General features: G+C 55.4%; 3 protein-coding genes across 3 annotated transcripts; 1 reads left to right on the plus strand and 2 right to left on the minus strand.

Moving 5' to 3' along the window:
- Window positions 1–402: 402 nt before the first annotated feature.
- L3MBTL2 (L3MBTL histone methyl-lysine binding protein 2) lies at window positions 403–18,261 on the plus strand. The gene is made up of 17 exons (XM_079714706.1): window positions 403–441; window positions 2,898–3,132; window positions 4,422–4,555; window positions 6,274–6,397; window positions 7,183–7,262; window positions 8,843–8,960; window positions 9,361–9,495; window positions 9,780–9,868; window positions 13,005–13,236; window positions 13,603–13,679; window positions 13,867–13,971; window positions 14,606–14,753; window positions 15,158–15,240; window positions 15,547–15,781; window positions 16,276–16,341; window positions 17,202–17,321; window positions 17,774–18,261. The coding sequence occupies exons 1-17, from the start codon at window positions 418–420 to the stop codon at window positions 17,884–17,886; spliced, it is 2,118 nt and encodes a 705-aa protein (XP_079570832.1). The 5' UTR covers window positions 403–417; the 3' UTR covers window positions 17,887–18,261.
- A 3,955-nt stretch (window positions 18,262–22,216) lies between these two features.
- Window positions 22,217–26,222, minus strand: CHADL (chondroadherin like; the record flags this gene model as incomplete). Its single annotated transcript, XM_079714615.1, has 4 exons — window positions 26,061–26,222; window positions 23,809–25,503; window positions 23,122–23,288; window positions 22,217–22,466 (listed from the first exon to the last, which is right to left on the minus strand). The coding sequence occupies exons 2-4, from the start codon at window positions 25,471–25,473 to the stop codon at window positions 22,217–22,219; spliced, it is 2,082 nt and encodes a 693-aa protein (XP_079570741.1). The 5' UTR covers window positions 25,474–25,503; window positions 26,061–26,222.
- Window positions 26,223–33,564: 7,342 nt separating this feature from the next.
- RANGAP1 (Ran GTPase activating protein 1) lies at window positions 33,565–57,485 on the minus strand. Its single transcript, XM_079715159.1, has 15 exons — window positions 57,359–57,485; window positions 53,071–53,198; window positions 49,292–49,351; window positions 47,704–47,883; window positions 45,346–45,480; window positions 43,210–43,368; window positions 42,094–42,207; window positions 41,633–41,732; window positions 41,463–41,547; window positions 40,243–40,399; window positions 39,117–39,236; window positions 37,400–37,502; window positions 36,363–36,451; window positions 35,968–36,089; window positions 33,565–33,913 (listed from the first exon to the last, which is right to left on the minus strand). Exons 1-15 carry the CDS (start codon window positions 57,468–57,470, stop codon window positions 33,844–33,846), a joined length of 1,734 nt encoding a protein of 577 aa, XP_079571285.1. The 5' UTR covers window positions 57,471–57,485; the 3' UTR covers window positions 33,565–33,843.
- Between the last annotated feature and the right edge of the window lie 941 nt (window positions 57,486–58,426).

Raw genomic sequence — 58,426 nt, forward strand, 5'->3', positions numbered from 1 at the left:
GCCTGCGCGTCCGGAGCCTGTGCTCCGCAACGGGAGAGGCCACAGCAGTGAGAAGCCCGCGTACCGCAAAAAAAAAAAAGAATGGAGTTGGAGTGATAGCAAGAGGTTGGCGTGGAGAAACAAGAACAGTCCGCGCGAGCCGCCGCAGCTCTAGGGCCGGGGGAATTTTCACGTCGCTATAGCAACACCCCCCTTCAAGCGCACCCAAGGGGGAACTACAAGTCCCATAAGGTCCGCGGCTTCCCCCTCTCCCGGGGAGGAGGGGCACAGGGGAGCGCCGAACCGGCTTTACCTCTTTCCTGCAGCTTGATTGGCCCGCGGCTCTGGGAGGCGGCCAATGAGTGCGCTCGGGGAGAGCAGCGAGGCCAATATGGCTTCCCGCACCTGGTGACGGTTGAAGAAACTGTGTTAGGTCTCATGGAGAAGCCCCGGGGCGTCGAGGTGAGAGGTAGAGGACTACTCGTGACTGGGAAAGGGAACCCCGAGAGCCCCCGCTCGGTGGGCCCTTCTTTAGGCCTTTGAGCGACGCCTGGAGGGTGGAGGGTGGAAGGATGGATAAAAAGGTAGTTAGGCTGAGCAGGGCCCGAGGCGATTGGCGTTGCTTTTTGCTCCGGTTCTGCGGGGGCCGAGTAGTTGAGGGAGGAGCAGCCTCCCGGGCCTGGGGAAGGGGAATTGGGTTCAGAATCTGAGAGCTCCTGAATCTTCCTCCTCCTCCTTGTCTCACGGTGGTGTTCTTTAGGGACTATGAGGCCTGTCATATCTTGGTGGGAAGTAAGGGATGATTAAAGTTTACTAAACCCTCCGTGTCCGGAGCGTTCACGTGCACTATCTCCCAATATACTCAACAGCCCAGTGTCCCGTTTTTGTGGTTCAGGTAGCTGAGGCCTGGAGGGGTGGTGCGACCCCCCAGGAGGGTCACAGGACTGTAAAGTGAAGGAGATGGGCACTAAGTCCGTCAAGTTCCAAAACTCTACCAGGTTTGCTTTTTCCACTCTACCACCACCTGTAACCCACGCATCCTTTAATCATTTGGCTTCTGGTCACCTTATATTTGAATTTCCTTTCTAGCACGTTTGCATGTGTAGTTGTAAATATAAAGTGGAATCGCTCAAAAACTCTCTAAGGGTAAAGGAAAATAATCATACAGTGGAGAGTAAGAATGACAGCTCACAGTTTTAGAGCTGTCACTAACTGCTGGAAATGGAACTAGGCTTTGCATGTCATATTAGCATTCACAGCAGTCCTCTAAAGAGGGCTTGTTATTATCTCCATTGTACTGATGGAGAAACTAGGAGCAGTAAGGTTAAATATCTTGCACAAAATCACACAGGTAATAAGTGGAAGATCCTGGATTGAAACTCAGGCGTACCTGGTTTGAGAGCCCATGCTTTTAACCAGTAATAATCGCCAACATTTATTGAGCACATGCTGTGTGCAAGTCACTGTTCTGAGTGCCTTGCCCGTATTAACCCTTACTTCTCCCCCAAAGCCTATGAAATAGGTGGAATTGTCCTCATTTACAGGTGCGGAAATTGAGGCATTGAGATTGACCTGCTGCAGGTCATACGGTAGGGATGGTAGTAACTAGTAAGCAGTGGGGATGGTATTGGAGCCCTGGCCTAGAGCCCAAATTCTTCACACCTTTTCTACAACATGCCAGGTAGATTTATATACAGTATCTCATTTACATTCCGCAGCCTGGAGCCAAATATTTTTCTTGTTTTATAGATGAGAAAATTGAGACCCAGAGAGGTTAAATGACCTGCCTAAGGACCCACAGCTACTTAGGATCAGAGCTGAGTCCAAAGCTATTGTATATACCACAGTGCTATAGCTAGCGTGTCATTAGCCTCCGAAATCCTCTTTAGGGCAGTCTGGGCCCCAAATTAACTTTTTTTTTTTTTTTTTTTTTTGCGGTACGCGGGCCTCTCACTGCTGTGGCCACTCCCGTTGCAGAGCACAGGCTCCGGACGCGCAGGCTCAGCGGCCACGGCCCACGGGCCCAGCCGCTCCGCGGCATGCGGGATCCTCCCAGACCGGGGCACGAACCCGTATCCCCTGCATCGGCAGGCGGACTCCCAACCACTGCGCCACCAGGGAAGCCCCCCCAAATTAACTTTTGTCTGACTTAAGTTGTTTTTGAGTTGAATTACTTTGGTGTACATATGCTGAAGGGGGAAGAATGAGTTTCTAAAATACACCTTCCCCAGAAAGTCTTCATGAGGCACTTTGCTTAGGATATTTTCACATCCGTGTATTCTGTTTCAATTATGGTAAAATGTCATCACTTATAAATCCACAGAGAGACCTTGGTGAATTCCTAATACATGTTTTCTGTCTTGCTAAGGTATTCTTTTTTTTTTTGGCTTCACTGGGTCTTCACTGCTGAGCGCGGGCTTTCTCTAGTTGCGGCGAGTGGGGGCTACTCTTCGTTGTGGTGCCCAGGCTTCTCATTGTGGCGGCTCCTCTTGTTGCGGAGCACGGGCTCTAGGCGCACGGGCTTCAGTAGTTGTGGCACACGGGCTCAGTAGTTGTGGCTCACGGGCTCTAGGGCGCAGGCTCAGTAGTTGTGGTGCACGGGCTTAGTTGCTCTGCGGCATGTGGGATCTTCCTGGACTAGAGCTCGAACCCATATCCCCTTCATTGGCAGGCGGATTCTTAACCACTGTGCCGCCAGGGAAGCCCCTAAGATATTCTTTTGATTTGCAGTTGAGAAATGTATAAACAAGAGTAATGATCCTGGTGTTTGCAAAAGGGGTATTTGATTCTGCCTGCCACTTGGCCCAAAAGTGTTGACTTGACGAAGACCTGGAAAGGGAGTTGATAGCAGATCTGCAGCTTCCCTTCCCATACACTAAGCCAACCATAATTCCTTCTGCCTGCTTTTGTGTCACTAGGAGACTTCAGAACCAATGGAGGAGGAAGAGGAAGATGATGACTTGGAGCTCTTTGGTGGCTACGACAGTTTCCGGAGTTATAACAGCAGTGCGGGCAGTGAGAGCAGCTCCTACCTCGAGGAGTCAAGCGAAGCAGAAAATGAGGATCGGGAAGCAGGGGAGCTGCCCACCTCCCCCTTGCATTTGCTTAGCCCTGGGACTCCCCGCTCCTTGGATGGCAGTGGTTCTGAGCCAGGTGCCTTCAAAGTGTCCCCTGAAGAGGGGGAGGTTTCAGAGGCTGTGGAGGAAGAGGGGGATATAGGCCAGGTGGGCAGAGCTGTCCAGGTGTGAAGGGCTCTTTGATCTGATGTCTAAGGGATCAGATGTCTAAGGCCCTGGGAGAGAGCAGAGGCACCCCAAGTATCCCCAAGGGTCATTTCCTCTGCTGCAGTCTGATTTCAAATTGTGATTTCATTCTTTCTTATAATTAATATTTGTTCAGCACATATTAGATGCCAGTCATTAACATGGTGCTGCTTTTGCGATTGTCCTGTTCTCTAGGTATTGAGAATATAGAACACCTAAAGTGATCTGGTTACTATCTGGGAAGGGACAAGAAATAGCCTGTGGGTTGGAAGTGAGAGGGGGGGAAATACAGAATAAAGTGACCTCCGGGTTAGAGGGTTAGGGTAGGGGTGGGCCGATGAGAATCCCTATGAATCATCTGGAAGCCAGTGGCTTCAGAGATGTGATGCTTACACAGCTCCTGGACCCCTGTGTCAGGGCCTCCAGTGTGGGGACTGCCTGAGAAAATGGGGAGGCTAGATGGTCTGTGATGACATTTCTGTCTCCTGGTCCCTTTACTCTTTAGAAGAGGAGAATCTAATACTCTTTGCCACTTGTTTCCTTTCCATTCATCCTGTCTTCTCTTCCTTTCTCCCCTTGCTTTTATCTTTCTCCCTTCTATCTTCTTCCAACCATTCTCTTACAATCTTAGAACTTTAGAACTGGAACGAACTATTAGAGACCATCCAGTCCAGGGGTGCCATCGCCTGGCTGCACATTAGAATCACCTGGGGAGCTTTTAATGAACCACAGATGCCTGTGTCCCACCACAGACCAGTTAATTAGAATCAGGCTTGGGCATTTTTAAATGCTCCTCAAGTGACTCTGATGTGATATCAGGGATGAAACATTGATCTAGTTCAGTCTCTTTGTAGATGAGAAAAAAATAGGCCCACAGAAGTTAAATGATACGGGTATGTTTTTTCTTCTCATTTTCCTCTTTGCAAACTTCCCAACACTCACCTGTTTCCCCAGTCATCCTCATGCATTTTCCTTAGCCCCACCATTGACACATATAGCCAAGGGGTGCTAAGAAGCTTCAGGTGTACACACCCAAACCTCCTTCTATTCCAGTTCTGTCAGCCTTAGGGGGCCTGGGACTCACCTGATGAATGCAGTGCCCCAGGTTTTGAAGGGCCCATCATTTTGTTTGATTTGGAGTGACGATCAAGGGAGTCATGTGCTAAGTTCTCTTCCCAGCTGTCTGTGAGATGTGTGGTATCGTGGGTACGAGGGAAGCCTTCTTCTCCAAGACCAAGAGATTCTGCAGCGTCTCCTGTTCCAGGAGCTACTCCTCCAACTCCAAGAAAGCCAGTATCTTGGCTAGATTACAGGTGAGAGGCTATCACTTGGAAGACCCTTCCTGGGGCTGTGGGCGCTGAGACAAGAACAATCAGCAGACTGGCCTTGTGTTTTCACAGCACCGGTTCTCAAACTTGACTGCACGTTGGGGTCATCTGCAAACCTTAAAAAATATTGATGCTTGGGTCTTACTCCCAAAGATTCTGATTTAATTGGGGCCGAGTGTAGCCTGGACTCAGGGCCTTTAACGAGCTCCCCAGGTGATTGTCCTGTGAAGCCTGATGTTTATTGCCGGTCGCAGTGCCAGTTCTGCTTAGTGCCTCATACGCTTCATCTCTCACTTTGTGAGATAGTTACTATTATTTCCCTCATTTTGCAGATTTTAGTCAAGGCATAGAAAAGTCCTCAGTGAGCTAATAATGGTATTGTTTATAACTATAGTTTGGGGATACTTGCTATGGGCTTGGCACTCTCAGTCCAACCAGTGATCCCTAAAAAATGAATTTTTAAAGATTCCGATTTTAAGGGCTCAAAGATTTTTACTAACTTACTTAGAGGTACACAAATAAAATTGAAGAGCCAGGGTTTGGCCCCAGGTCTGTGTGGAATTTAAACCCAAATTAAAAAAAAAAATTTTTGGCCACGCCTCACAGCTTGCAAGATCTCAGTTCCCCGACCAGAGATTGAACCTGTGAAAGCGCCAAATCCTAACCACTAGACTGCCAGGGAACTCCCTCAACCTACATTTCTATTTCACTGATCTCTTTTTTTTTTTTTTTTTTTTTGCGGTTCGCGGGCCTCTCACTGTTGTGGCGGAGCACAGGCTCTGGATGCGCAGGCTCAGCGGCCGTGGCTCACGGGCCCAGCCGCTCCATGGCATGTGGGATCTTCCCGGACCGGGGCATGAACCCGTGTCCCCTGCATCGGCAGGCAGACTCTCAACCACTGTGCCACCAGGGAAGTCCTCACTGATCTCTTTAATAAATTATCTGGGCCTTTCTGATCAGTACTTAGGTTACAAATTACAGACCAGATCAGTGGCCTTTCACTTTGGGGGAGGATGCCTTTGAGCACCCGATAAGCTATGGTCTCTCTCTAGAACATTCATGTATGTTCTAGAGAGAGTCCATGGTTCAGTTCAAGAGCCCTTTGAAGCCCATTCTCTGCCATAAATTTGTAGGAGCACCAAAGGAAGGAGATGGCTGAGAGTTGACGACCCCAAGAAGAGGTTCCTGGCAGAAGCGGGGCTTAAAAGATAGAAAATGTGGGCTTCCCTGGTGGCGCAGTGGTTGAGAGTCCGCCTGCCGATGCAGGGGACGTGGGTTCGTGCCCCGGTCCGGGAGGATCCCACATGCCGTGGAGTGGCTGGGCCCGTGAGCCATGGCCGCTGAGCCTGCGCATCCGGAGCCTGTGCTCCGCAACGGGAGAGGCCACAGCGGTGAGAGGCCCGCGTACCACAAAAAAAAAAAAAAAAAAAGATAGAAAATGTGCCCCTCCCTGCGTGTGGCTCTGCCAGTCCCCCGCCCCTCTCCAGTTGAACAATAGCTCGGTGCTTGCTGAGTGTGGGCACAATAGGCGACCCCCACCCTTGCAGCTCCCCTCTGAGCTAAGCTTTATCATTGTTATCATCTTGATTTACAAATGAAGAAACTGAAGTCCCAGAGAGGTTAACTGGATGCCTGATTTAAACCTGTCCAAATCCAGAGCCTTGTTCTCAGCCTTTAGGCTACACACTCTGTCCTCCCTCCAGGGAAAACCACCTACCAAGAAGGCCAAAGTCCTGCACAAAGCTGCCTGGTCTGCCAAAATTGGAGCCTTCCTCCATTCCCAAGGGACAGGACAACTCGCAGATGGGACACCAACAGGGCAGGACGGTAAGACTGCAGGGACCGGTGCTCAGGAAGCAGGTTGGGTGCAGTGCCAGGACTGGGGTGGCCTCCCAAGGAGCGAGGATTGGAAAAGGTGGCCAGCTAGAAAGTGCCGGCCCAGGCTTGCTTTGGATTGTATCTTCCTCACCTGGTAATTGTGAAATTACCCCAGAAGATCCCTCAATCACTCTTAAATTGCCAGGACCTCTACTCTTGATAATTTAAAAGCCGAGGATTAGCTTCTTTTGTTTTGCATTGCCTTTAGCTCTCTGGCTTCTGTTTCCCTGGGGCAGTGGAGACCCAGATCTTGTTTGAAGAAGGGTGATGGGATAAGGGAGGAACCTTTCTCTCTTTCTGAGCTCGTGTAGCTATTTCTGAGCAAATGTAGGCATGAAGCGACTGCGCTAGATGGTCTGAGTTTCTGACCGATATTGAGCTCCCAGCCTCAAGGGTTGGAGGGGCCTAGGTGTGTGCACCTCCCACCCATTTAGATTGGCTGTGGCCAATGAGAGGTTGGGGGCGGTCTGAGGAATTTAAGCCCAAGGGTCTTTGAATTTCTGTCTTTCTCTGGGGAAGAAAGACCAGACATTTCCCTCTGAGTGTTTCCTCTACTCCTGAGAGTCTGGCAGCCTTTGGATAAGGCCCTCCGCCGTCCTGATGGCCGCTGCTGGGGCAGGTATGGGGTGGGGAAGGGACCTGCTGCCCCCGCCCCTCAGGCCCGGGGTCCTGGAATGGCTGCTGCCGGAGCTCCCAGCTCCGACCCTTTAACCCTCTCCCTCTTTGCCCCGCAGCGCTGGTCTTGGGTTTTGACTGGGGGAAGTTCCTGAAGGATCACAGTTACAAGGCTGCTCCTGTCAGCTGCTTTAAACACGTGAGTGCCCTGGGGACGAGGCGGGGGAGGGCAGGGGTCCTGACTGCTGCCACCGTCTCACCCACCCGCCTCACAGCGTCGGCACCGGGAGAGAACGGGGTGAGGTCTGGGTGCTCGAAGCCCAGCTTTGCCGCTCCCTCCAGCTTACCTTTCTGTCCACTTTTTCAGCAAGTCCTCCCACAGACCCTCAGTGAGAGCTTCTAGCCCCTCTGAAGTTCCCCACTTCGCTTATTTACACAATGGCACTTTGTGCTTTGATATCCAAAAGCAAACTTTGAGAATCTCTTTCTCCTTTTCCCCCATTTTTAGTGCTTTCCCGTTGAAAGCTTGGTGCTGTGAACTGCCCTGGGCCCCTTGGTTCCCGGGAGGCCAATGTGGATGCCTCCTGGAGCCCCTTCTGCTAAAGGCTCCCTGACTCCCTGTCACTGAGAAACAGCAAAGGCTGAGACTTGGAGGGCTGGGCTTGGAGCAGAAGAACTTAGCAGGCAGGCCTGAGTGGTGTCTCCTGCAGGCACAAAGAGAAACCGAGGGAGCGCTTTTGTCTTTGAACCAATTTTCTAAACCCAGGAAATCCAGGAGGAGGCCTCTTTTTTTTCTTTTTTTTTTTTGAGGAGGCCTCTTTAAACCCACTTCCTAGCCTCTAATTTCTGAGCTGCTACTGAACTCTGGGGAGGGCGCTGATCAGGGAAGGGTTGGCACTCGATGCAGCTTAACTCCTCCTCTCCTGTCTGGTTGCTAGTGAAGGTGCATGTCTTTCCCAGTGGGGGGAGCTCTTCGTTTCCTGAATTCTCTAGCAGTTCAGGCATTTCATTGCAGGGAGTTGCATCATACTTGCACTAATATATCTGCCTCGATATGCTCTGTAAAAAGCCCACCTGAACGTGCCTGAGCAGTATAACTGTTTCTGGGTTCTGTGATGAACCCAGTCCCTCCGGCCAGGGAGATGGAATGGGATACACTGATTGGCTGAAACCAGGGCTGAGAAGGAAAAAAGGAGAATCTCCCCAAAGGAGAACCAAAGTGCCACTGGCAGCAAAGTAAGGATTAGATCCTGGGGAGGCAGCCCCAAGCAGTCCAGTGCTGTCGGGGGCATGTTAACAGGAGGAGGAGAGGCGGAGAAAGGACGTGCCAGAGCAGTGGGTGGGCAGCCGGCTCTGTGAGAGCCAGCCTGGCGACAGCTGCGAGACCAGGGGTCGTGGTCCTAACGGCCCAGGTGGAGTGACGACTGAAAGAGGTGCTATTTGTGCCAAGAATGGCGCCTGGCACGTGGTGAGGGTGAGAAACTGCTAGGCATCGTGACTGTCATGCAGGCTGGCACAGCCATGGTGTGCCCGAGAGGATAGCAGCCAGGGGCGGCCCTGGAGAGCTTAGCACCCAGGACGTCTGACTCTGGGTCTCTGCCCAGCCCCACCCCCATGTCTTGCCCGTCTCTTCATCCCTGGTCCCCGGCCTGGCCTTCCACACACAAGGAGTGAGGGGCAACGCTGAGGGGCGAAGGAGGAAGGACGCAGACTCTCGCGAGGCCCCTCAGCCAGCTGCTGTCCTCTGCCAGCGCAGGTGGCTCACTGTCCCCCTTATAGGTCCCACTCTATGACCAGTGGGAGGATGTGATGAAGGGGATGAAGGTGGAGGTGCTCAACAGCGATGCTGTGCTCCCCAGCCGCGTGTACTGGATCGCCTCGGTCATCCAGGCGGCAGGTGGGTGTTCCTCCGGCCGAGGCGGGGTCGGGCTGGGCAGTGGCATCTCCAGATGGACAGGCAGTGGTGGAGCAGAAATCAGCTTCATAAAACAAACACAAAAACCCACCTGCTGGAGTTTCTGCCTCCCTTCTTGCTGTTCTTTTATCTTGCCTACCTTAGAGGGGACCACAGAGCTTGGCGAGTTTGGAAACTCCCATTTTTTAAGTTCGTTCCAGGGTCGATCAGGCTATAGAAGATTATTCTCCCTACTGTGCTGTGCTGCTTTCCGAGTACATGGCACGGGTTGGTTTTTACTCTGGCTGTTGTGGAAGGAGTTCTTGAAATAGGCAGCAGAAGTCCTGTTTAGGCTGGAGAAGAGTGAAGGCCTAAGAGCACACCTCTCCCTCCTTCTTCTCAGGGTACCGGGTGCTGCTCCGGTATGAAGGCTTTGAAAATGACGCCAGCCATGACTTCTGGTGCAACCTGGGGACTGTGGATGTCCACCCCATCGGCTGGTGTGCCATCAACAGCAAGATCCTGGTGCCCCCGCGGAGTGAGTTGATGAGAACATTCCCTGTCCTGGTTCTTGCGGGGCCCTTGGGAGCAGTTAGACCAGAACAGGGCCCACCTGCCTCCTTGCTTCCTGTCCAGCCTTGTCCCAGAGGCCCCGTGGCAGGTCCAAGTTGGGGGAGTCCGGTTTTATAAGATGGTGATTGCTGGCCTGAAAAGGCAGAAATAAGTTATTTAGGCCCCTCTGCTGCTCTCTGAGGCAGCTTTGGTGCCCCGTCAGTGGGAGCGTTGTCAGTCTGTACTCAGGGTTCTGCTCTATCTCTGCAGCCATCCATGCCAAGTTCACCGATTGGAAGGGCTACCTCATGAAACGGTTGGTGGGCTCCAGGACGCTTCCCGTGGATTTCCATATCAAGGTCTGGCAGTGAGCCCTGTGGGTCTCCTAACTGATCTCCTTCCTGCCCCTCTCCTGTTTGATCTGTCCTTTGTGCTATTCACTGGAGTATTTTTTCCAAGACTCCCTTGCTTAGCAATCTTAGTGGCTCCAGATTTCCTAAGGATGGATGGTGGGTGTCGTCTGCCTTCCCAGCCTAATAGCCTCCTCCCTGCTCAGACTCTGATCCAACCGCATCGATCATGTTGCTTTGTCTGCCATTTCTTCTTCTAGATCCTTACCTTGCTCATAGCATTTTCAGGAGCGTTCATTCAATAGATTTTATTAAGTACTTATTGTATACAAGGCACTGGAAATACGGAGAATGTGGACCCTGCCATCTGGGACTGTCCAGTCTGGCAGAGGAAATGAAGTCACACCCATGAAAAATTATAAAATAGCCTTGATTTTGAACCAGAGATGTGCCTCAAAATCATCTGTGTGGCATTTCATTTTAATTTTTTTTGTGTGTGGTACGCGGACCTCTCACTGTTGTGCCCTCTCCCGTCGCGGAGCAAAGGCTCCGGACGCGCAGGTTCAGCGGCCATGGCTCACGGGCCCAGCCACTCCACGGCATGTGGGATCTTCCTGGACCGGGGCACGAACCCGCGTCCCCTGCATCGGCAGGTGGACTCTCAACCACTGCGCCACCAGGGAAGCCCTCATTTTAATTTTTAAAAATTATTTAGTTCTTTAACATAAAAAATCATACACATGGTAAAAATTCAAAGGGATCACAAGGATATGCAGTGAAGACTTGGTCTCTTCCCCCTTTGTATGCCAGGCCTGCTGTTGCGCGGCTTGCTCACATAGGTGCCTGGGCCACATCTGGGGTCTCTGGGGCCCCTGACTCGGATGCGCGCACGTGTTGTTCTCATGCTGCTTGGGTAAAGCGTCACAGCAGCGAGCCAAGGGGATGCAGGGCAGGTACCACCGTGACGTGTGGTTGAGCTGGTCTTGTGGCCTCAGGACGAGCAGGTATTGAGGGAGGCTTTGTGGAGAAGACGGCATTTGAATTCTACCTTGATGGGTAGGATGTGGGCGGGCATGGAAGCCAGCAGTGGAAAATCAGATGGGAGGGTGGTTGGGGCCATCTCACCCAAGGCCCCGGATGCCTGGTGAGAACATGGGTGCTGTGGGCCTTAGCTGGTCTTCAATGAGTAATGGTTCCAAGTACCTCAAAAACAGTTTTTCCCTTATTTGAACGTACCAGGTAGTGCACATTTGCTATTCATCTCTCTATATTTTGTTAATTGTCATAGTCTTTTCCACAAAACTGCAAGCTTCTTCTCCTATATTTCCCATAGTACCTTGCACAGTGGACAGGGTTGGCGACTGAAGATGAGCTGGGCTAGTGTTAGGATGAGGCAAATGGCTGTGTGCAGGCCACCAGGAGTGTCCAGGTGGCCTCATCTCTGCTTAAATTAAAACGAGCTTGATTCTGGGCGGCAGAGCAGGGCTCTGCGTGAACAGTCAGCAAGCACACACTAGCTGTCACGTGCGTACAAAAGCAGCTGCCTCTGAAGATTGAGGGGTGGAGAGGATAGAAGGGGTGGGTCTGTGGAGGGAGCTCAAATCCAAATCCAATCCCTATATGGTAATCCAGTCCCGCAATATGGTAAGTGCTTCGTAAATGTTTCGACTGAATGCCCATCAGCCAAGGTCGGGGGGTGGGGGTGGTGTGTGTGTGTGTGTGTGTGTGTGTGTGTACGTACGTTGTCGAGAAAAAACATCAAGTGAACACTACCTCTGTGCCTAGTTCTGTGCTTGGAGCTGAGAATGTATAATAGAAATGACTCAAACCTAGCTTCTGCCTTTACAGACCTTGAGTTCCAGCGTGTGACCTTAAACAAACGAGGGCAATAACGCGTTGACGGGTCGTGGGCTGCACCAGTGGGTACAGAGGAAAGGAGCTTGTCAGGAAAGGCCAGCGGCGGGGAGGCAGCCCAGAGGGACCCCAGCCCAGTTCTCACCCTGTGTCTCTCCCTCTGCTAAATGGGCCTGGTATATTCCAGCCCTTGAGCTGAGGGTGAAGGATCTGTGTCCTGGTGGCTGCTTTGTGATCCTTGAGCCGCTCCCCCTCCTGGTGGGATTTGGAATAGCACTGCTCAGCCCCCGTCACGTGGAGACTGGGCTGCTTCTCCCTGAGCCCGCAGTGCCCTGGTGCTGGAAAAGCCCTACAGAGCTTACGTAACCATTCTCTACCCCCGGCAGGACAGCACCAAAGTCACAGCAGACAAAGAATCCCCTGTCTCGGGCTTCCCTGGTGGAGCAGTGGTTGAGAGTCCACCTGCTGATGCAGGGGACACGGGTTCGTGCCCCGGTCCGGGAAGATCCCACATGCTGCGGAGCGGCTGGGCCCGTGAGCCCTGGCCGCTGAGCCTGCGCGTCCGGAGCCTGTGCTCCGCAACGGGAGAGGCTGCAGCAGTGAGAGGCCCGCATACCGCAAAAAAAAAAATCTGTCTCCTCACCCAGGCCCCGCCACCAGGGCTCTAGAGCAGCTTGTGGACATCTTGGTCACTGTCCTTTGCTGTGTCAGAGGGGCAGGCATCACTACTGAGGTGCTATGAGAGCCGTTCAGAGCTGCAGCCCAGAGGGGCTGGAGCTGAAATTAGATGTATCGAGGCAAGGGGCACTCAGTTCCCTAAACACAAGGCTTGTGTGTGCCATCAGTAGGGGCCAGAAGGTAGAGGGGAGTGGGGTACCCGTGTGATCAGAGTGCAGATCCCTGAAAGAGCACAAAGCTGGACACCAGAACCAGATTTGCGGCCCAGCTCTGGCACTAACGAGCCCGTGTGACTCTGGGTAAGTCACGTGACCTCTCTGGGGCACCCGTTTTCCTTAGTCTGAAAAGCGATCTGAATTCCCATCATAATGACTTTCTGGCATTTTGGTGCACATGTTGTAAAAATCATATCATCAGTATCATCCTAGGGACTTGGGAGCCAGGGTTGAACCTGGCGGGACAGGAGGGCTCATCTACCTGCTTCCTGACGCAGTGTTTGCGGTGCTTCCACTCCACCTTCCCCATCCTCTGGTTACTCTTAAGCGACAGAACAGGAAGGTGGGTGGGAGGGTCCACATGACCCCAGCAGGCCTGTGTTCTCATGTCACTGCAGATGGTGGAGAGCATGAAGTACCCCTTTCGGCAGGGCATGCGGCTGGAGGTGGTGGACAAGTCCCAGGTGTCGCGGACCCGCATGGCCGTGGTGGACACAGTCATTGGGGGTCGCCTACGGCTCCTCTACGAGGATGGCGACAGCGATGATGACTTCTGGTGCCACATGTGGAGCCCCCTGATCCACCCAGTGGGTTGGTCAAGGCGTGTCGGCCATGGCATCAAGCTGTCAGGTTAGCAGAAGTCCCTGGCCAGCATGGGCCTGGCGGGGGCACATCTCTACACCCCACAACCACGCTGCACGGTAGAATCGATCATCTCTACCCTGCGGATGGCAGGACTTGACCAAGTATCCCGAGAGGTTGAGTGCCTTGACCAAGGATACTCAGGTTGAAGTGTTAAAAACTGGTTTGAAACTAGAGGCTACAGGCCACATCCCTTCCATGTGATGTGGGAAGAGCCTGGGTCCTAAGGGCCGAATAGTTCCTACAGAGAGCTTCTGGTCTAGGGGGCATATTTCTGGGGGAGGCATGGAGATGGCCCTGTTAGCAGCTTCACCTTCCTTTTCTCCCTTCCTCCCTCTGCCATTTCCCTAAAAGAGAGGCGCAGTGACATGGCCCACCATCCCACTTTCCGGAAGATCTACTGCGATGCTGTTCCTTACCTGTTCAAGAAGGTGAGGCACAGCCCTTGGGCACTGTCCCCTTGGCCACTGGTCCACTCCAGGCCTGCGGACCCCAGCTCTTCCCTGGGATGTCCCTTTCCCTCCCCGCTTCCTTCCCAGGCCGATGGCAGATGAGGCCTGCTTTCCCACCTTCTCCTGGGCCAGCCCGGAGATTCCCCAAGTGCCCCATTCCTTTAAGGTTCGAGCTGTCTACACGGAAGGCGGTTGGTTTGAGGAGGGGATGAAACTGGAAGCCATTGACCCCCTGAATCTGGGCAACATCTGCGTGGCAACCATCTGCAAGGTGAGCCTGGGGGAGCCCTCCAGCCTCCAGTATGGCTTTCTGCGGGCATGGAGGTGGCAGAGCTTCCCAGTTCTGGCTGCTCCTGGGCTACCTGCTTTCGTGTCAGGGTCAGAATCTGCTTTCGTGTCAGGGTCAGAGGTGCGTTGGACAGGTGCTTACTGAACACCTGGCCTGAGCCTGTCCTGGGTCAGGTGTAGGCCTTCTTGCTGCTACATGCCATCTCCTTTGAGTGCTGACCTAGTCAAGCCATAGCTGGGCTGACTTCACTGCAAACCTCTGTTATTGCTGCAGCCTAAAGAGCAAACAGCCACCCTTTGGCCCTCCAGGGGGTTATGCTGATTTATCCATCCGGCAGATCTCCAGCCTGGGCCCATGTGTTCACTGAGAACACACTGACAAGAAGACAGATGCAGTTCCTGCTGGCACAGCATTTGCTATCTAGTGAGGAGGCTAAATGATCTCACGAGTGTGGGTTACACCAGTGCTGAGTGCTCTGAAGCAGCTCGGGGAAGGCTGAGAACCAGCTCTGGTTGGATCCATCCACCTTGCATCCCCATCGTATCACCTCACCCTGGGATGGGGGTGCAGTTCAGGATACCATGTTCTGTCTGCCCTCCTCCCCTCCACCTGCTAGGTCCTCCTGGATGGCTACCTGATGATCTGTGTGGACGGGGGGCCCTCCACAGATGGCTCAGACTGGTTCTGTTATCATGCCTCTTCCCACGCCATCTTCCCAGCCACCTTCTGCCAGAAGAATGACATTGAGCTCACACCCCCAAAAGGCAAGATGAGCCTTACAGTTGGGAGGAGCAGGGTGGGGCCACTGGCCCCAATTCCTGGCCAAGCCAGACCCTTGGAGTTTGAAGTCTGTGAGTGGACTGGAGAGGTGACAGAGCTACCCAGGGTCACGACCACTAGCCCTTACTCTGGGCTGGCTCGGCCCCGTGGCCGGTATGTGGCTCGGTGAGCAGAGCTCCCACTTGTCCCTTTGGTCAGTGAGCACCTTGTGCAACAGGACCATGGTCCTAGAGCAGGTACCAGCCTGGCGGGGAGGGAAGAAGGCTGCTGGGGAGACTCCGGGGGGGTCTTAACCGAGCTGCAGGTGCCCCTTTGGCGCTGGGAGACCTTCCGGGACTCCCTCCCGCTTCCCTTCCCTCCTCGTCATCTACACTTTCCACCCCTGCAGGGTATGAGGCTCACACTTTCAACTGGGAGACCTACTTGGAGAAGACCAAGGCGAAAGCAGCTCCATCAAGACTCTTCAACATGGTGAGGAGACCAGCCCTGCCCACTGCCAGCGGTGGCAATTCCAGCCCCTTCTCTTTTCTGGAGTCTTTGCTACTAAGGTCCGCCACTTCAGGGGAGAAGTCCCAAACTCTGACATGGGCGCTGTGCTGAACAGTTCAGCTGGTCCCTTTCCCAACAGGGCCAGTGCCTGGGAACAAAATGCAGTGGGATCACTGGTCAGAGGAACCTCCCCCCGCAGGCATGCTCAGCCCTGCTCCCTCCTCCAGGTCTGCCCCGCTGGGGCTGGGCCCTGGCTGGCTTGGTCACTGCCTTTGTTCCCCCTTCCAGGACTGCCCCAACCATGGTTTCAAGGTGGGCATGAAGCTGGAGGCCGTGGACCTCATGGAGCCCCGGCTGATCTGTGTGGCCACTGTGAAGCGGGTGGTGCATCGTCTCCTCAGCATCCACTTTGATGGCTGGGACAGCGAGTATGACCAGTGGGTGGACTGTGAGTCCCCGGACATCTACCCCGTCGGCTGGTGTGAGCTCACCGGCTACCAGCTCCAGCCACCCGTGGCCACAGGTCTGGGCTCTCGCAGCCCTAAGGGGCTCTTGACTTTCCTTTTCTTCTTCCTTTCTGCCAACCACGCCCCTGCCCCACTCCCACCTCGTTCTTTGGTATGAGATCGAGAATCTCCTGGACCACTTCTAAGAAAAGAGTGACCCTTGTCTCCCCTCTCTGTCCTGACTTCTCTGTCTCCCTCTCCCTCTGGCCTGCAGAGCTCCTTCCTTGACCTTGCCCACTCTGTCATATGCTCGTGCCCTTGTGCACCCAGGTAAATTCCCTAGGTGCCTCCGAGAGCCCTGGTGATGAGGGTGGGAAGAAGGGACAGCTGTTGTCCAGTCCCTCTCCACAGCCCCCTCCCTGTTCTCATTGCCCAGCTCTGGCTTTCCTTCTGGGGGCGTCCCCTGTGTCAGGGAGGCCGGTGAGGGGCGGACAGGTATCTTGGGGTGTGACTACAGCCTGTGTCCTCTCAGAACTCCCTCCTTACCTCTTCTCCATATTTTCAACAACAGAGCCCACCACTCCTCTGAAAGCCAAAGAGGCCACAAAGAAGAAAAAGAAACAGTTTGGGAAGAAAAGTAAGTGATGCTCTAAAGCTACTCGGGATCAGCTGAGCCTGTGTCCCTGGGAGCGGAGGTGGGGCGTCGCCACCTAAGTCGCGCTCTTCATGGTCCCGCCCTCTCCTTCACCCCTTGCCCCATGGGCCCAGCCATCACCCTGTGTCTTCAGGGACCCGGAGCATAACTCTTCCATCTCTGGCAACGGTCAGGATACCAAGGAAAAGAGACAAGAGACTGTATTTGGGGTGGAGGGAGGCCACGTGTAGAGGCCATGTTTGAAAGTAAAAGGTACGAAAGGAAATGGGTGGAAGCTGCTCCCTGAGGCTGTCGTTGTTCCCTCATGACCCCCAGGGAGTGGGAGGAAGGGCGGCCACTGATCTTGGGGACCTCTCCACAGACAGGCCCGTTCTCAGCAGGCCCCAAGCTGAGCCACAGGCCAGTGCGGTGAGGTGGGCTCCCTGACGTGGTATCATGCAGAGGAGAGGATGTCCTGAAGGGAACAAAGAGGAAACAGTGTGGTCCCCAGGCAGGATTAAGATGCTGTGAGGGCGTGGAGGTGACCAAGCGGCAGGACCCTGTGCCGCTCAAAGTGTAGGGCTGGGAATCACACTCCAGACGTGGAGAAAGCGAGGATCAGAAAAGGGAAGCTTAACAACCATGGCAGCCAGTGGGGGGACGTGGGTGTCAATCCCTTGCTGGAGGCAGCCTCTGAGCCTCAGGCACACAGCCCTGGGGGCTGAGGTCAGAGTTGGGGCCTCTGTCCTCCCAAACTGGCACTTTCCCCTCTGCCGTGCTACCTGACCACTGGGCAAGACCCAGCCTTCGTGCGTCACGTGGATGCATCCTTATCCCGGATTTAATTCTGTGTTTATTCAAAGGAAAAAGAATACCACCAACCAAGACCCGGCCCCTCAGACAGGGGTCCAAGAAGCCCCTGCTGGAGGACGACCTGCAAGCGGCAGAGAAGAAGATCTCGTCGGAGCCCGTTCCTGATGAGAGTAAGAGCCTCCCACGCGGGGTCAAGGTTGGGGGCGGCTCTGGTGCTCAGAGGCCAGCCCCCTCCTTCCCGACCTGGGCACAGAAGAGTAGAGTCAAGTTTGAAGGGAAGTTTCTGGGCACCAAGCAACCCTTCTCAGACCACTGGGCCTGGAGGGCTTCCCAGACACCCACCCCCAGCTCTGAATGGAGCCGAGTGTCTCGCATGGCCCTCTCCACCTCCGGCCCCAGCTCATGTGCTTGGCAGGGTGGGCAGCCTGCCCGGCTGGGCTGACGGGACCCTAGGCCTTCTGTGCTGCCTGCCCCCGCAGAGGGGGAAGGGGCTTCCCCTTGCCATGTCCTGAGGGCCCGTCCCTAGGAAGCCTGATTTCTTCCCCAGATCCTGAGGCCACGCCCTTCCCGGAGTTACATGCACAATCTCTTCTCCCTGCCCCCCACCTCTCTTCCTCCTCAGTCATTACCGTGCGTGTAAAGGAAGAGCATCTCGACGTGGCCATGCCTGACAAGGCCCCGAGTCCAGAGCTGCCCGTTCCCATCGAGAACATCAAACAGGAGACAGACAACTGAGACTTCCTTGCTGCCCACCCAGCCACCCAGCTGGCAGCCAGCCCAGGGCACCTCGACGGCCACCACCCCTCCACCCCACTTTCCTCTGGAGACTGAGCCTTTCCGTGTGAATGCCGCCTGGTGCGGTGGGCGCTGGGCAGCGAACGAACACCCAGGGTCTCCCGGACCCGCCCTGTCGCCTCTGCCCCCTCCCAGGCAAGGCCGGCGTGACTAGGGCTGCTGAGACCCGCAGACTCGCCTGTGAGCAGCTCCCTCTCCAGCTGGAGTTCCCGAAGCTCTTCCTTACCAGCCTCCGTCCACACCCACCGTGTCCCTCAATTGCCAGGGGTGAGGGGCCGCACACTGGAGGACAAGTTGGTTGGTGGGGGGGGTGAGCTCAGCATGCCTGTGTGTGTGTGTGTGTGTGTGTGTGTGTGTACGTGTACGAGCACACTCAGCGTGTGTTTGTGTACAAGCACACTCAGCATGTGTGTGTCTGTGTGTATGTGTGTACGAGCACACACATCCCCTGAGGGAGGCTGCCACCGGCATTGAACTTAACCCGCTCTGGAGCCCAGCGGGGCTAGGACCTGTCCTTTTCATTCCCCTGTTAACCAGGGACGGGTCTGGCCCTGTCAGAAAGTCACAGGGCTGCGACAGAGTAGGGTGGTCAGCCCTGCTGGCTGAGGTGGCCCTGGAGGAGCTCCTGGAGGAGGGGACACACTTCTGGCTCGTTTTCCTCACTGTTCGTGTCCTTAACTCCGTAACATGTTTTGAATCCCCTTCTCTCTGAAGTACCTTCTAGAAGTTCATCTAGCATCTGCCCAAATTTCAGCTGCTTTTTTTTTTTTTTCCAGTTAGTCTCCTTTGAAACTCTCTCCTCCCTCTGATCCATCCTCTCTTCAAGAGACCCTCTTCCTGGAACCTAAGGTGATGGCAGGTGCTGTCCTCAGCCCTTTTCTTTCCTTCTACATGTTTGGGGAGAGACGACACAGCAGGGTGGGTCCCTGTGTCACCCCTATAAGGGCTGCAGCTGTGCCTGGCAGGTATCTGGCTCCCTGGACTGTCAGGTGCTTGCCAGATGGGGTGCTGACCGTGGATGTGCTCAGGACCCAGCTGTTGGGTGTCATCCCAGAGATGGAGTGACCAGCCCAAGGGGAGCTGATTTCCTGTCAGTTCAAAGAGAATTTGATCCTTTTTCCTTTTCTAAAGACCCTCTGCAGGCCCACATGGTATAGAAACCGGGCCCAGAAAGCACCCTCTTGAAGCCTGAGTTCCCCAAAACATGACTAGGTGTGGAACACAGTGACGACCAAGGACGGGACAGGTCCCAGGACAGAGGGGACAGGTCCCAGGACAGAGGGGCCATGCCTGACCCCACCCCCATCTCACACACACCAGACTTGAGTGGTGACGGGTCAGTCGGTGGCATCAGCCCCCAGGGGAGGAAGGTGGCATGTGTGTGCACTTCATCTCTGCCTTTGTTGAGGGTAAACTGCCCAGCTGAGAATAATTCATCATCCCAGATGCCCTTGCTGCTAATGGGTCCAGTTCTGACTGAAGAGCTTCTAGGAAAACAGGACTTGTATGGCATTTTGGCCTTCGGTTACTTCTTCCTGAATGGAGAAGTGAAGCCTACAGGTGCCATGAGCACAACAGGCAGAGCTGGAGGGCAAGATTAGCTGCTGCTGCGGCCCTGGACTGTCCTCCCATACTTAACTTGCATGAGACAATTGAATCCCTTTCTTGCTGAAGTCCAATTTGTCAGCGTCCTGTTCCTTAGAGCGAGAGTGCATTCCGATATGCCAGCCAACGGTGTCAGTTATGAAAACTGGGTGAGTTCACACATGAAGAGTGCAGAACTCAAGTGTCATCTGTCATCTCCAGAGCTCCCCGTCTCCATAGCAACAACATGCTATATTCTCCTTATTTATGTTTCAGCCATTCCCCTCCCAAAACCACAGGTTGCAGAAAGCCCAAGGCCATGTCTTGTGTGCCCCTCGTGCCCGGCACAGAGGTGCCCTCAGTGAGTATGTGACAGTGTACATAACGTGTTGCTGGGACCTAGAGGTTAATTTGTCACAGATGGAAGTGTTGACCTCTGGGACATAATAGATCAAGGCACAGAATGAACCTTGTTCCTCAATTGCCCTTGGATGGAACTAAAGGTCTCGATGTCTCACAGCAGCGGGGCCACCTGATGGCTGGGAAATATCCTAATGAACAGAACCACTTCCACTCCCTGCTCCCACTGCTTGACAGCCTGCAGCAGCTCCCTGGTGCAGATTAGGCCACGTGCACACACCGGAGGAAGCCCCCTGCACCTTCCTTTACTATCGCCCCATCTGGACCCTCAGCTCTGCTTGAGGGACGGGAAGCAAGGGGACTACCATTTGTGATAGCCTCATATGCCAGGCACTAGTTTACAGGCGTTCACACAGCTTGCTTCATCTTCACAGTAATCCTGTGAGGACACGCTAACTTCATTTTACGCTAAGAGAGAGGACTTGTGGCTTGACAACTGTTAAATGACAGCAGTGGGAGTAAACCCAGGCTTGTCTGCCAGGTGCCTTCAGCCAGGCACATCCCCCAGCCCAGAACACCCTGCCAGGGCTCAGGGCCCTTATCCTTCTTCGATGACTTGGTATTCCCGGGAGGAAGCTGCCACTTTCAACAAAGCGAAAACAAAAAGCCCGTTTGGTGGAGTATCTCCATGTCAGAAAGGGTGGTTGGATGGGGTGGCCCGCGAGGCCCCATTCCTGTCGCAGCTACATTGGCGTGGGGGTCGTTTAATCAGAGTCCTGACCTGGAGGTGAACCCATCGAGGCTGCTGCTCCCGAGTCAAGCTCAGCATCCACGCTGGTGCTGTTCATCAGCACAACTCCCGGCAGAAAGTGCCGCCCAAGTGTTCACTGAGTATGGCCGCTGTCATTGACCCTGGTTCCAGGTCTCGCTTCTAAGGCCGAATGCTCACCTTCAGCCTGGGGTCTTTTTTTTTTTTTTTTTTTTTTTTTTTTGCGGTACGCGGGCCTCTCACTGCTGTGGCTTCTTCCGTTGCAGAGCACAGGCTCCGGACGTGCAGGCTCAGCGGCCATGGCTCACGGGTCCAGCCGCCCTGCGGCATGTGGTATCTTCCCGGACCGGGGCACGAACCCGTGTCCCCTGCATCGGCAGGCGGACTCTCAACCACTGCGCCACCAGGGAAGCCCCCAGCCTGGGGTCTTTTTAGGCGTTCTTCCTCACTCCCAGCCGACCTCCACAACGAACACTGCTTCGGGTTGAATTAAGTCCCCACGAAGAAGATACACCTCAGAAGGAGACCTTATTTTGAAATAGGGTCTTCACAGGGGTGATCCAGTTAAAATGAGGTCATTAGGGTGGGCCGTGATCTAATGACTCGTGTCCTCATAAAAGGGGAATTTGGACACATCCAGCAGGAAGACGATGTGGAGAGACACGGGAAGACATCATGACGGTGGAGGCAGGGATGGGGGTTGTGCTGCCACAGCCAAGGAACATCTGGGGCCCGCAGAGGCTGGACTGGGCACGGAAGGACCCTCCCCTCGAGGCCTCAGAGGAAGCACAGCCCCACCAGCACTTTGATTCCAGGTTTCTAACCTCCACATCAGTGAGACAATACATTTCTGTGGTTCTGAGCCACCCAGCTTGTGGTAGTTTGTGGTACTGCAGCCCTAGGGAACTAATACAAACACCATCTGATGGTCCCCAGGTGCCCCAACTCTTCAAGCTGCGGGTCCAGAGGCAGGCAGAGCCCTCTCCCCTCCTTCCCAGAGCCCCCCCTGTTCTGGTCACGGCTTTCCTCTAAGGTCTGCCTCCCCTACATACCCTCACCACCCAGCACAGGTCGCCACGTGGAGGGGTGCCCATGTCCTGCCCACTCTGATGAGCTGTGAGATTTTGCTACAACTGAGCGTTCCAGTGTGAATGGGTTTGTCTGGACAGCAAACATAACGTCAAGGGGGTGATGGAGTCCGACCCGTGGCACCAACCACACACCTGCACTCCTGCTCTTCCCGACCGAGGGATGAGCGAGGCCCCAAGATCAGGTGGGAACAGGCTGAATCAACAGCAATCCAGCAGTAACAGTCACTGTGGGGTTCTTATGGATACCTAGGGTCCTGGGATGCTGCAGCTTAATCGGAAAGGCCATTGTCCCGTGGGATGAAAGAGTCATTTCCTTACAAACCCACTCTGGGCTTAGCCCAGAGGTGGAGGAGGTAAGGAGAGGGGGATAGACATTTTTGAATGGAAGCAACAGGGTCATTGCCCAGATCTAGAACCTCATGAAATTGGGACCAAGACAAGTCAGACCCCTGCTACCCCAGGGGCTTTAAAACCTGACCCACCCAGCAAGGCCTCCCTGCACCTGCCCCCCGCCAACCTTGTTCGCTCCCTGCCGTCCTCCCCTCATGGGTGTCCTCCGGGCACTAGGCCTGGGGGCCGGCGTCCGCTTGGCCTTCCTGGTAGCCCAGCCCGGGCAGGCTTCAAAGACAGCAGCTGCAGCCTTCACCCTCTGGCCACGGGCATTGGGAGGGGTGGCACAGGTGGCCCCCACGTGCAGGTTCAGCCCAGTGAGCCACCTGAGGAGAAAAGGGGGTTCGGGGAAGCTGCTGTGCTGAGCTTTCCTGAGGAGAGCAAAGAGGTCCTCAATGATGTGGGGGCAGTGGGACTCGGCCACTCACCAATTATGTGACCCTGAGCAAGTCACTTCAAACTTCAATCCCCTCCCTGTAACAGGGGGCCAGTAATAAACAGTCCCAGAGGGCTGAAGACCCAGACGCTCTTCAAAGCAATCTAGATAAGCTATCTAATTTAATGTAATTTTTACAACCACCACCAGGAGGTGGATGCAGTCGCTATCATCCCCTTTCCAGATGAGGGACCGGCACAGAGAGGCCACGTGGCTCAAAGGTAGCTGGTCAGTCACAGAGGTGGATTTGAAACCAGGTCACCAGACTCCACCGTTCTTGTTGCTTTCTTAGGCGATGACGTAAAGTGCTCACACACATTTACTAGGTCCCACCCCAGTAGGCTGGGCAGATTTCATTCCCACTTTATAGATGAGGGAACGGGCTCAGAGAAGCCCACCCAAGCCCCGTGGATGCTTGGCTCCCCCAGGAAGGGTAGCTGGCCCTGGAAGGATCCTCGACAGCCAAAGGTGCTCAGATGGCAGCAGGGCTTGACTGAGAGCAGCTGGGGGGTCCCCAGCTGGGGGGTTCAGTTGGGGGTGCTTACCTGTGAAGTGGGAGCAGCTGGCAGTCACAGTGGAAGGGATTGCCACTGAGGTCGATGAGCTCAAGCTGGCTGAGGCCAGGCAGGGCGGGCAGGGCCTGCAGCTGATTCTTTTGCAGATGTAGGCTCTGGAGCCGGGGCCCCAGGCCCAAGAAGGCCCCAGGAGAAATCTGCAAGAAGGTGCCAGGCCCTGGTGTGAGCTCCTGCCAGGCCTGTCCCACCCCCAGGCCTGGGATGGAGCCTCATGCTCCCCATGCAGAAGGGGAGGAGAGAGCCCAAGATGGGCAGGAAGGGCAGTGCTGGGGTGGAAACCCAGGCTGATGCCAAAGCACATGCCCTTTGCAAGTCACACAGACCCCCAGTCCATGGTTCTTTCTGCTATGCCTGGACCCCCGCTAATGGCGAAGCTCTGCCCACAAAGTGTGCAACAGTAGGTAACCCCACAGATCCACATTCCTCCCTCCTCCAGGCCTCGGCAGTGCCCTCCCTGCCAAGCCCCTCCGTGTGGCACAGCATTCCTCCTGGTCTGTGGCCCACACCTGAGCTCCCTGGGGCAGGCGCAGGGTCGGGCTCATCTCAGGGACCCCACGCCCAGCCTCGGGCCTGGCACTGCAGGGGCGGCAGTGTTTGTTGAGTGAACGCAAGCTGCGTAGACCCTCGCGCTGCCTCCCCTGTTCCCCCTGTGCCCACCTGCTCCAGGCCACTGCTGTTCAGGAAAAGGTGTTGCAGCGAGCGGCCCACGGGCCAGAAGGCCCCATCTTGCAGGGCCCTGAGCGGGTTCCCCGAGAGTTGCAGCTCCAGGAGGGCAGGCAGCCCCTCCAGGGCCGCAGTGGGCACCTCTTGCAGCTGGTTCCTGTCCAGGTGCAGCTTCTCCAGCTCCTGAGCGGGGCCCAGTGCCCCGGGGGACACTTGGGTGATGCGGTTCCCACTCAGGTAGAGCCAGCGCAAGGCCCGCATGCCTGCCAGGTCCCCCAGTGCCAGGCGGTCCAGAGCGTTGTCCTGCAAGTGCAGGGAGAAGAGGCTGGGCAGGGCGCGCAGGGCGCCCCCTGGCACCTGCAGGAAACGGTTGCGCTCCAGATACAGGTAGCCCAGGCAGGGCGCCCCTTCGAGGGAGGCAGCGCTGAGGCTGGAAAGCGTGTTGTCCGAGAGGTAGAGGTAGAGCAGGCTGCCCAGCCCCGCCAGGGCGCCTGCCTCCAACTCTGTGATGCTGCAGTGCTGCAGGTGCAGCGACACCAGCTGGCCCAGGCCCGGGAAGGCCTCTCGGGGCACCAAGGGGAAGTGGTTCTGCCTCAGGTCCAGGAGCTGGGTGTCGTTGGGGAAGCCGCGGGGCACGACCTGCAGGCCGCGGCCCTCACAGCCGCTGTGCCGGGACTCAGGGGCGCACACGCAGGCGCGCGGGCAGGGCCCGGCCGCCCCAGCCTCCTCCTTGGAGGTGCCGTCAGGGGCACGGGGCCGCGCGGCCGCCACCTCCTCCTCTTCCTCCTCCGCCCCGGCTCCGGGGCAGCGCAGGTCCGAGGGCCGCAGGGCGTCCAGGGCCTCGCCGCGCAGGCGCCGCGGCTCCCCGCACGCGCCGTCCGAGCGCACGCGCGCCCGCGCCAGCCACTGGAGCAGAGGCCGAGCCCGGCAGTCGCACCGCAGCGGGTTCCCCTGCAGCCGCAGCCGGCGCAGCTGCCCCGGGCCCTGCAGCGGCTGCAGGGCATCCAGCTGGTTCCCACGGAGGTCCAGGGTGTGCAGGCGGGGGCAGTGGGCAAAGGCCCTGGGGTCCAGGTCCTGCAGGGCCCCGTGGTCCAGCCTCAACTCCCGCAGGCCGGGCAGCACCAGCCCGTCCTCCTCGCCCGTGTAGGTGAAGGGGTTGTGGCCCAGCTCGAGGCGGGCCAGGCCGCGGGCCTGGGACAAGGTCGCCCCGGGCAGGGACTGCAGCTCATTGTGGTGCAAGCTGAGGCGGCGCAGGGCGGGCAGGCCGGCCAGGGCCTCGGGGGCCAGCACGCTGAGCGCGTTGTGGGACAGCTGCAGCCAGCGGGCGCGCACCAGCCCCTGGAAGGCCATGGCGGGCAGGTAGACGAGGGCGTTGTGGGCCAGATTCAGCGTGGCCAGCGCGCCCAGCGCCCCGAACGTCCCCGGCCGCAGCTCCTCCAGCAGGTTCCCCTCCAGCTCCAGCCGCCGCAGTGAGCCTAGCCCGTCCAGCGCCTCCTGGGGCAGCGCGTTCAGGCGGTTGGAGGCCAGGTTGAGGAGGAGCAGGCGGCCCAGGCCTCGGAAGGCACCCTCGGCCACCAGCTCCACCTGGCAATGCCGCAGGTCCAGGTGTGTCAGGTAAGGCAGGTCCCGGAAGGCAGCTGGGGGGATCAGCTTCAGCATGTTGCCCTGGAGGTCCAGCCGCTGGGTCAGCTGAGCAGGGAGAGGTAGGGGAGGCTGAGCGGCACCAGGACCATGGCCTGTGCCCCTTGCTAACCCTGGCCTTTGCACGTGCAGTTCCCTCACCTGGAACACTCTCTTCCCCCTCACGTTTCCTTCATTCTCTTCATCCTGCTCCCTGACACCTCCTCCTGGAAGCCTTCCTCCCCAGCCGCCTGGGTATCCCCTAGTCTAGCACTTTTCACATTGAATTGTCACTGCCCCTTTATTTTCACTCTTTTCCTCTAGCTCTTGACTCCATAGGACAGAGACCATACCTTAGTCCAGTATATCCCCAGTTCTCTGCTACAGGGCCTGTAATTAATTCAGTGCTGTATCTATATAGGTCACCTAACTTGTTCTAGTTGCATAGCATTTTAAATAGATTGTCTCCCTGTTGTTGGTTATTATCATTTCCATTTTACAGATGTGAAGACTGAGGCTCAGAGAGGAAAAGTGACTTGCCAAGGCCTCCCAGCCCGGCAATGGCAGATCCACTGGTGCCAGCCCGGGCTCCTCCTGCTGTCCCCCCCACCCCATCTTGTGCTGACCTCAGGGATGGCATTCGGCACCTTGGTGAGGTTCTGGTGCCGGCAGGCAACATGCCGCCTGGAATTGTCGCAGACGCAGGTCTGTGGGCAGCGCTGGGCAGCTGCATGCCAGGTTGGCCCCAGTGGCAGCAGCAGAGGAAGCAGCAGCACCACGGAGACACTCTGGGGCCTGGCAGAGACAAGAAGGGTCAGGTGTTCACAGGAGCAAGGGTCCCACACTGTCCACTCACTGAGCCCCAGCTCTTGTCCCAGGGCCCCTCAGATGTCTTCCTCCTTTGGCCCGGGGAAGCTGTCATTACTCTGAGCCTCCAACCCCTCCACAGAGCAGAGATTGCATTGTTATCCCTGTTTTACACCAGAGGAAACAGGCTCAGAAAGGCGACCTGGCAAGTCCCTTTGATTGTCTGCCCAGTGGCTCAGTGAGGCCTTGCCGAATGCACTTCAGAGGTGTGCCCAGGCTGTGCAGAGGCCCCCGGAGTCCAGGGGGAGTTGTGTCCTCCCAGGGTGAAGTTGGCAGTGGAGAGAGAATCAGCCGTTCCTCAGAAGGAAGTGGCATCAGCACCATGGTGGCAGGGAGCGTAATGGCACCCACCTCGAGAAGACAGCCTGGCAGCCGGAGGGGAGGACCCAGGGCTGGCACGACTTGGCGGACCAGGTGTCATGGGATCCGAAAGCCCTGAGGAGCCTTAATGGCTGGTCAGAGCCACTCTGACAGGCAAGCAAGTGGCTCCGACTTCTCTCCCGTCTATTCGTCTGTTGTCCTCTCTTCATCTTAATGCCACCCCGCTGGCCTGGCCTGGGATGGGGGGAACTGTGGGTATGGCCTGGGGCTGTGCTTTGGGCAAGGTCTGTCCACTATCCTGTCTGTCCATCCACTCCCCGTCTACCCAATACCCAGCTGGACCCCTTTACCTCACAACTACCGCCTGCCTCTTCACAGGGAGGCCCGCGCCACGGTGGCACTCCTGGCTTCCCCACTTCCACTCACCACCAACAACCAAAGGGAACTTTCCAAGATACAGATGGGCCCTGACACCCCCGGCTGAAAACCCTCCAGCCTCTCCTCACTGCCTTTGCTGGGAAATCCTGACTCCTGATTCCCCAACTGGTACCCGCTCAGACCCTTCAGTGTCACCCCGGGCTCCCCCACCATCAGCACGCAAAGCAGCTCCCTCCTCTCTGCCTCACCAGCTTTTCCCTCTGTCCTCCGCTCTCTAAGCAACCCTTCCGGACCCCTGGGCTGACTCCCACCCTGAGCCTGCCCTGTTTCCACTCACTGGGTTGGCTGTCACCATGCGGTTTTCAGTTTCCTTGGGGTCCCAGGGTCCAGCCCGGCCTTGGGGCTGGTGGCATCCTGTAGAGCTGTAGTGAGGCTGAGGCTCAGGGCAGGTCGGGGGGTGTGGGGACAGATCCCTGAAGGACAAGCATCCAGGCCTCAGGCCTGCCTAGCGCTCAGACAGGCTCCTGGAGGACTAGCCCAGGGGAGCTCCTGGGAGCGGCCACGTTCACCGTCTTCCTCGGAACCCATTTCAGAGAGACCCTTGGAGAAGCTCTGCCCCGGGAGATCCCAGAGCCCCTGTCCCCCAGCCCCTGAGAGGCCCAGAGAGGGGCAGGGGCTTGCCTATAGGCGCTCAGCTTCTCTAACCCCCCTTGCCACCGCAGGGCCCAAAGACTCACCCCGCCATGCCGATCGCACGGCCAGTCCAGCCTGGAAATGCAGCACAGGGGAAGGCTGGCAACGGTCCCTGCCTGGACGCCAGCGGGAGCCCCCCTCCCAGCCTGCAGACCTGGCAGCGGGGACAGGGCTGAATGGGAGGCATTGTGAGGTGAGGGAGGGGCGGGCATGGCGGGAGCAGCGGCTGAAGTTGCAGGGCCTCTTGCTCAGAATCCTGGCCCAGGCCTGAGACCTGAGTTCCTGGACCGGCCAAGCAGGGAGGGGCCTCAAGGGGCTGGCCAGTGGGTCCCAGACCTAGGCTTCCTCCGGCTGTGTCCCTGGGCAGGGCTGCACCTCACCAAGCCTCAGTTTCCTACTCTGTGAAAAGACAAAGTATCAGTAACTAGCTCACAGGGTTGCTCTGGGGGTTTAGGTAGGCACCTGGCACATAGTAGGTGCTCAAGAACAGTTAACTCTGCCCTGTTTGTGCTTATGATACATTTACATACATTGTTTAACACTGTACATAAATTATTCTGCAAATTTTTTTTCACTCAACATCAGGGAACTATCTAAATTGATTCTTCTTAGTTATACTCATTCATTTTGACTTGTATAGTATTCCACTGTATAAGTGTATCAAGTTATTCATTAATCTTGGACATTTAGGTTGCCTCCAATTTTTTGTTATTACAGTGTTGCAAAGAATACCTAAATACTTATCTTCCTGGGGACGTGCATTTTTTAAAAAATGAAATAGTTCATTTAGACCATAGCAAACATTTAAAACCTTTATGTACGCTATGATTTTTCAGATCCTATGATATTTTAGATCTGTGATTCTGGTGGAAATGCAGCTTTCATTACTTTTTTTTGGCTTTTTAAAACAAAACAAAACAAGAAATAGTGTCACACCACACACAGACTTTTTATTAACATTTATTTGGCTGTGCCGGGTCCTAGTTGTGGCATGTGGGATCTAGTTCCCTGACCAGGGATCAAACCTAGGCCCCCTGTATTGGGAATGCAGAGTCTTAACCACTGGACCACCAGGGAAGTCCTCACACAAACTTCTGCATGTGCTTTATTTCACTCAGCAAATTCTATCAACAGTATTGCACAGTGTGCATCCTTTTTTCCCCCCCCATATTTGTTTATTTATTTATTTGGCTGCGTCAGGTCTTAGTTGCGGGATCTTCGTTGCAGCACATGGTCTTCTGTCTAGTTGCGGCCCGCGCGTGCTCAGTAGTTGCGGCATGCGGGCTTAGTTGCCCCGAGGCATGTGGGATCTTAGTTCCCTGACCAGGGATCGAACCCTGCGTCCCCCGCATTGGAAGGTGGATTCTTAACCACTGGACCACCAGGGAAGTCCCCAGTGTGTATCCTTTTATGTCTGGCTTTTTTTTTTTGGCTGCATTGGGTCTTTGTTGCTGCGCGCGGGCTTTCTCTAGTTGCAGCGAGCGGGGGCTACTCTTCGTTGCGGTGCGCAGGCTTCTCATTGCGGTGGCTTCTCTTGTTGTGGAGCACGGGCTCTAGGTGCGCGGACTTCAGTAGTTGTGGCACGCGGGCGCTAGAGCGCAGGCTCAGTAGTTGTGGCGCACGGGCTTAGTTGCTCCGCGGCATGTGGGATCTTCCCGGACCAGGGCTCGAACCCGTGTCCCCTGCATTGGCAGGCGGATTCTTAACCACTGCGCCACCAGGGAAGCCCTGTCTGGCTTTTTTAAATCAGTATTATTTTAGTGAGATTCACCTATGATGCATATTGTAAAAATTCGTTCATTTTTATATAGCATTCCAGCATTCCCTTCTATAAATATTCCACAACAGCGGCATGGGACAGAGGCAGGAGCGCAATCGGCCCCAGACACAGGTAATAAGGAGGGGTACTGTCTCATTCTCTCTCCTCCCTTTCTACCCAGAGGCAACCACTTTCATGAAATAGTATAATTTTATGATATAGGGCATTAAATTTTTTAAATGTATCAAACAGTGCGTATTATTTTGAAAACTTGTTTCTTTCACTCAGCAGTGTGTTTTTTTTTTTTTTGCGGTACGCGGGCCTCTCACTGTTGTGGCCTCTCCCGTTGTGGAGCACAGGCTCCGGACACGCAGGCTCAGCGGCCATGGCTCACGGGCCCAGCCGCTCTGCGTCATGTGGGATCTTCCCGGACAGGGGCATGAACCCATGTCCCCTGCGTCGGCAGGCGGACTCTCAACCACTGCGCCACCAGGGAAGCCCTCAGCAGTGTTTTTTGAAGATTTACTCAGTGGATACAGGTAGCTTCTGCATCCGGTTTACTCATTTTAACTGCTACATATGATCTTACTGCATGCATGTGCTATTATCTAACTATTCTACTTACGAACATTTGGTTATGTCTTAATTTTCTGGTATTCCTCATCAGGCTGCCGTTGTACTTGTCTCCTTGTGTACACATACAAGTTTCTCTCAAGTAGATCCTTAGAAATGGAATTTGGGGTCACGGGCTACATGCATTTTCAGCTTTCTCAGTATCTGCCAAATTGCTGTCTAAAGTGGCTTTTATTAGTTTGACATCCCTCCAGCAATGTGTAAGATGTGCCAGATTCACCTCTTTCCTGGTGTCACCTCTTTTAATCGTATTTGACAGTCTGGTCTGAAATGATGTTATCTGCGGTTGTATTTCACATTTCCTTATTTTCCAGTAAAGTTGAACACAATATCCTTTTTTTTTTTAATTAATTAATTTTTGGCTGTGTTGGATCTTCGTTGCTGTGCACGGGCTTTCTCTAGTTGCGGTGAGCGGGGACTACTCTTTATTGCAGTGCGCGGGCTTCTCATTGTGGTGGCTTCTCTTGTTGCAGAGCACAGGCTCTAGGCGCGCAGGCTTCAGTAGTTGTGGCACGTGGGCTCAGTAGTTGTGGCTTGCGGGCTCTAGAGCTCAGACTCAGTAGTTGTGGCACACGGGCTTAGTTGCTCCGTGGCATGTGGGATCTTCCTGGGCCAGGGCTCGAACCCGTGTTCCTTGTATTGGCAGGCAGATTCTTAACCATTGTGCCACCAGGGAAGCCTGAACATAACTTCTTTTTGCTCTTCAGGTCTCCTCTTCTGTGAACTCCCTGTTTATACCCTTTGCCCAGTTTTCAACTGGATGTATATTCTCAACATGAATCCTTGTTATATATGTTGCAATGTCTTTCTACTCTCTCACCTTGTCTGCTAACTTTTATGGTATTTTTGGTCATTGTTTTTCACTTTTTATTTTGAAATAGGCAAATTTTCTTATGGTTTGTGTTTTTGTGTCAAAAAATGCTCTCCTGTGTTTTTCCTTTAAAAAATATGGCTCCTTAGGCAAATGGATTTGGATCACTTCGAATCTTGGTGCACGACAGTGGCCTAACTGTGCTTCCACCGTGTCCTGTCCCCGGCCCTCCCCAGACTAACTCCTATCCTGAAAGCTGGGTTTGTCACACGCATACACATGCCCAAACACATGTTCTGTTTACTGGCTTTTGAACTAAGGGCGTTAGACAGATTTTCTTCTCTCGACGTCACTATTGATCCATCCATGGCGTGCACGGTGCACGCTGAGCCGCAGTGGATGCATTTTCACTGCTGTGTAACATTACGTTGTGCAGCTTTGCTCCTGACCCATTTTCCTGATGTGCCTGTAAGTCACTTCTAGGTTCCTGCCATCAGACAGTGCTGCTAGGAGTGCCTTCAGCCATGCTTCCTGGGGGTTTTCCAGTCTGAGCTTTTAGAATGGAATTGATAGTTTGTGAGCTCCTGGCCCATAGCTGAGCTTTTAGTGGGAACAGCCTGGTGCTGAGCAGGCCCTTCGTATGTGGGGGTCACAGGCTGCCCAGGCAAAGGCATGTGTGATCTTGCAGACCCCAAATCACGGTGCTTAGGGACCTGGAGCCTGTGTAATCTTAGGGTTGGCGTTTGAGTCTGGGGGGAAATTCCCTTTCTCAGTAAGCAGCAAGGAGAGGCCCCCAGGCCCTTCCCTGCACCAGGAGCTGCTCTGAAGGGCTGAACAGAGGCAGGCACCCTCCTCAGGCCCTGGGTCCCAGGAGTCAGGCACTGCCGACCTGTTGCGAGGTTAAGGAAATGAGATTTGTGCTGCTTCTCTCAGTCTGATCTGAAGCTTGGACCCGCATTAGCTAGGAAGGAACAAGGGCCAGCCCTGGGTGGCCTGGAGGGAAGGAACACCCAGGCCAGAAAACCTTGGACAGACCCCTGTGCGGCTCCAAGCTGGAGTTTCTCCGTCTCTCAAATATCACCTGTGAAAAGTCCTGTTTGAACCTCAAGACTCAGCTCTTGCACCCCTCACTCTTGAAGGCTTCTGTGACCTCACTGCCCACAGTCCCCACTCTGCGCCACACATGGTCTCCTGCACCAGACTGGGGCATCTGCAGCCCCAGCGCTCAAAACAGGGCCAGGCAAGGAGATGGGGGCGGGGTTGGTCGGACCTCCACCTGCCGTATCACCTGTGAGGAGGGGAGGGCAAGGGCCTGGGCATCGCTTCTGCCACCGGCCTAGAAAGATGTTGCTGGAGTAGTCCGTGGCCAGTAAAGGCACACTGCCCCCTAAAACACATCGGAGGGACCTCTGTGTTCCTGTGCCTGCCGTCTAGGAGGGGCAGTAAGTGCTGGGCTATCCTCACACTGCTGTGGCAGCCGGAGGGGAGGACCCTAGGGGAGGTGCCCTCCACTCTGGGCCCCGTGGCGGCTTCCCAGGCAGGCCCGGGGGCCCCTGCCTGTGCAGCCAGCTGGGCCTGTGGCAAACTCTGGACACCGTCCAGCTCAGCCAGGCCCACCAATGGAGCAGTGAAGGAGCCAGTGGAGCAGTAGCCCAGAGGTCGGGTAAAGGGGGAAGTGGGGCCAGGCAGGTGAGACAGGCCCCAACTCAGATCCTCCCCTGCCCAGAGCAGGAGTCCCACCACCCTCCCCGACCCCTATGAGTCGCTGCCCCTCCTGGGTACCACCCACACAGCTGTCCGAGGGGAGCCGGCATGCCCACAACAGAGGAAGCATCCAGGTCATGACACAGGGCTGGCCTGGCAGCTCTTCTGCAAGATGGACTGCCCCCTACTACAGACCAAGATGGGGTCACAGTGGCCATGTTGAGGTGGGACCCCAGGTACCAAGGCCTTGAGAATAGCCCACTTTAGGTGAAAAGCTTCTCAAGTCTCCGCTGCTGCTACACATGACTTTATTTGTGAAGCCCTGGGCACAGCCCAGACACACGAAGAGTATGAGGGGAAGCACAGGTGTCACAGGGCATGCCCAGCCCCCACCCAGCCCCTGCCCCAGGTCCTTAAGGGTGCCCAAGATGCAGCTCTGGCATCAGTGGGCCCTGGCCCTGCCCTCCCAGGCTGGAGAACAGGTTTGGGCCTGCCCAGATGCCCCCTCCAGCTCAGCCCACAGGCCTGTCATAGACACCTCCACAGCCAAAGAGCCCACTGGACACGGAGCCAGCACCATCCAGGCAAGTCCAGCTCCTAGACCCTAGTGTCTGCCCACTGGCTTCTCTTCCTGTCCACACGGTGTGGGTGCCAGGGTCTTGCCCTATGCTCGCGGCCCCACGCGCAGCAGTCTCTGGCCTTCAGGCTGAGGGCTCAGCACAGCGTGGGTGGATGGTAGGAAGAGTGGTGGCTGCAGGACCAGGACTGGGCGACAGGAAGCAGAGGCAGCCATCGAGTGAGCAGCCCGAGGCACGGCAGGAAACACCCAGCCATAACACAGAGGGAACAGCACACGGACAGCAACACCCCAGGCTTTGGTGCAGCCCCAGAGGATAAGGAAGGCGAGGTGGGTGGGGACAGCCACCAGGGCCTGGCGCCTGCGGCACAGATCAGCACAGCGTCCTCACATGGCGGCGAGTTTAATGGCAGAGCAGCCTGCAGCCCTTCTGCCTGGGGGCCAGCTCCCCTCCAGCGGGACCAGGGCCAGTCCAGCAGGGAGACATTAAAAATCCGAACCCCGACACGAAGCACACACCTGCACATACGCCGCACCAACACACATACTCAGGAGACACGACACACGCGACAAAGACCCTCCCTGTTGCTGGCCAGAGTCCTTCCTCTGAGTCCCTTCCCAAGGCACCGGTCCAGGCCGAGGGATGGGGAGAGACCCGATTTGCGTCTAGACCTTGTAGAGCGTCTGCAGTAGATTGTGGCGGGCAAAGGAGCAGGATTCCAGGGCGCCGTTGGGCCTGCAGGGAAAGAAGGGTCAGCAGGTGGGGCCAGGAAGCTCAGGCTACAGCAGGGCCAGCTTCCCAACTGTGGAGATGGAGTGGGGGCCGTTTTTGAGGTCAAAATATACGCCAGACTCCACTGTTCTCATTTTCACAGTGACTTTGCAAGGGAGACGGTAGCTCCCACCTTCTGCAGGTGGGGGTAGGTGGGGCTAAGAGGGGCGGGTGATACACCCGAGGCCACACGGCCTAGAGCTGGCCAGAACACAGGTCCGCCAAGCTGGGAGGGAACCTGGGCCTCTGCTCTCCACCAGACAGGCTCTCCGAGGCCTCTCCAGTGCGCACAGGGCCAGGGAGCCCTCAGCAGCCACTAGTGCATGTGTAGGAGTGGACCACAGGAGACCCACCTGGGCCCCTACGAGTGACAGGTTACCATCAAGATCATTAGTCTCAGTGCAGAGAGAGAAACTGGTGAAAGATGCTCAGGGGGATGGGTGAGCCTGTGGTGCAGCCAGGACTGAAGCCCACAGACACCTTAACTGGTCCCGTCTGGGCTTGGATCCCAGATCACTGGGCTGGGACTTGAGGGAAGGGGGCATGCATATCACTCCACCGTAGCTCAGTCACCCCTGAGGCCTGGGGGGAGCTCTTACCAAGCCCCCCTCTTTTAAAGTGGAATAGACTGAGGCCTGCACTGGAAGGCAGGCAACAAGCCAGGAGGAGGCAGCCTGTCAACTGACCATCAAGGGCGAGGGTGTCTTCTGGGGGGTCCATGCCCAGCCCAAGGGCCACACAGGGGATGACGGGAATGCAGAGGGAACAGTCCCAACCAGGGGTTGGAAGGAGACAGGGGGAGCCGGGCTTCGTCAGGGGCTGGCAGGCGGGGGCTAGGGCCACCATGTGGGGACACCCCAGACAGCCCGAGCGAAGGCCCACGGGTTGAAGCAACATCTCCTGCAGAGGGAACAGGTGCGGGGAGAGTGCACCTCACTGAGGGGAGGCCAGGCTGCAGCCAGCACGAGATCCAGGACCAGGGTTTGGACTTGCCCTGGACTCCGGCAGAGGAGCAGCTGCAGTGCAAGGGGCGGTTTGGGTGGGGGGAGTGTGGTGGTAGAGAGGGGGGCAGACACGGCGAGGGAGTCAGGCCCAACTAAGGAGGCACTGCTATGCACACGGAACTAAGAGATGTCAGGTGGCAAAGAGGCCGAGGTGCCAACTAGGTCCTGGGGGACCGGCGCTTGCCCCTCACCCCCCACCCCAGGCGGGCTGCCCCACGACACTTCGTCACACGCTCTAAGCACCCTGACTGATGGTCTGGACCCACCGATGTTACATGTCCCCCAAGGCGCGGGCACCTCCTTTCTCCTACACCCCCTCCCACTTTCCCCCAAGGCGCTGGATTCACCGCCAGCGTGGCTGGTCAGAGCTCTAGGAGACAACCTCACCCACCCCTTGGTTGAGCAAATGGGGAGACTGAGGCCTGGGGATGGTCGGACCTCAGGTGGGGGCCACACAGGGCCTCAGTGAGGATGGGGACAAGCCTCCCAACCTGCCCCTGATGGGCCCTGAGGTCTGGAGGCTCCTTTTTACTCGACTGTGGCCAGCGCCCCACCATTCCCAGGACGCTCCAGGATGAGGCCAAGGTTTCGTGTGTCTGGGCACTTGGCGTCCCCAGGAGAGGGGCCTGCAGCTGTGGAAGGCCGAGTGGGCAGGCCCCTTCGGCCTAGGTAGCTGAGGGGATGAACGCAGAACTGCTCCGAGAGACGCTGCCGGGTACAGGACCTGCATCAGCAGCACGACCGTGGGCCAACGCCTCCTTTGACCCGGAGCTCGCTTCCTCGTCTGCAAGATGGAGCCAGTGCACGTCCCCTGTCTCTCTCAGGGAGACACTGTCCCCGAGCCCTGTGTCCTCAGCTGGGCACAGGGGTGGTGAGACTCAAACACAGATGCCGAGAGCCTGAGAGGTGTGAGGGCCTCTGACACGCCCCAGTCACCAGGCCAGGGAAGCCTCAGCTGACCAGAGGCCTGCACGCGTGGTCACCGGCCGTGGGAGCTGACGAGGGCACACTCACTTGGTCACGAATGCCAGCAACAGAGGGGCAAGGGCCTTGGGGAAGTACTCCTGCTGCACCATGTGACTCAGCGCCATCAGGGGGCCGTGCAGGTTGGTGATGGCCTTGATCTTGTCTTCACTCTGCAAGGGGGACACACAGCAGAAGGCAGGGTGAGCTTCAAAAGGTCACCCGGGGGACCCCGGGTCTCCACCACCCAGGCCCTGCTGACAGCCGCACGGCCAAGGTCAAGCTGAATCCTAAATCCTGTCACGAAGGCCGAGGCTACTTAAGCAGACCCAGGCCTGGGGACAGTGTGGGTGACAGGTCCCGGCAGGACTCGAGGTGCGGGATGATGCAGCCTCTGGTGCACCCCAGCCCCCGCCCCCCCGGGGCCCGCGCTCCTTCCAGCGCACCTTGAGCAGCCCCATGTGGATGAGGAGCCTGGTGAGGAAGGCATTGGAGTTGAAGGAGGATGAGCTGAAGGCCTTCTTCATCAAGGTATCTGCAAGGCAGAAGCAGCAAAGAGGCCTAAGGGCCCGCAGCCCCCGAGCACACAGGCTGGGCCCTGTCTCCTATGCTCATCAGGAGGTGAACATGGGGGGTGGGATGTGGACACAGGTGGCAGACTGAGGGGACAGCTAGCACCAGGCAAAGGGCTCCACCTGCCAGCTGTGATACCCTGGCCCTTCTCTGTCCTGGCCTCACAGATAAGACGGGCTTGGGCAGAGATAAGTGAGGCAGATCACCGCTGGGGGAGGTTTCAGCCATTTTGGGGGTGGCGGAGGGGGAATGGATGGGAAGGGAGGGGGGAGGCATGGCCAAGGGCCCGCAGGGACTGCCTGGGCCCCCGCTTCCGAGCGAGCGAGGCTGTTCTGGGAAACCGAATTCAGGTAACCCATTCCCACAAACGCCCACGGTGGGGCGGGGCTCTCAGGGAGCAGACACGGAGACTCCCACCCCCACCCCACCCAGCCTCCCCTCCCACGGACCCTCCCGCCTCAGTGTCACCCACAACCCTGGAGAAAGCCTCCCACGTGTTTCCACTCCCTTCTACCCTTTCCCTCCCCCCTCTGCCTGCCCAACCTGGCCACACTAGAGATCCTGGGAAGCCTTGGGAAAGATGTGGGGAAAGCAGGGGGACCTCCAGGTGGAGGGGACTGTGTGTGCACAGGCTCAGAGGTGGGGCCAAGGGCTCGGCTCTCATCACCCCTCCTCTGAGAGGTCTGACCTTCCTGCGGAGGGCGCCACCTGGCCCGAGTTCTCACCATATAGAACTGTATGGCTTTGGGAAAGGCCTCAGTTTCCCCATCTGCAAAAAACAGAGAGGCGAGCACCCGGCCGGCTCTACGGCAAGAACCCAGTGGAAGAGCAGGTGAGAGGAGAATGTTCCGACCCGAGCCCCGGGGCAGCGAAAGGCAGGAGCCACGCGGGCCCCACCCACCCCACGTACCTACTGCATCCTGCACCGCCGACCTCACTGTGGCTTCGTCCTTGAACACAGAGGACACCTTCAGGAAAGCAGAGACCACCTTCTCCGGATCAGATGTGTCAGTCTGAGGACACAGGAGACAATGGCTGGTCACCAGGGGTGAGAGCCCCAGGGCCCTGGCACACAGTGGGGATGTGCCTGTGGCTAGAGGAGGCCTTGGCAAGAAATGGGCCTTCAGTAGGCAAGGACAGGTCCTGCCTCGCCCCACGCTGTTCCCTCAGAGCCTGGCATGGGCCCGGCCACAGCAGGTGTGCACAAACACTGAGAGAATTCACATTAAAAATCATTATCCCTGTGACCCAGCAATCCCCTTCCTGCAATCTAACCTGATGAAATAATCCAGAATGCAAACGATACTTAACACGCAAGGAAACTTACCTCAATTTCACTGACAACAGAGAAAAGTGGAAATAATATGAATCCACAGAAACAGTGGATGGCTTAAGTGCGACATCCACTCACTGAGATAAAGAGCACGAGAAGAGTTTTACTGACACAGGAAAATGATGAATGGTATTAAGTGAAAAGGTGGGCCACACGGACGTTTGCATCATATAATCTCATTTATCATGGGGGAAAAAAATAAGAGTACAGAAAAATATAAGCGGGAGATAAAAAGCAAAAATATCAAGCCAGCTCTGCGAGTGGCCCCTTTTATTTCTCTGTACAGACATACCTCAGAGATACTGCGGGTTTGGCTCCAGACCACAGCAATAAAGCAAATACCGCAATAAAGCGATTCGTGTGAATTTTTTGTTTCCTAGTGCGTTATTTAAGTCTGTTAAGTGTGCAACAGCATCAAGTCTAAAAAAGCCACATACATGATTTAAAAACACTGTATGACTGAAACATGCTAACTGTCACCTGAGCCTTCAGCAAGTCATAATCTTTTTGTTGGTGGAGGGTATGAAATACTGTGAGAATTACCAAAATGTGACATTATCTAGAGACATAAAGTGAGCAAATGCTGTTGGAACAATGGCACCAACAGACGTGCTCGACACAGGGTAGCCACAAACCTTCAATTTGCAAAAAACGCAGTAACCGTGAAGCACAATAAAACAAGACGTGCCTGTTTTTATCATTTAACCTCTTTAAGCCTCAGTTTTCTCGTCTGTAAAATAAGAGTGGAAGGGTCTACATTCCAGGTTGCCAAGAAGGTTAGATAAAATCATGCCCAAGTATTCAGAGCAGCAGCCAGCAGACAGGAGGTGCTCGATAACTGTCTCAGAATGAGTGAACTAACGACCCAACCAACGAACAAGTGAGGCTGGAGCAAGAACACAAGTAGACTGGGACCTGCACAGGGGCCTGGGGCAGGACAGCTGTTCTAGAAGCAGCTGGTCCTACAGAACACACAGAGGGAAGCCTAGGTGTGTGTGCTCACATGAGAGTCCTGGGAAGATTCCCGAATTCCAGTCATCACTGAGGTGCCACAGGCTTACCCTTCCTCGCAGCCCAAGTGTGTTCGCAGTGGGCGCAGACATCCGCAACCACTGGTCACATCCATTTACACGTGTGTGTGTGTGTGTGTTACAAAAAAACAACACGTGGTAGTCCCCACCCCCCACGTCGACAGTGCCCCGCCCCCCCCAAAACCCATGCTCTGCCTGAACCTTTGCTCTGGCAGCTCCGGAAGCCAAGGCCGGAGCAGGTTTGGCGTCGGAAGCGCTGTTACCTGTTGGGCTATCAGCACGGAACTCTTGGGGCCGAGGCGCAGCAGCTTCTCCGGGGAGGGGAAGGCCAGGAAGGTGGAGACGTCTGCAGGAGGCAGGGAGGACAGGACAGGAGCTGGTTCCTGGGGGACAGGTGGCACAGGTGGCTCTGTAGAGGTCCAGATCCAGACTCCTTACCCAGAACATACGCCCCTCATGCAGACCAGTCAAGGCTCAGAGTCCAGAATTCCCCAAAGTTCCCCAAGGGTGGGGTGCCCACAGATGCTGGCCCTGGTCGGCTCCTTGTGTAGGAGCCTCTGGGGTCGGGGCAAGCCACCTCCCTCAGACTCCAAGAGCCTGGTGCAGCCAAGTGGATCCTCGCCATGATGTATGATGCTGCAGAAATGACTCCAGGGCTAAAGTGGCCTCACCAGGAACTAGAGTCTCAGCCCGGGTAAGCACTGCTGGCGAGCACCAGAGGGGCCCAAAGAACTAAAGACGCCCAGCCATTTATGGAACTGCTTCCATAAAACTGGACAATAAGCCAAATTCAACCGCTGTTGAATGTGTCCAACCCAAAGTCCTCCCGAAGCTTTATTTGGGAACCTCTGAGGGAACAGATGTGGCAGCCCTGAGTCCACCAGCCTCCCGGCCAGGAAAGGAACACCAAGTGTCCGAGCTGAGTCACCGAGCCAGCCAGTCTCTGGAATGGGGGCCATCCTTATGGGTCACCAAGATGGGTAGGAAAAAAACTTCTAGTTATGCTTGTTTTTTACCCTATTCTTTTAGAAATACTTCTATACCCCCAGCACAGTGGAAAATCCACGTACAACTTTACAGGTGGCCGTCTGTATCCACGGATTCAACCAGCTGCGGATCGCGCAGCACTGCAGTACACAGTCACTGACCGCATGTAATGTAGCAGCGTCACGTGTGTTATAATTTATAAATGAATAAACACAACTAGACTGAGGTACATACAAATACAACTACGTTGGAATGATTTCCTCTTTCCACAAGGAGTGTGCAGTCAAAACTAGTTTGCAGTCACTGCCTAAGAGGATCCCACACCCGTGACCCCTGTGAAAAATGTCTCAAGATTTCACGCTTGGGGCACCAGGGCTCTGATGTGGCAAACACGGAACTCACCCCACTGTCAGGATCCAGCATCTTCCTGGGCGGCGTGATCGACTGCTCCCTTCGCTCTTCCTGCTGAGGCTCCTCCTCTTCCTCCTCCTCTTCCTCCTCCTCCTCTTCTCCTTCCTCATCCTCGTCCTCATCCTCGTCATCCTCACCCTCATCATCACTGCAGAGGAGAGGGTTGGCTAAAGCAGACCCTCCCTGCCCAGTGGCCCACGATGGCTCTGAGAACCCAAAGGCCCCAGCCAGGCAGGAGCCTGCACAGCACAAGGGGAGCAGCTGCCGCCAGGGAGCAGAGTCAGAGTCACCAGGGAGCCCATCCCTCCTTGCTCATCACCCAGGGAAGCCCACGCTGCGGACAAGGACGACCTCGATCTCGTCCCTGTCCCAAAGAAACCCACAGTCCCACTGGGGAGACAGAGAAAAGGAAGAACACCGCCTGTCACAGCTGGGGCCCACAGCCTGGCAGGAACACTGCGCAGGCCGAGATGCCCGGGACTGTACCACCCACATCTCGCTGACCACAGGAACCTATGGTTAAGGACGAGGGAGGGGGCTGCCCTGCCTCTGAGGAAGGCTGTTCCATGTCCCCTGGACTGGGAGCCCCTTGAGCCCACCTTGGGCTAGCTCCTAGCAGCGGCACTGGGCCTGGCCCTGAGGGACATAAGCGAGGACCTGACAAGTGAATGAAGCCAACGCAGAGATTGGAGAGGCAGGCGGAGATGGGTGATGACGGCTGAACCAACTCCCATCCCGATGGAGGAGGCAGCCCCCCACCACCTCACCCCCAGCCTCCGCGAACCCAGGAAGCCCCGCTTGCCTGCGTCAATCTCCTCCTACAGTCAAGCTCTAAGCCCGGTTTCAGGGACAATGCCGAGCCCCCCCGACCACTACCACTCGTCACCACCTCACTGCTGCCCCACCTTGCCCGTCACATCACCTGGATGATCAAAGGTCATCCCTTCAGAGGCCTCCCCAACTCACCCACTGCAAAGGGTGACCGATCTCAGCCCCCATTTGTCCCTCTGCTAAACATGTGATAACTTGATTATTCTGTCTCACTCCTTGATCCCTCGCCCACGGCAACGAGGTCTCATGAGTCAGAAACCTTGGCTGTCTGTCATATCCCTGATGCCCAACACAGTGCCTGGCACATCACAGGGACTCAACCAACGTTTTCTGAATGAATAAAAGTAGTAACAAAGGAGCCACTGATCCAGATTCCCTACCTGAGGGACGCCAGCACCTTGGCCATGCTGAAGCCATCCAGCACTTCCTGGAGTTGCTCACAGCCTTCTTCTCCCAGGGTGTTGCCTGCTCTCAGGGGAGGGGACAGAGGGTCAGGACGGGGGCCGGGGCCTGCCCGGCAGGCCTGGGCCGAGGCCACCACCCCTATTACCATTGAGGTCCAGTTTCTCCAGCTCCACCTTGTCAGCCACGGCCTCAGCAACAGACAGAGCAGCATCTCTCTTGATTTCACAGAATGACAAGTTCAGCTCCTAAAAAATAATGGGAAGGGGTGGAGGCGGATGACAGAAACACGGGCTGGGAGGCCTGCCACTACTCTGAAGCCTCCGTTTCCCCCTAGTGAGAGCGCAGTATACTCCGCTATATTGCAATGACCTGCACCACTCTCCTCTTCCTTTTTGAGAAATGAGATTGCAGCTCAGAGGGGTGAAGAGACTTGCACGGAGTCACAGGCGGAGGGTGTAGAAGAAGCGGGCTATCAACCCAGGCCACCTGCCTTTGAAGGCTACAACCCTGCCACCTCCCCCAACAGCTGCTCTGCCCGTGCAGCTGTCACCCCGAGCGCAGGGCAGCCTGGACCCCAGAGGGAGGAGGCAGCCAGCCAGCCAGCACCTTCAGCTTCGGCAGGCCCCCGTGGACGGCGTCTGCGATGGCCACGGCGCCCTTGGAGCGCACCAAGCAGTCCCCGAAGTTGATCACCTCCACCTGCCGCAAGGTCTTCAGTGTCTGCGGGAAGGGAGGACCAGGGTGAGGGCCCTCCTCGAGCTGGTGCCACACCCCATATTGGTCATCACACCCTGTCCCTTCTGTACCCAGTCTGGTGGACTCATCAGCTCTTCTTGTTGCCCCCAGGTGGCCTCCTGGCCTCTGGCTAAGCCCCCTTCGTGGCTCCCCGTTACTCATGGGAGCACGTCGCAAGGAGTCAGCAAGGCCACAAGGTCTTGCCTTCCCCCTCCAGCTCCTCCAGCCCTCCAGCACACCTCGAACACTGGCCTGTTCACACCAGGCCCAATGGAGCACGGCTCCTCCCATCTCTGGGCCTCCCCACGTACTGCCAACCCCTCTGCCTGAAACACCCCTCCCGCCTTCCTTGTCCAAAGTCCACTTGTCCTGGAGAACTCAGCCAAAATGTGACCTCCTCCGGGAAGCCTGCCCTGCACCTGACTGGAACTTCCTGTGTGCTTCCCAACCCTTGCACACATCTCTGCTAACACCCCACGGCAGGCCTACTAGACTCCTGTGGGGTCATGGGACACCCGGCCAGCCACTGTGCTCACGGCCCTGTGCTGTTGCTGATTAGCTACTTCCTCCCCTCCTCGAATTAGGGGTCCTTGAAGGCAGAGTCTTTGACTCAACTCTATGTAGCCTGCACTTGGTACAGGGCTGGGCGCTAGACAGGGGCTCAATAAACAGCTGACGAAAGAATCAGTGAGGAAACAGGCTGAAGCAGCCTCCAAGTGGCCTCTGAGAACAAAACCAGCGCCGACAGCCAGGGTTGCATGAAGGCAGCTTAGGATGTGGCAGTATGGACACGCAGAGCTGCCCGAAAGGGCACAGGCTAGCTTGTGACATACTCCCCGCTCTGGAGATGTTCTCATGGCTGAACCCATGGGATACACACCAGGTGGGTGGGTAGTGGGGAGAGCAGCCACCTGCCGATGGGTCCACCATAAAGGCAGCAGCCAGACCGTCTCCAGGGCCTGCTCTGGCCCGGCCGCACCCCCTCACCTTGGCCATGGCCATGGCACCCTTCTCGGTGAAGGTGTTGTCGTTCAGGTTGATGACCCGCAGCAGGGGGTTGATGGCGAAAGCCTGGGCCAGGGCAGTGACACCGGGGTGATTGATCCCGTTCTGTGGCATGTGGACCTCCTCCAGAGTCCCGATGATCTGTGAGGGGCAGGAGGGAGACAGGTGGGCCCCCGAGGAAGGGGGACAGCCCCAGGCAGGAGGGCAGCACTACACATCAGACACCAGAGGGACTTGCCCGTTTGGGGCATGTTTGGGGCATGATGGCAAAGCACGCTTCGGGGCATGACCGCTTCTGATCCTCTCCACAACTTCACAAGGGAGACCTACCTGGGATTAGGATCACCGCTAGGTAAGAGATGACTAGGCATCAGAGGGTCTACGTAACCTGCCCAGGGTCACTCAGCTCTGAGCTCAGGTGTCTTAGTCTGGTACCTCCTGCACTGTGGGGACCCTGGGCTCTGGCCTGACAGTCAGCCCTGGCTCTGCTCTATGTAACGTAGCTCTGCTTGGCCTTTCTCTCTTGGGGCCCTACTGCCTTATTTACACAATATGACTGGCATCCCACACACCACGTCCTTTTCTGGGGGTGAGGAGGGTCTTTCCTCTCTCACTCTGGCTTTTGACACCTCCTTTTCTCTGCCTGGAACGCTCTGTCTCCTTATTTTGTTGGCATTTTCTTGATAGGCTGACTCCTTATGCATTCAACAGCTCTCATTTTGGATGCCTCCTCCCCCCAGGACAACTTCCTGAATTAACCCCCCAGCACAATCCAAGGCTCTTCCTCTCTGCCCCCAGAGCACCTCATCCTTCCTCTGTCATGGCATTTATCACTCTGGAGTAGCGAAGCCACCTTCTCGTCTGCACCCCAACAGCCCCCAAGAGCTCAAGGAGAGGCCCACGTCCCAATCTCCACTGCTACCCGGGACTGAGGACAGGCGGGCATAACTCCGTACCCAGGCACCTTCTGTTGTCTCTGGGCGCCCAGCACAGCATGGGGGTTCACAAATAAATACAGGCAGCCCAACTGAGGCACATTCTAAGTCAGGGCCTCTTAATATTTTCTGTGCCATGGACCCGTCGGGCAATCTGGGAAAGCCCCAGGGCTCCCCTCCTCAGGCTGATTTTAAATTTTAAGTTAAATTATAGGATAACAAATTCATTTGGAAGACAATTATCAAAATATTAAGAGAAGCTGCCCAAATACGTGCTGTAGTAATATATGTACCTCTTAAGGCAATGAATAACAAGACCTAGGTGTACCATCACTGTGACCTTAATGTACGAGAAACAAAATTTCTATCTATCTCTAACAACTATTACTTGACAGGAAAGTATCTGTGATTTCTCCTGGTAACAAAGTTACAGGAATTTCTAAAGCTGCTGAGGTTTACTGTCTATATTCACAGTGGAAGGTAACACTGTATTTAACTCTGGTAACAATAACAATCATGCAATTTTCCCCCAGCCATGTTCAAAGACTCCCTGAATTCTACCCACAGACCAGTGGGATCCCATGGACCCAAGTTAAGCGCCCCCCTGCTTCTAAGAGCACCGAGGACACCTGCTGAAGGCCTGGCACGACGACGATGTACCCCGTCCCAGCACATGGAGGACAGCGACCAAGGGAAGGGGTGCAGAGAGGGCATAATCTTTAATGTCACCGTTGTCTATGAGGTAACCAGGCCACTCCAGCTACAGAGGAAGAGGCAGAAGCCCCTTGCAGCCAGGGGTCCAGTGAGACACAAGGCCCTTCTCCCCTGCAACGTCCACTCTCTTGAGGCAGGTGGAGTGCCGGAAGCAGCAGGACCACGGGGGATGCTGCTCTGGCCTGAGCATGGTTAATGCTGCTAGAATATCGTCTGCCAAAGGAAATGCTTAAATTAAGAGAAGCGGGAGATAGACCCCAAATTTCCTAGCCCATGGGGCAGGTGCGGCCCTCTCACTAGCAGAGACTCAGCAGTGTCCTGGGCCCGCTGGGAGGAGCGAGGGCAAAGCAGAGGGAGCAGCGGGGACAAGGACACCCAGGGGCGCCTCATCCGGCCGTGGCTCCTGTTCCTGCCCTCCCCGCTGGCTCAAGGGCAAGTCGGATGGGCTCCACAGGCAGAAACCACTCACCCCAAAAGCCTCTGCTAAGGCAGTGGCTCCATCGTTCTCCAGACGGTTTCTGCCAGCCACGAAGACCTTCAGGGCCAGCGGCTTGCCTTGGGCACTGGATTTCCGATGACACTCAGTCAGAGCTGCTGCCAGGATCTGGGGGGGAAAGGCAAGGGGCCCGGGCCTAAGGCAGGAGGCCCTGGTCTTCAACAAGCCATGAAACCCAAGGGTGGTGGACACGGGGACAAAGAGCTGCTCAGCAACACAGAGGTCATACCTCACCCGCGCCCAGCACCTTGCAGGGACAAGGGCTTTGACATCCACCACTGTGTCTGCATGTCCCGTCACCCCATGGGGTTTAGCCCCACAACAGAGATGGGGAGCCTGAACCCGGGAGAAGGGAGACACCAACACTGAGTGGCCAACCTTAAGACAGGTCCTGGGGAAGGGGCTTCACAGCTCGCTTTACTGTCAGAAGCCCTCTGTCAGGTGGGGACCATCGCGATTCCCACTCTCCAGCTGAAGAAGCTCAGGCTCAGAGAGCGACAGAAACTCTCCTACAGTCACTAAGCAAGTGGCAGACTCTGCACAGAACCCAAATCTTCCAGGTCTTCCAGCATCTCTTCCACGCTCCACGATGCCTAAGGGGAGCCGGCCGAGTAGAGCAGGGCCCCGCCGCACCCATCTGACACACACCCGTGCTCAGGCCAGCCACACGGCAGGGGCTCAGCTGCTGGGGGTGAAACCCTAAAATCTGGTTTGCCCTGACCTTGGGGTGGTGCCAGGAGGTAGCCTCTCTCCCGTGACACCAACAGAGCAGGAGTTTAAAAATGCTGTCGGGTGCTGGGTTGGAACTGGAGAGACCAGGGTAAATAAGACATCGAAGATTCAGGGGAAGTGCAGCAGAAGCGAAATAACGTTTACAGAGCACCTACTAGGTCTGGAGCACCCTCGGCAAAGGTACTTCCACGCCTTGTTTCAACCTGAAAACGGGCCTGGGAGGCAGGTGGAACTGGCCTTACTCTATGACAAGGAAGCCGAGGCTCAGGGGGAGGCACATGAACTGGCTGAGCTCCCAGAGCAAATACGCAGAGGAGCTGCGACCGGCAGCTGGGTCAGTTTGCCTGCACACAGCTCTGTTCTTGGGGCACATACAGGACATGGGACACCACCAGCCTGACTCCGTGATGGTGGTGGGTCACGCGTGTGCTCAGGGCAGAGACTGCCGACTTCTGCTGTAGACCAGCCTCAAGGAATCTTTGCAGAGGTGGCTCTCCCAGCACATCCCACTCTGGGCTGGGCTGGACCTGTCTTCGGTGCTGATGCAAACATTTTTATGTCTTAACACATACAGCCTATTGCCCCCTAGATCGGAGGAGCGCTGGCTGAGATGGGTGCACGAGCGTGACCTGCCCCCACTCCTGCGGGCAGGAGACAGGCCATCTGCAGGGGAGGCCCTTCTGGCTCCTCAGCCTGGGCCACCGCGAGCATCACATAGGTGGCGCCTCTTGCTGCTCTGAGCAGCCATGTGGATGCAGGTTCAAATCCCACATCCGTCCCACACTAGGTACATCATCTGGGGTGCTCAACCCAACATCTCTAAGCTCAAGTGTTAGTTATCTGAAAACCTGGGGACAGCGTCACCCACCTTTCAGTACGGGTGAGAGAATTAAGGTAACACATCTTCAAAGAGAAGATGTCTCCGTTCACTGTCTGTTCCTATGTCCTGGCCCTTTGCTCCTTTTGGTCAGAACGTGAGGGAAGGAGGACGGGAATGCAGATTGGTGCTCAGCCTTTCTAGAATCTGGGCCTAAAGCAGCCAGAATGGACCAAGAAGAGAATAAACAGGGCTGGCCTCCCTAGGTGCCTTTCTACATGGACCAGCCTGACTTGCTGGCAGGATGGGGGAGGCACCCTGGGCAAGGTCCTGGCAGGAACAAAGGTGAGCTGTGCCCAGGCCTCCCAGACTGGTTTCTCTTTCTGGGCTCCCTCTCCCATATGCACACGCCAGGGCTTACATGGCTCTGCCAGCTGTTCTGAGGGCACAGCAGGTCTAGTGATGCCCAAGCCCTGCATTCTGCAGAGCCAGCAGGTCGGAGCACGTATGCAATACTGCCTATGTGTTGCCAAGGCAACACAAGAACTGAGGATGGTTGCTTGGCAACCCCACACTCACAGACTCCATCTCCTCTCCCCACTGGCCACAAGCTGCTGCCTTTGAGGCCCTTCTCCTTTGAAGAGAAAAACAATAGGCCAACCATCCCAGACGGTGGGTGGCCAAGGGCACATACTTCAGATGGACACAAATGTAGCAGGGGACTGGGCAGGGAGGGAGGCGGAGGACAATGGGGATGCGGGGAAGGGGGTTGCTGCACCCACCTTGCCGCCACCGATGCCCATGCCACAGTTGTTGAGCTTGAGCTCGTGCAGGGTGAAGCAGGTGGAGCTCTTGAGCAGGGCTTCGAAGCCTCGCACGCCGTCGGGCCCGAACGCGTTGTCACTCAGGTCCAGCTCCACCAGCTGGGCCCCGGCTGTGATGAGTCCCTCCCCGAGTGAGATCTGGGCACAGAGGGAGCTCATGTCCGTTTCACAGACACGGACCAGGTGCTGCGTCTATGCCAGGCCCCCCCTGCCCTCAGGGGGCACCCAGGCTGGTGGGGAACTGGCAGAGACACAGACCATTTCATTATAGAGCTGATCATGTTATATCAGACTGAAAACCCTACAGAGGGCTCTTAAATCACCCAAATCAATGTATTTAACCTGCCCGCTAACCCCAGCCTCCCCTGGTTCTCGTCCACCCTTTGAGGCTGGTATCTAACTGGAGCAGCTCTCCAGGGGCTTCCTAAATCCCCCACCCAGGGAGCCCGCCCTCCAGGGCCTCCATGGGGACACCTGTCACACCCTGGATGACCCTTAATTGTCTGCTGGACTGAACTGCTTTGGAAATGAGGTTGGTGCCCAGGCATCTCAGGAGCACCAGTGCCGGCTAGATAAACGGAGGCCTGAGAAGGCAGCGCTGGCACATGGACAATCGTGCAACAACTGACCACGAACCTTGCCCCGAGGACACTCTGTGCTAGGAGGATACACTGAGAGGCTGCCCGCTGCCAGCCCTGCCCCCTTCCCTGGAGCCATGTTCTGTCCTGTGACCCCTCCCATCCCTCCCACAAGAGCGCCTGTGCACACACAGGCTGGGAGCTCCACCCAAGAGGAGCTGAGCCCCAGGAATGGGGAAATGGAAAACAGGCAGAGGGAAGCCACCCACGAAGAGAACCAAAGCAAAAAGAGTGGTATCAAATGTAAACTAGATAGCTAGTGGGAAGCAGCCGCATAGCACAGGGAGATCAGCTCTGTGCTCTGTGACCACCTAGAGGGGTGGGATAGGGAGGGTGGGAGGGAGACGCAAGAGGGAGGAGATATGGGGATATATGTATATGTATAGCTGGTTCACTTTGTTATACAGCAGAAACTAACACCCCATTGTAAAGCAGTTATACTCCAATAAAGATGTTAAAAAAAAAAAAAAAAAAAGAGTGGTATCGGAGAAAGGGAGGGGCTGGAGGGAGACGGGGCAGCCAAGGCAGCCTGTGTGCAGAATGAGGTCGAGAGGGACCACAGGGTGCAGGGGAGGGAGGGGCCAGGACGAGAGGGGTAATCATGTAGGGAGTGAGGTCCATGCTGCTTGCAGGGGAAACCACTAAGCTCAAGAGTGAACCCTGGGAAGTCTCTGCTGTACTTCCTGTCACCGGGCCGCCCTGTCTCACAGGGACTCTGAGTCCTCACTTCCTGGCTCCTGCTCGTCAGGACACAGGCGGAGGCTGTGCTCGCCTGGCTGCCATTTCAGCATCACAGGCACCCACAGGGCACTCAGTCTCTGGAAAGAAGAGGCCGTGAGAAAAAGTCCTGGGAAGTGCTAAAGGGGTCCCTGCAGCCAGCAGCACGAGCAGAGGCCCCATTCACTCACCAGGGCGGGTGGGATCTCACAGCGCAGCCTCCCCGTGAACATGTCGCTCCAGTGGCATCGCTTTGGAAAGAGGAAGAAAACAGTTAGCTGAAACCCTTGGAGGTGGCCTTCGGGCAGCCCCTTGTCTCCATAGACTTGGATTACTGAGCACAACAAGACTGCTGAATTTGGGTGAAAAGTGGGACCGGCTCTGACCGAAGCTGATAGGACCTGGCAGCCCCTAAGGACCATGGGGGAATCAGCAGAAGTGTCAGGAAAATGTGCCATCTGTCCAACCCTCTGGTTCTCCAAGAGGGAAATCAGGCTGACAGGGAAGGGACTGGCCCCAGGCCCCCTGGCAGGGCAGCGGCAGGACCAGGAATAAGACACCAGACTCCTGGCCCAGTGCTCCTGCCCAGTGCTCGTTTCCCACACTGTGTGGGCCACAGCGACATGATTTTGGGCGGTGGAGGAACAGGAAAGGAAACAATACAGGACCCAGCAGTGAGGAAGTTACTGTCTTTTTCTTTTTTTAAAAATTTATTTATGTTGGGCTTCCCTGGTGGCGCAGTGGTTAAGAATCCGCCTGCCAATGCAGGGGACACGGGTTCAGGCCCTGGTCTGGGAAGATCCCACATGCCGCAGAGCAACTAAGCCCATGTGCCACAACTACTGAGACTGTGCTCTAGAGCCTGTGAGCCACAACTACTGAACCTGTGCGCCACAACTACTGAAGCCCGCACGCCTAGAGCCTGTGCTTTGCAACAAGAGAAGCCACCATGATGAGAAGCCCATGCACTGCAACGAAGAGTAGCCCCCGCTCGCTACAAGTAGAGAAAGCCTGCGCGCAGCAACGAAGACCCAACGCAGCCAAAAATAAATAAAATAAAAAATTTAAAAAAAAAATTATTTATTTATTTATTTATTTATTTGGCTGCATTGGGTCTTTGTTGCTGCGCGCGGGCTTTCTCTAGTTGCGGTGAGCGGGGGCTACTCTTGTGTTGCAGTGCATGGGCTTTTCAACGCGGTGGCTTCTCTTGTTGCGGGGTGCGGGCTTCAGTAGTTGTGGCACATGGGCTTAGTTGCTTCTCAGCATGTGGGATCTTTCAGAACCAGGGCTCGAACCCGTGTCCCCTGCATTTGCAGGCGGATTCTTAATGACTGCACCACCAGGGAAGTCCCGGAAGTTACTCTCTTTTCAAGTCTCTTTTCAACCCTCCTGACCACCTCTAGAAGGAAGGCTCGGTTTGGGGCTGGTGGGTCTCACCCACCTCCCCACTTCCAGCTCATCTGCCTTTCTAACGAAGGGACAGCAGGCTTCAGGCTCAGAGTCTCTGGATGGCAACGGCCTCAAACTAGAATTTAATAATACTCTTTTATTTCCTTTATGGTAAGGGATGCCATTTTCCAGTTATAGAAGGGATCATGTTTGCTTTTAAATTACTTCAAAATGAGCTGATTTAAAGGAAATAGTAGGTAAATGTCACAAAGGTAGCAGCCACATGACTGGGTCATGTATCATGCTGGTCAGCAGAGTTGAGGCTCCAAGCTCACAGCCCTAATCTCTAACTCTGGTTGCTGTGTCCACCAAAGTATCAACTCTGGCAGCTTTAGCCTTTCCTGGGCCAAACCTGGAAATCATGGGACACAGGACAAGCAACCTTCCCCTGAAACCCAGTCCTTAAAATGTATGAACTAAACCCAACCTTAAGTACAAGAGAAGTTGATTTTTGAAGTAGAATTCTCACATCCTCCAATAATGCGAATCACTAACATACCTAGAGGCATTCTATATGGGTCTGTTCAGTGAGTTACACCTGCACACAGGTGCGCAGGGTCAGAACAGGTAGCCACAGCCTGAGCCCCTCCCAACAGACAGGGGCATCTCATCCTGAAGCTTCCCCAACCCAACTCTGATGGGCTGAGGTCAGCATGGGGCTCTGGGGCACAAGGCTGGCTTCTAATCCTGACTTAGCTGATGCAGGCCTGCCACTCCCTGTCTCTGACCCCTTGTATCTTATCTTTGAAATAGGCTTTAGGCCTCAATGATCTCCAAGTGGGCAGCAGAGCAGTCAAGAGACTGGGCTGGTATCTGGGCTGCAATCCTGAGATGTGTGACCCTGGACCACACTTTCCTCATCTGTCAAGACCTAACTTGTACACATGCTGCAAGAGTGGAAATAGCAACTTATCTCGCATCAGTACTGTGGCCAGAACAGCACCGGTGTCAAGGGCAGCTCTGGCCCTGCCGCTGCTCCCACCCTGGGCTCCTTCCAGCACTGAAGCAGGCTTGAGACACGACATGGGGTGATTCAAGGCCCTGGGTCTACACAGGGTGACAAGATGCATGCGGTATTCCCACGGCTCAAGCTCTCTCACTACATGAGCCTGCATGTGGCCACCATGGCAACCTCTCAGGGAGGAAAAACTTCTTTGCATAAAGGAGCCCAGTCTCAGAGCTGAGTCCAATGCAAGGGTTCGTAATACAGCAAATAAGGTGGTGGCGCTGGGGCTTGAACCCAGGTCCTTGGATGCCAAAGCTCAGCTGCTGCGGCCTCCATGCCCGGGCCACCTCTCCTCCGTTCCTGTCCTTCACAGGTCACTGAGGAGAGCTGAGTTCTTTCATAGGAAGATGTCCCAGCTTATGCTCAGGACAGGAGGCCCTGGGCAGGAGAGCAGAGCCAGTCCTGCCTTGGCTGTCTGTTAACCTGACCGTGATCTTCCTGAGGGAAACAAACATCAAGGGTCACTCTGACAACGAGCTCGGGGCCCTCCCTGGACAAATCCACTCCGCTTCCTCTCATGGCCCCGGCCCTGTATGCCTCCCCTTTCAGAAAGCACAGCTGTGCCACGGAAGGCGCATCGGACTTGGAAACGGGAATACGGCTCAACCACTGACCAGTGGCAAGATCCTGGGCTGTTTGCTCAGCGCCCCTGAGCCTCAGTTCCCTTAACTCACAAAATGGACTTGAGCCGCCTTGAGGGTTAATGACACATGTAGAAGAGCTCAGCACAAGCCTAGCCTTGTACATACAAAGAGAGCCACTTCCAGCCTGTAAAGCAGGTCTCTCTCCCTCATGGCTCTTCAGAGGCTTTGATAAGCTAATACACACTGGGATTCCTGCGAAGGGGAGCAAGCAGCGACAGCCTCCGGACGGAGCGAACACCTGATACCCCACTTTTCTCACGGAGCTTCCCGAAGGACCGGTGTTCAGGGGAACCCGCTTTGGGACACACCAGAATAGAAGAATCTTTGTGTCGGCCAAGGAGGGGCACCTTCAAGAACAAACTTGCCATCCGGCTGTGAGGGGGACTGTTAGGAGCTTTCCAACCACCGCAGCATCTGACCTGAAGTCTGGCCATTTCTGCCTAACACGAGACTCCTTCACGGGGCAAGCTTTGCTCTGGAGCTCCCCGCTGGGCAGGCTGAGCGTCCATCAGAACAGCTTCCGAACCCAAGGCTCCTGTCCTCCTCCCAGGTGCCAGATCCGCGTCGGCAGCGGAAGGCTCTCGCTGTCCGGTTCTGAGCCTTCCTCTTTATCTTTCACACGTTACCCAATAAACCTCTTACCCGCCTAACACCATCTCAGGGTCTGTTACTGCAGGGCCCAAACAGACACATCACACAGGCAGAGGGCCCCGGCCAGTGCTCTGTTCTGGGGAGGCCAGGGCAAGAGGAGCTGTCCGAGGTGATCACCCACAGGGACCCAGGACGGTCTTGCACACAGGCATCGGCCGTGGGGCTGTGAGCGGAGGCTTGTCCCCAACCAGTCTGGGCCTACTCGCCCTGCAGACCTCACCTTCAACTCCGACTTCTTCTCCAAGGCCTTGGCGATGACCCTGGCTGCTTCCACGCCCACCGTGTTGCCCTCCAGGCGCAAGGCCTCTAAGCCGTCGAAATCTTCAATCTCCTTAATCACCTCTTTGGCTGCCCAGGACCAAAAAAACAGAACCTTAGACTTCTGGAGCCACGAACGGCAGAGGCAGGAGCTGAGGCCCAGCGACTACCTCGTCACTCACAACTCCAAGGGCTATGGTGCACCTACTGGGTGCCAGACCCTGGCTCACCAGGGAGACTTGGACAGGCTCACAGTCTAGCAGGGGACATGGCTACACAGAAAATCCCTCTCTAATGAGTGTTAAAACAAAGCAGGTATGAAAGGCTTGGGAGCCAAGGGAAAAGAGGAACTGGCTGGTTCGGGTGAAGAAGGTGCTAGGGACACCTTGTGGGTTGTGTGTGTGTAGCCTGCCAAGAAGGGGAGTACACCAGGCCAAGTAGGGAAACGGCACAAGTCAGAGGCCAGCAGGCACGATGGCACACATGCTTTCATGGTGAAATGACTCACGTGTGGGGTGCTCATTACTGTCCTGTTTCATTATGATGAAAAATTCCATACAACCTAAATGTCCATCAGCAGAGGACAGGTTAATTCACTGGGATACGTGATATAAATAGTTACACTGATGTCCTTGTGAATGGCGACACAGGTGATTACCTGACTTGGAAAATAATCATGTTATAGTGGTAAGTGAAAAATTAGGTTATCCAGTGGTGTTTGGTCTGATCACACTTTAAAAATGTTGTATGCATTCTCACACGCACACACTGAGGTCCAGAAACCAAATGTTAAAGGGGTTATTTCCAGGTGGTGGGATTCTGAGTGAAATCTGTGTTTTTCCAGCACCTGCTCAATATATTCTCAATGCATCAGGTTAGACAGCAGCTTTTAAAGTATCTGTAATTATGATCTCAATTACTTTAAGAAAAAAAAAGAGGAACTCAGCTATATGTTTAGAAAAAAAACAAAAGACCAGAGAAAATGCATGAAAATTAAAAGTAGTTATATCCCTGGGCTGTGTTATAATGAAGATATGGTTTTTCGTCCTTCTTTCGATGCTTCCGTATTCTATAATGAGCATGTATTAATTTTACAATCTGAAAAAAGCACGCAGGTTACACGAAAGACAAATCTAGTTTGGCTGGCACAGGATGGAGCAGGTGACGTGGTAGGGAAGAGACAGAGGAGTGTGAGAGAAGAGGAGAACACACAACCGGAGGGTTGTCGGAAAGCCTGTGACTTGCAGCCCATAAGGGGCTCCCTGAGAAGCCTCCGCACGCGCCTACCCACCCTCGCCTCCGTGCAGCAGCACTTCCTCAGAAACCCTTGCCACCTGCCAACAACCAGGCTTCACAGCCTCTGATGTCCCACCTGCAGCCTGCTACAATTTTACACTCATCTGAATGGTTACTTTTTTTTTTTTTAGTTCCCCGGACCAGGAGTTGAACCCACCCAGGCCCTCAGCAGTGAAAACGAGGAGGCCGACCAGGGAACTCCCGTGACTTGATCGTTATACCATCTTCCTTACTGGGTCATGAGTTTGTGAAGAAAGGGACTCGCTTTGCCTCTGCTCGCTACCACCACATCTAAAGGTACTTACTGTTAGGTCTAGTCCACAGCTGAGTGAACTGAGATACAGAGAGGGTACAGAAATGCCTACTAAGGTCACACGGCCAGACGGCAGTGACCAGCACTCGTTTCACAACAAGAAAGACTGGACCGGTATGAGCCTCCCATTTTCTAGAAAGGAAAGCTGAGGCTCCAAGGAACTAAACCACTCTGCCCAGGAGTTCAGGGAAAACGGCAGAGCTGAGCTTCAGACTGGTTTTCCAAAACTGAACCTACGTGCTGCTCCCCAAAGCCTTGCTTCTGCAAAACCAAGGACTTTATGCAGGGCCCTGGCGGAGAAGTCCCCGAACCTCTCTCTCTGCTCTGGAGCTGCAATTCCAGAGCCCCAGGTGCCCAGGCCTCCCCTGCAGCTGGCACTCGGGGCAAGGGCTGGCGTGGCCTCTCAGCCCTTTGGAAGATTCACTCCCAAAGGGAGTCCCCGTAGCATCCAGGGAATGGCCAGGTCACCAGGAGAAAGGATGGCTGCTCAAGGGAATGTTTACACCATTCTTAGAAGGCAGGCAACAGAGATGCCAGGGCTCCAAGGGGAGCCATGTAAGTGACACAGGTACAGAGATCCGAAGGTACTGCGCTTGCCACAAGTTTAGCCTGGGGAGAGTCACAAGTACAGAGTGAGCGTGGAAGGAAAAGCACCAAAACTGGAAGAGCAGGGACAGAACAGGGTGGGGGTCACAGCTGAGTTGCCTCTCTCACTTGATATTCAACCCATAACTCTGTTTAAACTCAAAAACAGGTGAGGGATGGGCCCCAACCATCCCTGAATAACCACCGACTGTCATGAGGCTGCATGGAAGGGATCTGTCTTTTCAGCCTCTACTGCCTCACAAAGTAACAAGTTCCAGGTACACCGCTATGTAAGGTAGCAAGGCCTTTCTTTGGTCCTTAAATGACTTACTAGGGAGAGAAAAGGTCCTTGTTCTAATCATCAGCTTCACGGCCTCCCCTCACAGGCCCCTGCCCTCCCCGGACCTCACCCGCTCACTCCCAGCCCAGATAGAGGCCCTTTCCGGGCCCACGATTAGGCCACCAGGCACCTCAGTGCAGCATTCAAGGGCCTCTGCCCTGGGCTCCCGATGAGATTCTGACTTCTCTTCTCTCAAGCCCACCCTATGTGTCTCAGCTCCTGGGCCAACTCACGTGCAGTGCCCTTTCTCTTTCAAATACCCACCTCATCCATGGAATGACTTCCTGTGCCCTCCTAAGCTAAAAGTGATCCCTTTCCTCGACCTTACTTCCCAGAGCTTTCTGTTCATGTCTCTCAGAGCATGTTTCACCTTCTCCCTCCTGTTAGTTGTCTGGGTACCTCATTCCTACTTCAGGTAAGGAGCTCCTGAGAGGCCATGGCTATAAGCTGGCCATCCCTGATGACCTCCAAAAGGGGAGGCAGCACATCCAGCCTGAGCTAGTGAAGTGGTGATGTGCATGGATTTTAGGACCAGACAAACTTAATTTTCTTCCCAGCTCCACTACTTCTAGCTGGGCCTTAGGAATGTCACATCACCTCCTTAAGCCTCAATTTTCCAATCTGCAATATGGGATGAAACCTACCTCAAGGCCTTTTGGGGGGGATAAACTGAGATACTCTTTGTATGGCACTTAAGACTGCCTGACATAGTGTTAATGACTAGTGTTTAATAGTAAATTCATGTTTACTGAGCTGAGCTGAACATCTACTGAGAAACACCAGAACGGGGATGCGGCTGGACCTCTGATAAAATCCCAGCTCTACTATTTACCAGCTGTATGACCTTGGGTAAGTTACTGAAGTCTCCCAAGTCCTTTTCTCCTTATTTATAAAATGGCAACATTTTTACCTCCCTCCCTCAGGGATGATGCAAGGATCAAAAGTGACAAAGCACAGGGAGAAACTCTAAATTTTAAGGCCCTACAGAGACATTAGGAACATGCATCACCACACTTCCAGCAACCCAAGGACTCAAGCAGTCTCTGACCCGGCAGAGCGGAGCACGCCTGCCTGCACACCATGACAACCAGGCAAGTCCAGACCAGTTTCCCTGGTTGGGCCAGAACCTCAAGAGGCCTTGTAAGTACTGACGTAGGTGCCTTTACTTCCAGATGCCAGGGGATTCAGGGTTGATCAGTGTCAGCCATGCCTTGGCTGGGGATGCTAAGACAGGGTCTGCCTTCCGATTCCTAGTTCTCTCCAGTCCTAATGCCTGTTCAGTCAGGAGCATCCATCCCTCTCCCAGGGCCATTCAGCTGCATGGACTAGACCTCCCAAGAGGGCCTGGATTGTTTTTTTAATGTAGCTCCATGAGGGCCTCAGCTCTGGGGAAGGTTAACAACTAGTCCCAGACCAGCTCTGGATCATGGGGGTGAAGGTGGGGCTGGATCTGAAGTAAGAAGTCAGGGCTGTATCTTGGGACTGCCGCTAACTGTGGTCCCTCATTGCCTACTATCCCTTCCAAGAGATAAAGGGGCCCTTCCCACCTTGCCAGCCTGAGCTGTCACCAGCAGGGATGCCCACCATGTGCTCATGGGCAAATCATCTTTGAGCCTCACTGTGCTAGGACAAATTGTGTGATAATGAAGCTAAACCGGCCTGACAAGTGGGAACAGTAAGCACTCACTCGCTGGGCCAGTCCGCACGGGAACTCACCATCTTCTGCAGTGTTGAGTTTGAGGCTCTTGCCCTTGAAACTCAGCTGTCCCCCGGCCACCTGGGTTTTGGCTAGCGTCTCTGCCAGCTTGGCAATGTCTTCAGAGGCCATGCTGGCCACGCTGGTGGGCTCCCCTGGAAATCTGCAACCTGAGGAGGTCAAAGTTCATTAAGAGACAGGATTCTCTGGGTGCCTCCGAGTTGGGGAGGGCAGGATAGGACATCAGCCATTTCAGCTACCTGACCCCACCTCCCCCTGCTAAGGAAATCCCAAGCACTAAACCACTGGGAGAAATGAAAATAGCATTTGGGAAGGAACAGTTCTAAAAAGGTGGAGGTTTCAGCCTCTTAAGAGTTACCATCTCACTACAAGTCCTCCTCTGCCCAACTGCCCTAGCTGGACACCAAGCAAAGCCATGTGAGTTGACTATTTCTTGGGTCCCCAGTGAATGGCAGTCAAGTCCCAGTCTGACGGCTACACAGAGTCTACCCAAAGCACACACAGCTGCCTGATCACCTTGGCTGCTCTCTGTTTGAGAGTCCCATTCCTCAAACGGGACATAGATGGCTATGGGATCCAGGTCATCCATCCCAAAGAATGCCCCACCACCTACGGTGGCATGGCTCTGGCGGTGGGGCACGAGGGTCAGCCCACTGCACGTATGGTTTCAGCCTTGGCCAGGAGACTGGGCAGCCCATGGTGGCCAGACTTCAAGGGTTCCTAGAAGACCAGAAGTCTCTACGTCACAACAACCATTACAACAGACCAAGGACAGACTTGCTGAAAAAAGGAGCTTCCAGCCTGAAGTTCAGCAGACTGGCAGAAAGCATCACTACATTTCCCCAAAGAGGAATGACAGGTAATCAGGGAAGAACGAGGATATGTAGTGTCTCAGACAGTGATAAGAAAAAAATAAACAGGGAAAGAGGTAAGGAGTTTTGTTTTCTTTTGGGGGGGGGGCTGCCATCTAAAATAGAATGGTTAGAGAAGGTATTATTAATAGAAAAACAAAGACTTGAAGGATATCTGGGATTGGGTCATGCAGATATCTGGGGGAAGAGCATTCT

The sequence above is a fragment of the Hyperoodon ampullatus genome, assembly GCF_949752795.1.
Source record: "Hyperoodon ampullatus genome assembly, chromosome: 11".
Lineage (NCBI taxonomy): Eukaryota > Metazoa > Chordata > Mammalia > Artiodactyla > Ziphiidae > Hyperoodon > Hyperoodon ampullatus.

What these genes read in the sequence shown, in the direction of transcription:
- RANGAP1 (XM_079715159.1), bottom strand. Translation starts at nt 57,470, where the DNA reads ATGGCCTCTGAAGACATTGCCAAGCTGGCAGAGACGCTAGCCAAAACC. An exon ending in AAGGTGCTGGCGTCCCTCAG is followed by an intron (nt 40,400 to 41,462) that starts GTAGGGAATCTG and finishes TCTCCTCTGCAG; the next exon opens with TGATGATGAGGGTGAGGATG. An exon ending in GGCGGTGCAGGATGCAGTAG is followed by an intron (nt 36,452 to 37,399) that starts GTACGTGGGGTG and finishes TCTGCCTTGCAG; the next exon opens with ATACCTTGATGAAGAAGGCC.
- L3MBTL2 (XM_079714706.1), top strand. Translation starts at nt 418, where the DNA reads ATGGAGAAGCCCCGGGGCGTCGAG. An exon ending in GACACCAACAGGGCAGGACG is followed by an intron (nt 6,398 to 7,182) that starts GTAAGACTGCAG and finishes TTTGCCCCGCAG; the next exon opens with CGCTGGTCTTGGGTTTTGAC. An exon ending in CATCAAGACTCTTCAACATG is followed by an intron (nt 15,241 to 15,546) that starts GTGAGGAGACCA and finishes TCCCCCTTCCAG; the next exon opens with GACTGCCCCAACCATGGTTT.